At 29.2% G+C, this 72,089-nt stretch overlaps 6 protein-coding genes across 7 annotated transcripts; 5 read left to right on the forward strand and 1 right to left on the reverse strand.

The window, feature by feature from the left end:
• Positions 1 to 2,779: 2,779 nt before the first annotated feature.
• LOC137810114 (uncharacterized) lies at positions 2,780 to 9,963 on the reverse strand. Its single transcript, XM_068611245.1, has 13 exons — positions 9,578 to 9,963; positions 9,401 to 9,439; positions 9,139 to 9,281; positions 8,843 to 8,918; positions 8,168 to 8,471; positions 7,964 to 8,073; positions 7,786 to 7,833; positions 7,453 to 7,662; positions 7,084 to 7,185; positions 6,656 to 6,783; positions 6,365 to 6,509; positions 3,128 to 3,259; positions 2,780 to 3,036 (listed from the first exon to the last, which is right to left on the reverse strand). Exons 1-13 carry the CDS (start codon positions 9,772 to 9,774, stop codon positions 3,012 to 3,014), a joined length of 1,659 nt encoding a protein of 552 aa, XP_068467346.1. The 5' UTR covers positions 9,775 to 9,963; the 3' UTR covers positions 2,780 to 3,011.
• An 8,444-nt stretch (positions 9,964 to 18,407) lies between these two features.
• On the forward strand, positions 18,408 to 19,757 carry LOC137810122 (uncharacterized). Its single transcript, XM_068611257.1, has 2 exons — positions 18,408 to 19,034; positions 19,289 to 19,757. The coding sequence occupies exons 1-2, from the start codon at positions 18,596 to 18,598 to the stop codon at positions 19,372 to 19,374; spliced, it is 525 nt and encodes a 174-aa protein (XP_068467358.1). The 5' UTR covers positions 18,408 to 18,595; the 3' UTR covers positions 19,375 to 19,757.
• A 6,403-nt stretch (positions 19,758 to 26,160) lies between these two features.
• LOC137810123 (heat shock factor protein HSF24-like) lies at positions 26,161 to 28,291 on the forward strand. Its single transcript, XM_068611258.1, has 2 exons — positions 26,161 to 26,993; positions 27,394 to 28,291. Exons 1-2 carry the CDS (start codon positions 26,790 to 26,792, stop codon positions 28,042 to 28,044), a joined length of 855 nt encoding a protein of 284 aa, XP_068467359.1. The 5' UTR covers positions 26,161 to 26,789; the 3' UTR covers positions 28,045 to 28,291.
• A 1,388-nt stretch (positions 28,292 to 29,679) lies between these two features.
• LOC137810115 (uncharacterized) lies at positions 29,680 to 31,668 on the forward strand. Its single transcript, XM_068611246.1, has 7 exons — positions 29,680 to 29,809; positions 29,897 to 29,945; positions 30,027 to 30,164; positions 30,282 to 30,512; positions 30,618 to 30,657; positions 30,904 to 31,001; positions 31,273 to 31,668. The coding sequence occupies exons 1-7, from the start codon at positions 29,760 to 29,762 to the stop codon at positions 31,288 to 31,290; spliced, it is 624 nt and encodes a 207-aa protein (XP_068467347.1). The 5' UTR covers positions 29,680 to 29,759; the 3' UTR covers positions 31,291 to 31,668.
• A 29,316-nt stretch (positions 31,669 to 60,984) lies between these two features.
• On the forward strand, positions 60,985 to 61,971 carry LOC137810116 (calmodulin-like protein 30). The gene has a single exon (XM_068611248.1). The coding sequence runs from the start codon at positions 61,164 to 61,166 to the stop codon at positions 61,728 to 61,730; it is 567 nt and encodes a 188-aa protein (XP_068467349.1). The 5' UTR covers positions 60,985 to 61,163; the 3' UTR covers positions 61,731 to 61,971.
• A 7,070-nt stretch (positions 61,972 to 69,041) lies between these two features.
• Positions 69,042 to 70,217, forward strand: LOC137810117 (uncharacterized). 2 transcript variants are annotated; one of them, XM_068611250.1, is made up of 2 exons: positions 69,042 to 69,647; positions 69,919 to 70,217. In XM_068611250.1, exons 1-2 carry the CDS (start codon positions 69,163 to 69,165, stop codon positions 69,926 to 69,928), a joined length of 495 nt encoding a protein of 164 aa, XP_068467351.1. In that variant the 5' UTR covers positions 69,042 to 69,162; the 3' UTR covers positions 69,929 to 70,217. The 2 variants fall into 2 exon arrangements, with proteins under 2 accessions (XP_068467351.1, XP_068467350.1); XM_068611249.1 differs by having other exon boundaries at positions 69,043 to 69,684.
• Positions 70,218 to 72,089: the final 1,872 nt, after the last annotated feature.

Consider the following 72,089-nt stretch of genomic DNA (forward strand, 5'->3'; position numbering starts at 1 on the left):
TTTGATGTCTCACATTTTCTTTAGTCTGCTACAGTTTTATTGTCATTCACCTGCAATCAATTCCAATCCTTATCGCAGGTAATTTGGTCAAAAGCAAAATTACATGACCTCTTCTTTGGATAGCATAGCACAATGAACATCCACAGTTCAATGGAGAAATAAGAAGTCTCGGCTTATCTTGGACAGTGGACACTGACATAAAGTAGCCACTTGGTTTTCATCAGACACTGTACAATTGTCATTGTCAATTTTATCCAACCATCAACTTATTATATCATCCAACGACACGAGGAGGGGAAGACAAAACCAAATCCTACTTAATTTGGTGATAAACATTTTCTTGATCCAACCAAAGGTTTATAGTAAATAATCCATGCTTTCATTGTACAAATATTCTGTGAAAGAGTTTGACAGAGATGGTATAAACTAAAATATTAGAAAAGATGACGTGCAAGACTCCAGACACTCAACTGACTAATATAATGTTTAGTATATAGTTTCAATTAAGAAAACAAATGCTTAATAAAACTGATAAGAACTTCTAACTATTATTTTAAAGTTGAATTAAATATGCGGTAAAATTCAGAATATGTTAGCTGGGTAATTCCTTAGGAAGAGATAGTGAAATTTGGTGCATATAATTTTAATTAACAAATATAAATAATTATGTTCAAATTGTACATATGAAAAATGATTTTTTTTTAAATGTTGCCTAATTGAACTCGAACAACTTCAGTTATATTAAATTGTATGATCATTATATTTTGGAAAGAAAACTTGTTAATTTTTTTTAAATGATGAAATAATTTAAGAAAGATTTAGTTATGTTATTTTAATTTTATTCAAAAGAATGTATGAAAATTAATAATGGTGGTAAAACCATAAATCTGATAGGCTAAAGTAAATCGAATACTTTAACCATAAATCTGAGAGGCTAAAGTAAATCGAATACTTTAACAAAAAATCTAATATCGAAAACGTTAAACATTAAATCTGAAATTGTAGTTCGTAATTATACTCATAAACATTTTTTTAAAAAAAATAAAATAAAATAAAATAAAAGACACACTTCAAAAGTGTCTTAATCCTTATACAAACATTTTAAGTATTTTCCAATCCTTATTCAGAACTCATAAACATGAACATGTGAAAAACCCTAAAACTCTTCCCATAAAGCCTTTGTCACATATATTCATGTTTACGGGTTTACACTTTAAAGTTACAAGCTATGATTTCAGGTATTTACTGTTTAACTTTCTCAGTTTTAGATTTTTGACTAAGGTTTTCGATTTATTTTTAGCATTTCAGATTTAAAATTTTACCAACATTATTAATTTTCATACATTATTTTTAATCAAAATAACACATCTAAATATTTCTTAAATTATTACATCATTTATAAAAAAAAATGAATTTTATTTCCAAAAAAAAATCACTAAACTGAAGTTGAATATGATAAACACGAGTTCAGCTAAACAACATTTTACTGAAATTGTTTTTTACATATACAATCTCACATAATTATTTTTAATTGTTAATCAAAATCATATACACTAAATACGATTTTTTCATAAATATTATTTGCATAATTTAGCCAAAACTTGTATTTGTCATATACAATTTTTTTTTAAAAGTTATTGTGAGTATGGTTGACCATTTTTTCAAAATTTTGGGTACTTCCTATTTACAATTTATCCAATTCTAAAAGAAATTTTACTCATCTCAAAAAGTATGAAATCAAAATATGCCATTTAAAAAAAACATAGATATTGCTTCAGAAAGTAAAAATTAGTTTGAAAGGTTTTGGATCATAAAGTAAGCCCAATATTGGTGGTACTGGGCTAAGTTGTTAACAATTTCCCAACTGTGGAAAATTATTTTTGCACATCCTTGTATATTTTCTACCTCTATACTTCAAAAAATATTTAAATTACTTTTTCTTATTTTTATTTAATATTTTTTAATTTCATAATTTAAATATTCTATAGTCCAAAAAATATTTCAAAATTATTCTTTCACATTTTTTATTTAACTTTTTTAATTTCATAATTTAAAATCTGGATATAGATCAAATTTGTAAATTAAAATGTGATTTTTTTCAGGAAACAATTTTTATAATACAAATATTTTAAAATTCTTATTCTGAATTGTGCATCAAAAATATAAATTTTATACAAATTTTGTGTGGAAGTGCAAGAAGAAATAGCTTAGTGCAGGAAGCAATACCCAAATTACCCGTAGGTTTCAATAAATATTTGTAAACTTGTCCTCAATCTTAGGATAATAATATATATATATATATATATTCTTAAACCTTTGAAGATACAAAAGTAAAATCTTCCATGTCTGATTTTCATGAATATGTACCAAATTAACAGTATCAAAGTTCCAAGTTGAAATAAAAAACTTTTAATTAAAAAACAATAATTTTATTAAACAGTTTACTGTAATAATAAATCCAATATTTTAATAAAAATAATACGCTGGTCTGATTTTCAGAAAACCTGAATAAATATTCTCAATCATATTTTTTACTAACCAAACAAAAAGTAACCATAGTTAAGAAGCAGAATTTCCTGAATTCATGATTTTTAATTAAGAATTTTTTCTATCTGACATGAAACCGCACCGTCTTTCCCAGTGGCAGGTACACCGACGAAGTTAAATAATAAACGGCACATTTACAATAGCAGGTAGGAAAATATCTATTTTAGGTTTAAAAGGGTTTATAAATTGTAATACTATAGTTAAAAATCATTCTTTTTGCGTTCAAGCAACGTGGGTTGTAAGTAAAATTTGATTCAATAAATATGCACCTGATACGAGATACAAGATGACAAATTATTCAATATACATTAGCAAATACTGAAATGACATGTTCACAAAGGTCGCATACCGCTGCTTCAACACAAATCAACCAAGAGAGTTTTACGCCATATATTAATAGTATCCATACTATAAACAAATGAACATAAACTTCGTCAGCCTTTCTACACGCATACAGCATTGCATCAGTGCCTTGATCTGTTTCTTGTCCTGGAATGTCATCTTCTAAGTCAGTCTTTCATGACTGAAAATATCTAGCATAAATTTCAAGGGACAGGCAAATGAAAAACAAAACACTTACCTGGGAGATCGAGAATAAGGAGACCGAGAACGTGAGCGGGAACGGGTGCGAGAAGGGGACCGGGAGCGGGAGCTAGAATAATGTCTTCTGGAACTTCTGCTTCTACTTGGACTTCTACTGCGCCTGAACCTTCTGCAATTGTTCATAAAATCTCAGTATTAGCTAACCAATGGGAAAACGCAACATAACTTCATTTGCAGATAAGAAAATTCTACTGATGGGTACTCATTCCACTAATTACTAATCTCAAAAGTCCATCAGTATCTTCACATATTACCTAATCTACAAGCATATTACAAATCCCTCGAGTATTCAACGTCCTAAGATGTATTACAGAACATAAGCAACACCAGGCAAAAGTAAGAGTGATCATGAAAATCCAATCTAAATACAAATAAATAGATTGGATTTAAAATCCATATTCATTTTAATTAGGTCAAATTTATTTGGATTTTTCTTAAATCCATTTAAAGTGGATTAAATCTAGATTAAATCCATTTTGTCAAATACATTAAATTCATTTTGATATGGACACAGTCTAACTTGGCTCGAATTAGGCCTAATCCGACTCAACTTGGACGCGGATCAACGCGGACCAACTCGGCTCAACATCGCCCTGAGCCCGAATCACTCAACATCCTAAGACCGAACGACTCGTCATAGGCCTGGGCCCAAACGACCAATAATCAGCCCGAGCCTGGACAACTCAACATCGGATCGAGCTCGAACAACTAGACATCAACTCGGGGGCCTGGACGACTCGACATCGGCCTAGGCCCGAAAGAATCGACATCACCTCAGGCCATCTCTGCTCGACATAGGCCCGGGCCCAAACGACCAATAATCAAACTGAGCACGGACGACTCGACATCGACTTGGGCTCGAACGACTAGACATCAGCTCGAGCCTGGACGACTCAACATCAGCCCAAGCCCGAACGAATCGACATCGACCCGGGCCCTCTCGGCTCAATATCGGCCCAGGCCCAGATGGCTAGACATAAGGCCCGAGCTCGTACGACTCGACATCGACCGAAGCCTGTACGACTCGACATCGGTCCCGGCCCGCACGACTCGACATTGACACGGGCACTCTCAGCTCAACATAGGCCGATACTACTAAACATCTACCCAGGCCTGTACGACTCAACATCAACCCAGGCCTGTACGACTCGACATCGGTCCCAGCCTGTACAACTCAATATCGACCCGGGCCCGTACGACTCAACATCGACCCAGGCCAGTACGACTCAACATCGACCCAAGCCCGTATGACTCAACATCGATCACGGCCCGTACGACTCAACATCGATCCCGACGCTTACGACTCCACATCGACCCGGGCTCAGACTACTAGATATAAGGCTCAGGCCCGTAGGACTCGACATCGATCGGCCCTGACCCGTACGACTTGACATTGACATGGGTCCAGACGACTAAATATCAGGCCCGGGCCCGTACAACTCGACATCGATCCCGACCCGTACGACTTGACGTTAACCCGGACCCATACGACTCGACATCGACTCGGGTTTGTACGACTCGACATCAACTTGGGCCTGCTCGGATCGAGATCGACCCGGGCTTGCTCGGCTCGACATCAGTTTTGATTCGTTTGGCTCGAGACCACTCCACTCGACATCAGTCTGCTCAGCTCGACATCGACCCGGGCCGGCTCGGCTCAATATCGGCGTTGGCATGCTCGACTCAACAATGTCCCAAGACTGGACAGCTCAACAACAGCCTGAGCCTAGACAGCAGGCCTGGGCCCGTAGGACTCGACATCAACCTGGGCCCATACGACTCGACATCAATCCCGACCTATACGACTCAACATCGACTCGACATTAGCCTGGGCCCTCTCGACTCGACATCGTCCAAGGCCCAGACGACTAGACATCAGGCCTGTAGACTCGACATCGACCCGGTCCCGTAAGACTCGAAATAGGTCCCGGCCCGTACGACTCCACATCGACCAGGGCACGTACGACTCCACATCAGTCCCGGGACCGTACGACTGCATATCGACCCAGGCCCGTACGACTCCACATCAGTCCCGGCCCGTACAACTCAACACCAGTCTCGGCCCGTACAACTCGACATCAGCCTGGGCCTGCTCGGATCGACATCGACTCGAGCCCGCTCGGGTCTACATCAGTCTGGGTCCGCTCGGCTCAACATCGGCTTGAGCCTGCTCGGCTCAATATCGACGTTGGCCCGCTCGACTCGACATTGTCCCGAGCTTGGACAGCTCGACAACGGCCTGGGCTAGCTCAGCTCAACATCAGCCTTGGCCTGGTCGTCTAGATATCGGCCCGAGCCCGCTCGACTCCATATCGAAACCGAAAGACTCAGCTCGACATGGGCATGGACCGGCTCGAGTAGACATTGGTGTGGGCCAACTTGGCTCGATATCGGATCCGACCCACTCAGGTCGACTCAATTTTGACCACTCAGCTCGACTTGGCCCAGGGTTGACTCAACTCGACTTGGCCCGGGGTTGACTCAACTCGACTTTGGCCCATACAGACTCGATTTGACTTGGGCACAGACGACTCAGCTTGACATGAACTTGGGCCAACTTTGCTCAACTTAGGCCTGGATTATCTTAGCTCAACCTGGATCGAGCCAAGTCAAAATCCAACCCAAAATGCAATTTGGATAATCCAAAATTGTATCCAATCTATATCTAATCCATATCCAATTAAATGGATTGGATTTAAAATCCAAAAATATGGATTTGGATTTGAGATAAATCCATTTAAATGGATTAAAATTGATATGGATTTGGATCATTATGGATTGAATTTTGTAATTTGGATTTTTTGCCACCCTTAGGCAAAAGGCAGTTATGATTGAAAAAAAAGTCATTCTGATGAGCAGTTACAGCACTATTGTTCTTAAAAATGTCAAGACATGACATCAACTTTGCACAAATATACTATTTGTTTAGATTAGAACTGGCGACAGACAACACCTGTTTGTAGCAGGATTTGAAATACATAAATGATAACTTGACAGCTGAAAATGACAAGAATTACATCTACTTGGAGGGATGGGGGAGCAGGAAGGTACCACTATAAATATAATAGAGAGGTGAAAACTGTTACTCATGCAACTAGACCAAATTCTTGCAAGCTGAACCATTCCATTAAATCAAATGTTAAGCTTTTTTTTATCTTGAGAGTCCATTAACGGCACAAAAGCATCTAACATGTGCCAAGTGAGCTTGAAATACCTTGGAGGGGAACGGCTGAAACTCCTGCTGCGGCTGCGGCTGTGGCGTCTATACCGACTCAATCGACTTGTTTCTGCAAGTTTTTCTTGCCTCTGCCGTTCCTGTTCCCTTTTCTTGGCTAGTTCAGCAGCAGTATCCTTCTTAACTGCACAGGCAAACAATTATAAACATTAGAAACTGATACAAATTTCACATAAATACTGCTATACTTGCTCCTGAAAACAATTACTAGAATGCATACAGAAGACTTCTTTGATCTGTAAATAAAATAAATTATGCAAGCAGACATACTTTGTTTGTTTAGTTGTCTGTTCATGATTCTTTTAAGTCTTTCCTGAGGAGTTTCTTTCTTCTCCCCTTGTTGTTTCAAGGGCCCTCCAGAACCACCAGCCTTTAATTTTGCCAATGCTGAAGAAGCACTGTGGATGGGGAAAAGAGAGCACAATTAAAAAATAAATAAATATTCAGACGATTTACATTTCAACAAAAGTGAAATATCCCTATTTAAAATAAAATAAAATAAAATAAGCTGAATGAAATTAATAATATAAATAAATATTTTTCTTTTGTCTTGACCAGCTGACAGTGTACCTAACTACACGAACAAATATGGAACAAACTTGATACCAAATTTCATGCTCAGTAAAGCAGATGGTATTGCAAAAGCTATATATAATATAAATGTCCATTTGCATGTACAGTTTTACATCATGGCATACCTTACTGATGGCTTCGCAACTTTAGTGCCCTTATCCTTATCAATTGATACACCAGAAGCAGGATCAACATGCAATGCCTCAAGTATGCAACCAGATGATGGCCTGCAACACAGTAGAGGTATCAGATAAAATACTTGCAAAATGTCCATGCAGCTCACAGGTTAGTTATGCAAAATTCATTTCAGGGAACAATGAGATTCAAATAGGAAGCCTCCTCCCTTCTCCTCTTGGAAGTTACCCCAACAAATCTAGTCCTGATCTATTCTAAACCACAAAAAATTGCCTCAGACAACAATATGGGAGATATGCTGCGCAGAGAAAAGACTGTCCAATCTATCTTGGCAAGAATTAAAGGTCCAGTGCTCCGACCGGTTTAACATATCAACTTGAGATGTAGGAGATCGTGGTGGAGAAAATCCTTCAAGTCTGGGTTCATCTGCTGCTCCAGAGCTCCCAAATTCAGTTATGTATTCTATTTTAGGTGTCCTTGGCTTGCTTCGGTGAATATCATCAGCATGACTACTACGTGAATATCGCCTTGAGTGTGATGGAGAGTAGGACCGTGATCTGGACCTTGACCTGCACACAGAAATTGACAAAAAAAAACTCAATAGAAGTTCCTTCCCAAGAAGTATGAGTAATATGGGAAATGGATAGATGTACAAACATCATTCAGAGAGAAATGGAGAAACAGTGCTATACCTTCTAGATCGAGAATAGGCTTCATATGTTGGACTTTGCCTTGGTTCCCTGCATGTATATATTGAATTCAACATTATGAGTGGGATAGGAGAATAATCAGCAATCCCATTTGTCAGTAGGAGCACAATTTCATATATTCTTCGCTCAATCTGAAGGCTGAAAATATCAATTTTTCTACCGGTAGGGGTCATGATGCAGCACACGAGTTCCCGATATCCGTGTGGCTTCTCTCTCTCTCTCCCTTTCAATCTGAGAAGCCTTCCTTCTTTCTTTACGACTTAGCTTCCTCTACAAAATTTATAATATATCATCGGAAAACATCTACAAGGTCATCTAAAAATACAAAGAACTAAAACATCTTACTATGAAAATTTGTACTTACAATTGCAGGGTCACCTTTGATCAACTCTTTTTGCCTTTTTTCTTCCTCCTTTGCTTTCTTATCCATATAGACAAGCCAGCCATACCTTTTAACCCCATATTCTTTAGCAATTATTTCCATTCCTTCATCATTGCTATCATCACTATTAAAATCCTCATCATCCTCATCATCTTCATCTTCCTCGTTATCATTATCATTATCATCATCATCTGAAATATGGGTTTCTTCTTTTCCATTCCCATCATAAGAAAACCCAACCTGTGAGTAAGATCCTTTACTTGCAGAAGGCTGTGGCAAATTAGATCTACAGGTGTACATACATAAACAAAATAAGATCGTCTGCTATGAAGTATACCAACTCAACATCATATAAAGATAAGAGTTGTTACCAATTGCTAAGATTCAGTTTTAGAAATGGAACAAAAATTATGCCACAAATAATATAACAAAACTAATAATCCAAAAACGAACTACAAGGATAGAGACAGAAAGCAAATCCACAGTAAAAGAGCTACAACAAATAACTCAAGGAACGATGCCCCTATAATATATTGTCAGCATATATTTCTTACATATAATATTAAGGATTGGGAACTTAAAAATTAGTGTGTCGCATATATACCAAATGACTAAAAATAGTTAAATAGGCATGAAAGGAACATCGACCAATTCAACCTGTCTGATGTAAACGGGGCAGCAGCCTTGGCTTCCATCTCTTGATTTACATGTTGCAAAGCCTCCTCGTCAGTAACTGTTAACATTGAAATCATAGTTTGTAAATTCAACTTCAAAATCAAAACCTAGAAATCGGACCAGCCTCGAAACCTTTTGTATCTTATTCCTTTATCATGAATGAACATCATTGAAATAAATTAAAAGACAAAGAAAAAACAGCAATAGTAACAAAAAACAGTAAAGGTCATCATTACAAGAGAATCAAACACATTGTCGAGAAACAAAAAAGTACCGACATCCTCTACGGCGATGCTTTACTAAATCCCGATAACGCTCAAAATTAACAAACTCTTCTAACTCTTCTTCTTCTTCAGATTTTTCCGGAGCGCGTCTATGACTAGAATCGCGAATGAAATCAAGAAGAGCACGGCCATCAAATCTGCAAATGCACTCATAGATTCACATCAAAAGAAGCACTACTAATAAAACTCAAATGCAATGAAGCAATCATAATTAAGTAATTAATCAAGAAAATACACATAAGAGAAGGGCTCGCACCTGTCAATCAATACATCCTGTTTCCCATTCCAAGGTATCCTGGGATACAAAGAAATCACCACATCAACCTTATGCAAATTAATTAATCACAAAATACAATTGAATCGGTTAGAAGCTTTGGAAACGGTGATCGAATAAAAATCAAGAAACTGAAAGAGAAGAGTGAAAGAAACAAACAGGCCCTGTTGATCCTGTGTGGCTTGGTAGAGAGCGTCGTCTCGGTAGGTTCGGGAACGGAAGCCTACGAGTTGAATAGATTGCTGCGGATCGCCACGTCTCTTGGCGAGGTAGACGGCGCGTCGTTGTGCTCTCTTCCGAGCTGCGTCCATCATGTCGTGGACCTTCTTCTCCGACCTTCTTGCCTCGTGCCACATCCTTCTTCTTCTTCTTCCTCCTCTCCAATGCTGTTTGGAACCCTAATTTTGATTCCTGAAATCCACACAGTGGCCTTGCACCTCGTATTCACACAGTTTGCGCGGTTTTCATCCTGGACCCGGACTTACTCCCTCACCTACGAATGGCCCAATCGATGAAATTACCATAGCTTAATGAACCTGGACCCCTTTCTTGTCATTTGCTCCATTTAATTACCTTCGCAATATTAATTAATCCTTACTGTTTTCTAACTTTTATAAACTTATGAGATAAATGTTTTTTATGTGTGATCATTTAGTTATATAAACTATTTTTTATTATAATATTTAATGAAGTAAAATGTTAAAATTAAATATGGCATTTAACTTTATTTAATATTTCTTCTTAAAGCATTACTTTATTTAAGAAGAACAATATAATTACAGTGATGATAATTTTGGAGAGAATAATAGATATTCAAAGTTAAACTAAAACATTATTTAGTTTCAATTGAATACTTTTATCTCTATAATAATAACTAATAAACTTTGATTTAATATTTTAAATCATAGTTAAAAAAAAAAAAAAAGTATGATTTATCTTTGAAATTGGAGGCTTTTGCTTAATAATTTATACCTATATATTGGATTCTTATTTCTAACTTATCTTATAGCGTTTATAGTGTTTATCAATTTTACTCTTATATTAATATTTATTTTTCATGTCTTCATCTCTCTTAAAAATTATAGTTGTTATTTTTTTTTATCATTTGGTTTCTTATTCTTTCTTTGCAAAAAAATATGAATGAATGACAACAACGGTTTCTTCCCATGTGACTCAATTTGTGACTGTGACCTCCGTCAACTACATTTGGCGAACAATCATCTTCAAATGTCTCGTGTGGACAATCTAGATGGAAATGTGAACGAGGAGCAAATCAACTTATTCTTCTTCCCTCCAATTACAACATTCTTCACGAATCACCTATTATTCTCATCACAAATGTGGCATCGAAGCTTCTCCAAATTCACCAATAGAATTTTGAGTCTATGATTTCTGACACGATTTTTCTCACGCCAATAGAATTATCATTATGAAAAAATGACTATTACAAAAGATTGGATCTTCGTAACTTGGATTTGCAATGGTAACCTTTGTTTGTCTCGCCTTTCGCAACCAGACATTTAAAGTCATTGCTTAGAGGCGGTACTTACACTCTCTTCTTGACAGGTCGCTTTTTATTTCTCTTTATCAAATTGATCATTATTTCATTTCCTTTTATTTATTTATTCCATTAAAATTAAAATTATTAATAAATATAAAATATTGAATCTTTTTTTCTTTATTGTTGTAGTAATATTATGACTTTGGAAATGTTAATGATAAAAAAAATGTGGACACACATGTGTTTCCACTAGTAATAATAATAATAGTAATAATCTATATATATATATATAAGGGATTTTCCATTATAACTGTTTTTTATTTTGGTTGTACTCAAATTTGTTTCCATTTTATTCTTATACCAATATTTCATTTTATTATTTTATTTTTTGTTATTTCATCATTTTGTAATTATTTGAATTTAAAACTAAAAAAATAGTTAATATTAAATTTACATATATATGAAGGGGATTCCTCGTTATAATTATTTTTTGTTGTACACAAATTTGTTCCTATTTTATATTTATATCAATATTTTATTTTAAAACTAAAAAAAGAGTTAATAATCATTTCATTTTATTATTTTATAATTACTTACATTTAAAATAAATAAAAAAATATAATAATTAAATTTGAAAAAAACTGTTTGAAGTGCACTCATTTATTTGAAAAAAATTAGTCAAATAAAACTTTGATTTGAAACGTGGTTTGATGGACAATTATTTTAACTCCGAGGCAAAAAGGCATAGTGTAAAAGCAAACCTTGAGAAAAAATGTGAGAAAAAGAGACTCAAACGAAAAAATAAATCAAAAAACAAATGTAAACTACACAAATTTAGTTTTTTTTTTTCATTCTCGTCAATCTAAAGGTATTTTTTATTGAACCAATGTCATTATCATTTATTTTGTTTTGATCAATCAATACAACTTGTATAAAATTTGATTGTTTAATTAATGCTCCTCATTTTTATTTCTTTCACTCTACTTTTCATTTTCGTAAAGTAAGTGAAGGCGAAAGAGGAAAAAGATAGAAAAGTAGAATATCCCAAAATGTTACTTGAATACAAAACATTCAGATTTTTGCACAAGTACAAAGTTATCCCGATGTCATTGTTGATGTGGTTGTCAATGGAGAAGATGAATAATATAACCTTGTTGCGGAAGAGGGGAAAAGAATTAAAAAATAGATATTTTCTTAGAGTTTGTTACTAGAGTTTCTCATATTCTTATTCTTCTTCTTTTCATTATTATATTCCTCTTTTTTAGTTTTAAATTAGTAACAATCAAAATTAGTGATTTATAGGATTTTTTTAGGATGAAACAGGAGATGTAATTTAAAACACTAACACTTAGCATTGTTTCATCCAATGTCATTCCTAAATTTAACAAACAATTATTATAAACAGTGTATGTAAATTTATAGAAATTTTAATAAAAAATATAAAGGATTTGCATAAATAGGAATTACACATAAGTGATATTGAAATGGTAAATAGTAAAACTAACTTGTATAAATGAAAGTAAATTATTAAATATTATATGAAGATGGTAAAAGATTGATTAAAATAACTTTATTTGACTATTTTGTGCAAGATGTTATATCTAGTAGTTAACTTTTTTTTTATAAGGACTCATACATCCCTTAAATGTCTCAAATATATTTATTTATTTATTGCTGATAAATAAATTTATCCTGGTGGGTTTTGTTTGAATTTGTCTGGTTTTGATAAAAATAGTTATTATATTGACCAAATATATATATGAATATGAATAATATATGATTTTTTTAAATTAGATAAGAATAAATTAGATACGAAGAAAATATATCCTTATTCCCATACTTGATACTCCATCCGTTTAAAATTACTAAAATATTCATATTTTATTAGGTAAGTTAAAAAATGTTATATGGACTTTTTTTCTTTTTCTTTGTTCCTTAGTTTAACTTTATTTCTCCTTCACCACATGACTATTTTTATCATATCTCAGTCAGTTGTTCTACTTATTAAAAATTCACTCAAAGTTTCAAGGTAATTTATCTTTTATCACAATATTGATTACACTTTTTTTTTTTTTGAATTTTTCCTTCTAATGTATTACATTTTTGAAACGCAACCTAATATCATTAAATCAATTAGTTTATTGCACACATACTTACATTCATTCCTAATTTTTTAATTTTTTCTTAATGTTTCACTTTCAAGTTTAAGTTTAATTGTGTAAACTCTTAGTTTATAGGTAACATGAAAATTTTATTTTCTTTGATCTCTTTGACCCTTAATTTAATATTTAACAAGTTTACTCAAATCTCAAAATTATATTTCTTATCATCACAAAAAAAAAATCATCACAACTTTAATTATATTTTTTCTTGTTTTGATTTCGTCCAAACAATGTAGTACATTTCAGAAAATGAAATACTCAATTTCATTCAATTTGATTGTGTTTTACTGTTTTATTATAATTATTTTACTTTCATCCAATTATTAGTTGATAGAAATATACCTATTACCTGAATAAGAATAAAAATGAGATAAAAAAAATTATACTCATTATGTACTGAGTGAGAAATGTGGATAAAATTTTACTTTAAAACACTTAGGAAATAATGAAGCTCACATTGTTTGATCGTTCCTAAATTCAACAAACAATAACTATAGACATTGCATGTAAATTTATAGAAGATTTAATAAACAAATATAAAGGATTTGCATAAATAGGAATTACACAGAAGTAATATTGAAATGATAAATAGTAAAACTAACTTGCATAAATGAAAGTAAATTATTAAATATTGTAAAATAATTTGAAAAATAAAATACTAAATTTTAAATTTAAACTTAATATGATGAAATATAATTTTTAAAACTTTAAATGATCAGTTAAATTTAAATATGATTTTTTTTACCAGTCATGGCATTAGGTGTTACAAAAAGTTTACAATGTGTATTTAATACTTATTTTTCACGTCTAATACATTTTTAAGCAATTCTATTATTGGTTGTGAGTAGTATTAATAGATACATGACACGTTTAATTTCTATTCTATGCCGATGCATTAAATTTCCAAACATATAAATTCCTTTCAAAAATATCTTGAGCTATAACACTTGTTTAATATTTATTTTATTTTATCAACTATTTAATTTTTTTTTTAAAGACGCTTCAATGATATTAGAATCGATAATTTGTCTTGATGATTAAATTATACTAGTGTAGTATGGTTAAGAGTTTTTTATATGAAAAATCTTTATAAAATTTTAGATAATTTTTTCCATTAATTAATATTAGTATAAGTAAGGCTTATGACTGAATGTGATTGGGTATTTTTTAAGGTTAAAAATATTTAAAAATGATTGAAATAAAATAATAATTTTAAAATAAAATGAAAATGATTATCAAATTATACACAAAATCTATCACTTTCTTATGACATGGAAACATTTGGGGATATCCGTACGTATATGCTAAATTAATCAGCAATAGGATACTAAGAATGGGGTATGTAGGTCCTAATAATATATTTTCTTTCATGTGGCTTTCATCATCTTGCGATGTGCCTCTCAGACTACCACGGTCAGTAACTAAAGTCAGCTAACTAAAATTAGTGTTTTTCTGTATGCATTTTATCGTATTCGATTATTGTGACTCAGTCTTTCGCAATTTGCTCATTTTTATATTGTTACTCCAATAATAAGTTTGGGAATATTGCGTATATACCTTCTTGCATGAGCGAATGAAGTTTATGTTTGTGTATACTATATTCAGGTGGTTTGTTTCGTGGACCACCCACTCATAACCACAATAACCACAAGACCCAATTTTAATGTGAAAAACTTGTGCTAAAATCATGTTAATGTTAATGAAAATTTGTATTAAGTGACATAATTTTAGTTTTAATGTTTAAGTTGTACTATCTTAATATGATTTTAATTATGATTTTTTTATTAATTAAGTAAAATTGTGTGACTCGGTTCAAAATAACTACACATTAACATTATTTCTATGTAATCACTTTTGAATTGAAGTCACACCACTTATTTGTAAATATTATTTTTACTTTATACGTGTATTAAATCAGAAATATTTAATATATATAATATTAAGTTATGCAAATAAGAATGTTTAATTAATTATTTCAGAATAATTTAAATTAATTAAATTAAAATTAATATATAGAATATTAATTTATGTCATTAGTAATATATAATTAGTTATTTTGGTATAGTTTAAATTAATTAAAATTGTGTATTTATGGATGAATAGTAAGTAATGTTATGTTTTGATTTGGTTATTTGATAAATAAAAAAATTTATGTTTGTATATTTGTTTTGAATAATATTTATATATATATTTTATGTAAATATTATTATTATTATATATATAATATTATTTTGTATAATTTTATGTGTGGAAAATATAACTTTTATAATTGCATGCAAAGATATTTTTAATGAAATTATACTGATAGTAAAAGTGTGTTTTAAAAAATTGTTATGAAGAATGATTAGGGTAAACGTACAAATTAGGCTGTTAGTTTTATAAAGGAATATTTGTTGTTGGTAATAAAATAAACGAAGGCATAAATACATAGGTAAAAAATGACGAAATTAATAATGAAAGTTGAGAGTGCACATTTTACTATGAAGTTTGTTTGTAAAGGCAATTGCTTCTATTGTAACATTCCCTCTTATAATATAAACATTTGTTAAGCTTATTAGGATTTGGATCATTCATTTCGTTATGAATACATTGAGTGTTTGGTCATTCTTATTCATGGCAACGCAACATGGGACCAAGTAATACATTTGGTCCCGTGTAGGTAAACCAAAAATCCTGATTTCAAATTGGATTAAATTGGACATTGTAAGCCTTGAAAATGCTGTGAAGATTGGACATTATGACCACAAATGTCGTCAGTTGTAAATGAAAAAATAAACAAATAACAATTACGTGTTGACAAGGTAGGTGTAGAGCTTGAACTGTGTATAACAAAGGATAGTATTGAAGTTGGGGAGGCTATCTCTTAGACGTCAAACATTGAAATTTCTCAATCATAGCTTTGCACAAGACACAGCGATTTGTGCCTCATTTTTTCTTTGCAAAGTGACTATATCTGTTGGGATTCAATGCTTGACTCGCAAGTATGTTGGTCTCTCGTTGAACAAACCAAGCATTTATTCTTTCAAATGTGATTTTAACCATAACAACAATCGGTAAGGATCGAACCCTTTCATAATAGAGTTCATGCTTTCAACAAAACTTGTTGTCATGTGTGTCTCCTTTTGCCCCTTCATAGGCATGAATCCATTTTTCCAATGGTATTTAATGAATCAAAGAGACTGTTTGCCGAAATTCTGCTTGCTTCATCTCATACCATGTGACAATTTAAAAAATGAGATTAGTGGCAAACATTGTCAATTGATAGTGGGGTGTGATTGAATTTAAGTTAAGAAATGTGGCATATCTTCACATAAATAATGTACTTCTTCTATTGCAAATTTCAAATGTTATTTCGTATTTTGTAATAAATTGTACTAATTTGTCTATTCTAATGAATCTCTTATTATGACTTATGACTTGTAAAACATTAATGTTTACTCTTATTTATTTCCAAATGCATAATATTTTACAGTTACAATTTTTTATATCAATTTTTTTATGCCCAAATATGAAACAATACGAATTAACCAACATTTCTCTACATAAAAATTGCTAAAAAAAATTTATTTATTAAACAACCAAATCAAAACATTAATGTAAATATTTTAATTAATATGTAAATATTTTATATATTAATATTGTAATATTTTATATATGTTTAAATTTGAACTAATATATTAATATTTTTAATTTAAAACATAAAAAAAATTGCTTCAAAAGAAATTAGGTTTGAACTAAAGTCGTGCAAGGCTGCCACAATTTTAGTTCAAAACCAATTTCATATAAGTTATGCCACCTAGATACGAGTTTACTTTACAAAAAAATTTGACTAATCAATTTTGTGTCACGCTAGCATGACTTTCTCTTTAGTATTAAAGTCGTGTTATCTTAACATGATTTCACTTGACATGACATAACTTCCACAACCTCATATTTTTTTTTTCACAATCAATCTCATTTCGATAATAAAAAAAAAAAAATTGTCCTCTTTTCATAAAAAAAAAAAAATCAAAACAATATACATATAACAATGTTTTATATGTTTTTATGTGATTTTTTCTAAGACTATAGCTAGTCCTATATTTGTCATATAAAGTATTTTTCAAATTATAATATTTGCTATAAACTAAAATTAAATTTTAAATACTTTAATTTTAAAAATACTTCACATGAGCAATTTTAAAAAAATATTTTAATGAAAAATAATTATTTTTTTATGAATTAATTTTTTTTTATATAAATTTAAAAATTTGATGTTAAGAAATTTAATGACTTATAAAATATTTTACGTAAATTAATTTCTAGTTGTAAAAAAATTAATTATTTTTCTTAAATATATACATAAGAAAGTTCATTTAAACATTTTTATTATTTAATTTGTTAAAAAAAAATTCTTTGTATTATTTTTTAATTTTTAGTATTCATGTACTTCTTAACAATTATACTAATTATTTTGTATATAAATAATTAAAATAGAGTTGATAAAACAGTCAGCCTTGTATATTGGGATGAACTCACCAAAACCTATTTACGACCCACCTTTTTAAAAATTATTTTTTTTGGATGGATTGGTGGATTAAGTGACTCAATTAATTTGAAAATAAGTAGTTTTTTTATAAAATTAACTTTTGGTAGAAAATTTTAACAAAATTAAGCACTAAAAGAGTAAAAATATCTTAATTTTCTCGATTACAAACTAAGATTGATAATAAAGACAAAAAAAAAAAATGAGCCAAATTGAATGTTTACAGGAGTAAATTGTGTATATAGTTTAATTAATGTAATCTTACTAGTGGACGACACATTCAAGAAGCACTTCTTCATACAAGATTCGAAGCATAAAATATAATTTCTGTTACTTATTATTATAATAATGAAAACATGCAAGGTTAACAAGGAAATTTTTCTGGATCCCAACACGTCAGAGCCAGAGATTGCTTTTAAGGTAAAGGATTCCATCAATAATGCAAATAACAAGACGCGTATATCGTAAAATTGAAGCTCTTAATATAGTTTAAAAGATAATAGAGTATTACACCTAAGTTAATCTCGACGTATCAATCAATTAATCTGAATATCTGGAGCTTATTATTATTTTCTTAGTCAACAAGGCATTATTATATTATTATACTTCCTACCGGGAAGGTAATAATAACAAGACTAAACGCGAATAATATTTTATTATTTTCTGTCAATGTATTGGTTGGGCAAATAAAATAAATAATAAATAAATAAATAAATGGGTAGATTGAAAATATTTGTACGCCAAGCAAGGAAAGAGGGAAAGAAGGCATAAAATAAAAAAAATATAAAAGGAAAAGAGGTGTGATGACGTGGACCAATCAGAGGAGGACAGAGGTGTGGGTTGGATGGAGCAGCTAAGAATAAAGCCTGTGGTGTCCCTTGGTATTCAAAAGCGCCGAAAGAGAGAAACCTAACAACGCCATAGCGTTCTCTAACCCATCGTGCGAGGTCCCTCGACCTCCGCACAACCCCAACTCCAAGGGGCTGTGCATGTTTTCCACGCCCATGTCGGAACCGGACGCCCATGCGCCGTCACTACCCTTCCTGCTCCAGCGCCCGCCGCTCCTGCAGTCAGCGCCGCCGCTCTTCAAGCAGCGATCGTGGTCGCCGGACGTCTACCGCGATGAGGCCTGGCTCCGCCGCAAGGGAAACTGGAAGAACCGCCGCACCAAGAGCGTCACAGACGAGGACGTCGACGAACTCAAAGCCTGCATCGAATTGGGCTTCGGATTCGATTCCTCCCCGGAGGTCGAGCTCGATCGCCGCCTCTCCGATACCTTACCCGCTCTCGGCCTCTACTACGCCGTCAACAAAAACTACAACGAATCCCTCGTCTCCAAACCCACGCCGTCCTCCTCCGCCGCCGCCTCCGATTGCGACGACACTCCTTCCCCCCACGGCAGTCCCCACTCCGCCATCTTCACCACCGGTACTTGGCACTTTAGCTGATCTCTTATCTGCTTTTGATAATGATCTCTCACTTGTCGGAATTAAAGTTTGCATGGATTAACTTAGTTATCGAAGTAAAAGTCTCTAATTCTTTGAGCAGATTAAAAATAGCTAAGAAAATTTAAATCTCGGTCTTTCTATTTTTAATCTGTGTTGATTGTGATTGAAGTGGATTGAGATGTGCTGATATTTTTGTTGAATTATTGCTTTGTTTGTTGTGAATTAATTATGAAGGTGATAACCCTCAAACGGTGAAGACGAGGCTGAGGCAATGGGCTCAGGTTGTTGGTTGTGCTGTGCGTCAAAGTCCAGAGTTCTAGCTGAATGGGTTATGTGATGTGATGATAATTGTGGATTCGGAACCTAAGCAGGGTTGTCAAACCTAAACCATTACAATAGAAGCTGTGTGATTGATATAAGTGACAATGATTTTACACCGAACTACCAAACCGAAGAAGCGATGGCGGTCCCTAGTTAACCACCCGATTGTGAGGGAAGCAAAGTAGTTAGTTAGTAATACATGTGGGGGTGTCGGCAGAAGCCTTGTTTTGTAATGTACTTGTCGAATCTGTTATAGTATTATTCATGTCATGTGGTAGACGTATGTAGATGTAGTTTTGTTTTAGTTTTTGTGTTTGTGCTGGGTGTGTGAAAAGGTGTTGGTTCCACTAGTGCATTTGAATCTGTACTTTATGTGCTGCTATACTCCTTTTTGGTATCTGTAGTTTCTCTTTCCTCTTGGGTTTGCTTGGTACTCTGTTGAAAAGCAAAGCAAGGGAAGGGTGGAGGACGAAGAAGTGAAGAATATAACATTCTTGTAACTTTGACAAAGAATTCCTTGAACGAGGGAAACAGCTTGCTTTCTAAAATGGGCTGGGTACCAGTACGACTCAACTTATGTCTTTCGTGAAAGGTAAGACAGAGAAGCTTCAAATTTCAACATTCTCCTGTGTTTGTTTGTTCGTATCATCGAATATTGCGCTGCTGGCAATGACTACTTTGTGTATCTCACTCATTGTACTTTTTAGCTACCTATCTCCTATCCTCTGTCATCACTTATCTTCCACCCATTTTCCAGACACAGAATGGCAGTAGAATGGAATGGAAAGTTTCCTCTGTTGACTTTTTTACGCGGAGGCAGCTGTCAACTCAATCCACTGCTAACATAACGGAAATTACAGTGGTTGTTAAGTGTTGAACACTTATGTCAAGAGAACTGTGCCATCCATGAAAAATTGAAGGTTAGGAAGAAGACTAATACTGAATTTGGGTGATAGTAATATAGAGAGATAAACAAAAAACAAAAAGATAATGATGGATATAAGAAATAGTGTGATATAAAAGAAAATACATTTAACAATGAGTGTAAATTAACCTTGAGAATAACGATATCTCACTGTATAGTCTTGATTATAACCAACCTAAAGACAGTCCGTGGTCATTAGGAAGAAGTTAGTGTGCCTGGAAAACTTTAGATGAGTCTCTTGCACGCAACATGAAAACAAATTGAGATCCACGCGAGTTCTAGTAGGGAAGAAGAAGACTTGAAGGGAACTAAACATTGATATTGCAATATATTTTTCTTTCCCAAAAAGCCATTATCTATAACTCTACCTATATATAAGTTATATGACAACATAGTGATACCTATTTTGCTCCATTTATTCCTGTACTAGGTTTTGAGCCTTGTAACTAATTCTAGTTTAATCGAAAACATTGAAATTATTGACGAGTACATTAGGTAGTACAGTTTACATTAATAACATAATTATATTAATCCAAAATTTCCAAAGCAACATTTTACCTTTTGTCTCTTTCTCATGTTATTCCTAAGAGACTATAATATGTTTATAAAGTTTGACAAAATAATTATGTGTGGAAAATAGAACTTTCAAATATGATATTCTTAATACAAACTTATGATATTTTTAATATACAAACTTAAATTATATATTATTATTTTTTTAATAAAAATGACAACTGAGTTGGTTTAGACTGAAGTTTTATACTTGTTTTAATTTTAAAAATACCATCGCATTTTAATTAAAAATATTTAACCAATAAAAACGAGTGTATTTATATCTTAAATAGGTTTTTTTTACTAGTATTTGTGTCCGTTGTAACTTATCTAATATTCTAGTTGTAAAAAAAAATAGTTCGACTTGTCTTGCATAAGAATTGTAGGTTAATTTTATCTCCCTTCAATGCTAAATTTGTACAGATAAAATATTTTAAAAAAATTATACATAAATATTATAATAATTATTTTATTTTAATTTTCATTAATCTGTCATTGATAATAAAATATAAATAAATTAAATAAACATAAAATCAACCTCTATATTAAATAAATATATATAAAAAATATTATTTTTATGAACAAAATATAAAAAGAATATCATTATCCAAATTACTGAAAAGCTATAACAATTAATTATCATTATATTTTAAGACTGTTTTTACTAAATAACATTAAAATATATTAGATTTTTTTTTTATTGTAGGTTATGCTAAGTAACTCATATTATCCTATTATTAGTCGCCATGACTTATCAATACGGACCTATTTAGTTAACTTTTCTGCACTTTTTCCCATGACCTAAGGTGTATATTTCTAGTATTTTATTCTCATAATTTTTTGGTTTACATAATTTACTTGAATAATTTTCAATCTCAATTTACCATTGCGATATTTTATTTTATTTATAATAAGAATATTCTAAGTTATCTTGTTGTACCTCATTTACTCACTCATTTTTCATCTTTTATTTAAAAAAAAAATATTCTCCTTAAATTTGACTTTGATGTATAATATATAAACATTCTTACTCAGACCACTCAAATGACTTAATAATTTATTTACATAAAGAGTTAATAATTTATTTAGTTAGTAAAAGAAGAATCAAGGTTCATTTCAATTCTATTTTTTTATAAACAACTAAACTTATGATATTAAATATAAAAATAATGGATTAAATATTATAAAAAAATATAAAATTTAATTTAAATATTAATTCATCCTGTACTTAATGTCAAATCATAGTCAACATTGTAGTAGCATCCTGATGTAAGAACTTGGTGACGGACAGAGTATAATGAAGAAAAATGTGTGAAACAATTAATGAGTATAGTGCTTTTTTGTTCTGTGCTATATAATCATTTCTTTGTTATAAATTACAAAATCATGCTATGGATGAGTCTCTTTATACATATTTTTTTTAAAGGAATTATTTTCAAAGATAAAAACTAAATGCTAAGAGGAATTCAAATCTCATAACACTTCACACAATTTGTGCATAGTAATTTTTTTATTTATTAATTTCAACTTGTAAAATATATTAGGTAGGTCACCTATATATTTATAGGTGAAGGAGTCTTGAAGTACAAGCTAAAAGGATAGAATGGAAAAAGGGAAAAATGGACAGCCTTATGATTTGACTAAATCAAACCCGCATCCTAAGTTTGTCATTCTAGAAATTAGGTCAAAATGTTTTCCAAAAGGCTAGTAACAAACTAAAATGCTACCTACACCCCATATTATACTAAAGACACCTTATTCTAGCTTATATTTGCTATTTTAAGTCCAAATTATTTACAAACATATTTTATTTTTTAAGAAGACCAAAAGGAAGAACTTCTGATATTCGAGTTTTTACCTTCTTCTTTTACTGATTCTTTTGCTATTATGTTTTACATACAGATTTGATCTCTTACATATGGATTTGTGCTGAAATTTTTTGTAGTGTTTGTATGATAAAAGTGGTGACAAAATAACAATTCTATATTATATTTTCTTGCTAAAATGTTATGAGTGGATAAAGAAGTAAGACAAATTCAATACTCATTTACAAATTTTATAAATTATACAGTAATTTAATAGGTGTACAGAATTTTATACATGAACTAACTACTTTATGTAATAAATATATATATATATATATATATATATATATATATAAATATGTATATATATTGATAAAAATATGTGTATTATATTATTAAATCAAATTGTCAATTGATAAATTAAATGAAAGGGGATATTAAAATATTATTACAAATAAAATTAATAAGATGAATAAAAGTAAGTACTTACATACATTAAAAAATACAACCAATTAAAAAAATAACAAATAAAATTATAAAAAATAACAAATTAAATTAGTGGGATAATGAAACTACTAGAAGTAATTTAAAAATTGTGAAAGTAATGAGATTTAAAAACATGTTGAATATAATGGAGGTTTGTAAATTGTCAGAAATAATGGGGGTTTGTAAGCTGTCAGAAATAATGAGGTTGTCAAACCGTCGGAAATAACAGGAGTTTTCAAACCGTCGGAAATAACAGGAGTTTTCAAACCGTTAGGAATAACGGGAGTTTTCAAACCGTAAAAATTAACGGGGGTTTAAAACTGCTGGGAATAACGGAGGTTCAAAACTGTCAGAAATAACGAGGTTTCAAAATCGTCGGAAAGTGATTATTTTCTAGGGATTCGTAGAAACCGTGATAATTAGTTAGCGACACTGAATCTATCAAGAAAGAAACAAACTACGGATAATGCACTTAACATGCACTTAACGAGAATCAAAACCGTAAAAAATATAACCTCATTAAAAATATATTTTTGTAGTGTGTAATGGAATCAGAAATATATTTTTTTATATAATACATTTTTATATTTTGAAATAGTTATATAAAAGGATGGTTATCTATTACTTCATCGGAACTTATGAAATGTAAAGATTACTCAATTAATATAAGTTATGAAACACATCCTAACTTAATAGCGTTATACATTTATAATAGGATATTTTCATAACTTTAAGGAAAAAAAAATCAAGTGGAAAAAATTTGTTTAGAAAAGAATAGTAGTATTTCTTTTCTACAGTTATCAATAGAGTTTCCTGATAACACTAGTGCAGAAACATAAAACAAATGCGGCTATTTCGAATTTATAAATGCGGTTTTACAATCGCATTTGATCAACACGCAATTGTAAATCAAGAAATATAAATGCGGCTATACAGCCGCATTTATAAATACCATTTACAAGTGCAGTTATTTGCTTTAACCGCACTTGTATATGCCAAATCATTAAAAAAATTAAAAATTTTAAAACATCGTTAATCTTGTGTGAAGTCAACGTTGATGAAGAGTCACGGGAGCGAACAACGGTGGCGGCAGCAGAAGCGATGGCGGACAGGGAAGCAGCAACGGAGCAAACCAAAAAATCCACAAGAAACCACGAATACAATGAAAGAAAAGAGTGCTCCGAGCCCACCAATGCAAGGAAAAAAACATATATAAGAAAAACGAAAAACATTTATGCATATATTTGTGAAGATGAAGAGGAAGAAAGAGAGTTCAAAAACTTACATTGCACAAATGGAATGCAGATGCAGCAGAAGAACTCAGAGTGCGAACACGAAACGAAGGCAAAGACGAGAAATAAAGTTTGAAATTGTGTGTGGCGCGCTTCAAAATTTAAGGTAAAAAATGATTTACGAGTGCGGTTAAAGGTAAAACCGCATTCGTAAATCAAGCACTTTGATTTACAAGTGCGGTTATACAAATAACCGCATTCGTAAATCAAGTGCTTTGATTTACGAATGCGGTTATTCAAATAACCGCATTCGTAAATCAAGTGCTTTGATTTACGAATGCGGTTATTCAAATAACCGCATTCGTAAATCAAAATAATTTCAAAAATACCACCGCGTTTTTTATGAAAGCGGGTAGCGCAAAAACCGCACTAAATAAAGCGTATCCTTTTCTTCTTTTTGCACTAGTGTAAATCATTTATCCACACAGTTTAAAAGGAGCTTATCATCTACGAAAGGTGTTTTGTCAGAGTCAAATGCCTCATTAACCTATACTAATTAAATCCTAAGATATTTCTTTATTAATTTGAAAGATAAGTGGTTTGAATAAGACTGATAAATGAGATATATAGTTAACTTACGCATTCAAGTATTAATTGTTCTTCAGTGGAATTGCTTGAAGAGACAAGAATCCAAGTGCAGTTAATTTCAGTGAAAACAAACGAAAGTGTAGCATGAAGTACATTGTTTAAAACATGGTGTTAATTCAGTGTGAAAATTACATTGGAGGAATTTGTGAGGAAAGAACATAAAAGTCCAAATAAAGTAACAGACAAATAAAAGTCATGTATGCATTGCATTGGTCTTCTTTTTCTTCCATTGGCAATATTTCTTTATAATATATTTGTTGGGCGGTCATAACAGGCAGAAAAGGTCTAACACAAAAAAAAAATGGAGAAACTGAATGGGGAGACCAATTGATGAAAGATGACAAAACACGTACATAGTTAATCATAACAACAATAATAATAATTAAAATATCAAAAACGATGAATGGAAGCAAATGGAGAAATGTAGAGTTAGGTGAGACCAGAGAAAAAGCTCTCTTACCCACTTACTCTTTCCCCTTCCAACAAATTAAAATTAACATTATAATGTAAATTAATTTTTATTTTATAACTTTTGAGAAATAGTTACAAGCACACGCGTAGGGGTTACAAAGTGGGATGGGCTGTTCGCGGTCCCGTGAGAAAAAAAGTGAAGCGAGTTGTTTATTTTAACCCACTGTTCCGCTTAGGTTTGTCCTGCATAACCCGCAGTCTGTGCGGGTCAAGTGCGAGACGGGTTGGTTTGCATAACCCGTATAACTTTAAAATGTATAATCTTTTTTTTCTACTTCTCATATTTTTTCTTCATGTAGCCTCATATTTTACATTCCGAAATTTTTAATAAGATCTTACTATGCATGTTTCATGAAATAATATTATAAAATCATTTACTCAATGCATCTAAATAAAAAAATCAAAAATTATTTAAAAATTATTATTTTTAATAAATATTTTTTATGCAGGCTAGCTCGCATGTCTATAGACTAACTTTTATACTAAACAGATTAGAAAAATCAACTCACGTTGTAACGGACCAACCCAACTCGCATATTGTGGATTAAGTATATACGGCCTATGCGGGACTGCCACCCCGCCCTGCCACCCCTTCATACGCGTCCGTCCTAAAACAATTAAAACGCACTGGCTTATAAATTATGTTATAATAAAAATAAGTAAAATGGAAAAGTTTTTTCAGAAGGAAGCGTATTAGAAAGTCCACTTTAGAAAAATGTGGGAAATGAAAACGCAATTTTCATGAGAGAAAGCCAAAGACGACCCTTGTGAAAATCGTGAGGAATGCTTCTCTTCTCTCGCCTCCTTATCCAGTCCACTGTATTCTAAAGCAAAGTGCCCTGTTACTGCGTACGTGTGGATTCAGTTTTGGTTTGGTCCAAAATAAACGTTGCCATTTTTTTATATGTATAAGCTTCTCAAAAATTCTAGAACCCACACGTCACTTGGGGTTGGAATATATTTGGTTCCGTATTATATAAGAGTCTCCCTCGCCCTAGAATCCTCGAGGAGGAGAATAACAATAATATTCACTGTACCTTATCCTTTTGTGTCGTGAAATTATGGTAATTGATTTCGATATTTTGACTCATGGATTCTGATCATTCCAGAAAACCTTCCAAAAGTTTAATTCATTCTCGCTTCTTTCTCTCTGGCTTTTATTGCTGGGATTGGGAGTTCTTGACAGCTCTTCTCCTTTTCAGTTCTTCCTCCTGAGTTCCCTGCACTATATTTTTCTCTCTCTCTTTTTTTATTTAGAAAAATTGTAATAAGAAGAGATTTGTGAGGGTGGAATCATGTCGCAACGATCTGTGCCGGCACCGTTTTTGACGAAGACGTATGAGTTGGTGGAGGATCCCGGGACGAACGAGGTGATATCGTGGAGTGACAGTGGGAACACGTTTGTGGTGTGGAAGCATGCGGATTTTGCCAAGGATTTGCTTCCTAAATCTTTCAAGCACAATAACTTCTCCAGTTTTGTTCGCCAGCTCAACACCTACGTATGTTTCTTTCTCTCCTTACATTTACTTCCATCTCAACCTGTGAGATGATCAATTACTTGTGTTTTATACATGTTATTCAGATTAAATTAAAATTTGATAGAATTTTTTTTTAAGTATTTAGATTTTAATACTAATTATTCAGGTATTTAAATTAATATTTCGGGTTTCTTCCATAATTAGTGGTTCTTACTAATTGCTATATATATATTCGGAAACATTTGGGAAATCTTAAGTTTTAAATTGATATCTAAATACAATGTATTTTTTATGATATATGATACAAAAAGCAAATTTGATGAGCTTGAAATGTAAACAAATACGATTACTGTTAATTATAGATGATTGCAAATATGATCAGTAAATGATAAAAATCAAATTGGCGATTTCGAGTTTGCAGGGATTCCGAAAGATTGTGCCAGATAAATGGGAATTCGCAAACGAGCATTTCAAACGAGGGAAGAAGGAGCTTCTCTGCGACATCAAACGCCGCAAGACCGTGCCGCAATTGCCGGCGCTTCCTCCGGAGGCTGGAAAATCCGGCGGCGATGGTAGCTCTCCTTTAAACTCCGGCGGTGGAGACGAGGCTGGGTCCACTTCTACCTCGTCCTCTTCCTCCGGTTCGAAGAACACGGGATTGGTGGAAACAAACACAACAGTTTCTCACGAGTTATCGAGCGAGAATCAGAAACTGAAGAAGGATAACGAAACGCTGAGTTGCGAGCTGGCACGTGCGAGGAAGCAGTGCGATGAGCTCGTGGCTTTTCTGAAGAACCGTCTGATGGTGGGTCCTGATCAGATAGATCGCATCATGCGGCAAGGAAGTTGTGGATCTGAGAAGGCGGTAGGTGAAGAAGGTGGTGAAGAATGTTTGAAACTGTTTGGTGTTTGGTTGAAAGAGGATACGCTAGCAGACAAAAGAAACAACCACCACAAGAGAGTCCGCGAAGAGCAAATGGGCTTCGGTGGGCCTCGTCTCAAGGAATCCAAGCCCGTTGTTGACTTTGAACCTCTAAATCTCATCATGACGAGCAATAAGGTTTGCAACTGACCAACAAACGAACAAAGAGCAATTTGATTTTTCCTTTTAGTCAATTAATAGAATAGTGAAAAAGTAAAAGGCTGAGCGATAATTATGTTGGGTAAAAAGACCAAATTCGTGTCAAGGTTGTGTTATTATTTTTAATTTAATAATGTATATACGTAGGTCAATCCTTGTATGATTGGAAAGCAGGTTTCAATAATCCTTGTACCATGTATGGCTTCTTAATGTAATGGCTAAATGGCCGCATTCTGTAGCTAGGTTGATAGTAAAGATTATGTTTTGATTAAATTTTGAAAATAATATTTTTTTTAAGTCTACTGGTTTTACATAATTTTGGAATCAAAATCAAAAGAAATTTAAATATATTTTCATCTTTTAATTTTTTAAGTGTTTTTAAGAAATGTTATTGAATTCCGAATTTTAAAATGGATAATATTTTGAATGTAATGATTAATCCTGATGATGTTATCTTGATGGACTTGAAGTCGAAATAAAAATATATAAATGTATAAATTATGAATTATTTTATATTAATTTAACAATTAATACTCATAAATGCATATATTTTAATATGAAATATTATTGACAATATAAAATATCATGATGTAATAATATTAATTAATTTAGATAAATATATGATGGGAATCAATCTTGTTAACGCATAATATTCTGACTTCTTTGAATGTTCTGATTTACTTGTAGAATATTCTTGATTGATTATATATTACAAAATACTCTAATTTATATACATGATATTCAGTGCTTTTATGAGATAATGATATTCAGTGCTTTTATGAGAAAATACTATAATCTGACACATTAAAATCTGGAGAAACCAATATGAAAGATTTAAATCCATGAAAATTTATATATAGATGACCACTCACAAGAAACAATCTCAACTCATATTTTGGTAATATACTCACTGTATACACTAAATTTGATGCTCTTACTAACTTTTTTTTAGGTGAAATCCCCTCATTTCTTTGAAACCGATTCACTAAAATTTGAAAAAAAACACTCAAAACCACATCGAATTTCGACCGATCATCTTGACAAGAACAATAACCATATTAAAATAAACTATAATTAAATATCAAAATAATATAATACTTATAATATTTAATTATATTTGATTATAATAAAATATAATAAGATATATTTGATTCTAACATCAGCAACAAAGAAGCTAGTAAGACGAGGATACTTAGAGAATGTGAATTATTAGACGAAGATTGTTGTGAATAAGATGACCCCAAAGCTCCCTGTCTAGTAAAACTTAGTGCAAGATAATTTTGGGATGAAAATAGTGGAAAGAACAATTTCAATCAAGTTGTAGACATTGAAGGATAAATTATTTTATAAAAAATATGACAAAATTAAATTAAAAATAATATATATATTTTTATTTCACTTAATTTTATCAAATTACTTATATCTTTTTCTCATATCTTTCTTTATCACCTGAGGATGTGAAGCAGTATTTTAAAGTTTAATTTTCACATTTTAAAAATTCACCATCTCAATTCAATATTTAATATATATATATATATATTATTTTAGTACAATTAATTGTTAGAACTAACATATTTATTTTATGTGCAAAAATTTAAATAAAAGAAACGTAAAATAAAATGAAAGAAAATTCTGAAGACATTTTTACAATTCGAGAAATAAAAGAAAGGGAGTGCCGGGTGAAGAAGCATTTCCTCTCCTCTACCATGGACAGCGTTTGTGCTTCGTCTCCGCCGTTTCAGACCGGACCGTCCGGGTACTCTTCTTTTCATTCCTCTTTCTCTTTTCCTCTTTAACTTCCATTTTATATTCATACACACTCTCCCATCTCCTTCATTTTCAGCCACCCGCGCCACTTTTACCTCGCTGTTGACAGGCTCCACTTCAAAATGGTACTCTCGCTCACGCATTTTCACTTCAATAACCTTTTCGTTCTGATTTTTTGATTATCGAAAACGATCGACATATCGCAGCAAACGGTAATCGAACTCGTGGATCTGGTGGCTCGACGTCCATCCTTGCCCATCGTCGTCTGTTGCAGCACGCGCGACGACCTCGACTCTCTCTGCTCCTCTCTCTCCGCTCTCCCCTTCGTTTCCTCCTCTGCTCTGGTCTCTCTTCTATTTTCCCATCCCCAATTCATTCTCTTCCTCGTAATTCCCACGCGCTACACTATTGTTTTTCCTAATTCGCTCTTGTTTCCTCCGTTTCCCTTTTCCGCGTGTCAGTACAGTGATCTCGCTGAAGATGAACGCGCTTTCCTCTTGGAAAAGTTTCGACAGGTAACAGCTCAGTGGAATCAGACGAATCACGGTGGCGCGCCGAACGAGGACGAGATTGGGAAAGACGAGAGGTCTCATATGATCATTGTAACCGACGCCTGTCTCCCTCTCCTTTCTTCTGGAGAACTTCCCTTGAATGCTCATCTTCTCATTAACTACGAGTTACCAGCAAAGAAGGTTTTTCTCTTTCGCTTTTTTTTTTCTTCTACAAATTTCAATTTCTGCAGCTGATATTTATCTTCGCTCTTCTTATTTTCCACATTATTTTTGTGTTTCCTGCAGGAGACATACACTAGGCGATTGACAACTTGTTTAACAGCCGGTCCTTTCTTTATTGCCTACTTCTATAGTTTTTTTAAGTTGGACAAAACATAGACACAGTTCCTTAGATCCTATTTGTGTTTTTTCCTAATCAAAATTGAAGTTTTATCTGGAAAGATTGCATAATCCTTTAAATTTTGATTGAAAACAACACAAACAATAGTTAAGGAACTGTATTTAACTTTTTTTAAAGTATGTGATAGTTTGTAGTTTTGCATTGTTGCTAACATTCCTGAGTAATGTGCAGATGGAATTGTTATTAATATGGTGGTTGGTGGGGAAGTGGTGACTCTAAAAAGTATTGAAGAGAGCAGCAATATTGTCATGCAAGAGATGCCTATGCGAGTAAGTTTGCCTTTTAACTCTTTTTGCTCGAGTTTGACTATGGGAGGATCACATCACATTCATCTCACTCTGAATTGGTTGAAGTATCTTCATATATATTAGATTTTTTCAGAGCAAGGAATTCGGTCTAATACATTATTGGATGAAGCACTCTTTTATGTTTTTTCTCATTCATATCTGTCCTCCAGTCCAGTTAGTTTAGTACTCTTGTATAAACGTCTTTTTCGGTTCTTCAAATGGTCTTATAATTACATATTTTAAAACTTTGCAGATTCTTGACATTTTATGAAGATCTTTAGTCTTGCTCTTTCCTGAAGAAAGCAAAATTTGATCGCTTGCACTCATGAATGGTTCAAGACATGAAGCTCGCTCATTTCTTTGAATATTCTGGGAGTAGTCACTTGTCAGTGCTCCAAAAAAATACTGTCTTTTATTAGTATTTTGGATGTGTAGATTTTTATGCTAGATGACATCTTTTATTGGTTGTTTAAAATTAGAACACAGAAATTTGGTAGAAATGACAAACTTCTTAGTCTTCTCTTTTCTTGGAGGTATAATTGTAATGTATAGTTCAACATTGTTAAAGGTATTTGAGGGGAGGAAGCAGTTGAGGGTCTATTTTCTCTCCCTCTCTGGGAAAGATCAATGGAAATAACTTTTGTAGTTATATCTTCGGGAGAAATTTAAGAATGAGGTGGAATGCCAAACACGTGGTAAAATGCTCGACATGTACAAGGAAACTTATAATGTATAAACTAAGCATTGATAATGCTCGACATGCAGTATTTGTGGCATGTATCGCAATGTAGACAGTGGAACACAGACATTGACATGTAGACTATGTCAAGGCAAAATTTACTAGTTGAAGTGTCCTGAAATCTGACAGTACCACTTCTTACGTGGTTAGTTTTGCAGAAAATAACAGGCCTTTAATAGCATAAAAGTGCCTGAAATCTAGGGCCTTGTATTTGTCCTGACCATTGCTTGGGAAAACACTGAAGCAACGAAGCACTTAAGCAGATTTAACAAGTGTACTAATACTGTATGCAGTTTTCATTGAGATCACCCTGCTGTGAGCTAATTTTCTTTGCTCTTGCAGGGTAGGAATTGTGCCATTTTCAATTAGGCTTCCATGTTGAACAGAATATTTGAAGAAGATAAAAGAGGTTGAGAAGACATCTCTTGACTGCTTCTGTTTTTAAATTTTTAACACATTTCTCTTGGAAGCAATTTTCGGACTTTATTAGATTTTGGAGGAAGGGGAACAGAATATTTGATGGAAATAGAAGAGGGTGAGAAAACATCTCTGGGCTGTTTCTGTTTTTCCTTTTCTAAAACATTTCTTTTGGAAAAACAACTTTCGAAATTTAATAGATATTGGATGAAAGATTGTTTTGAGTAGTGTGAAATTGTTTTAGAAAACAGTTTATAAAACAATGTTAAAAGACAATCAATTAGACTGTACTTAAGAACTGAAAATGTTTGATAAAACTAGTTATTGATTTAACTGGAAATTGTAAAATGACATTAGTAATTATCTGTCCATAATTTAAAATTTGGTACCTATATTTTGAATATTTACAATTGTTATATTTTAATTTTTAAGTGATTTATCTTCTTAAAATATACGATAGCAATTTGTTTAGAATTTATTCTCATTTATAAATACTTTATTAAATGTGTTAATACAAATAATTGATATGGTTGTTTCGATGATTTTATATTTTAGAAAAATGAGATTTTGATGATTTGTTAAATCCATTTCAAGAGATTTGGGATATAGTTCTTTTAGAAGCAATGAATGTTGAGACTTTTTTACTTGTTTATTTCCTTTTCAACAAAACGTAAAACAAAATTTAATTAAATAAGTTTTTTTTTTCTTTTTTTTGTCCAAATAAAGTTTTAAACATTTATTTGGAAAAAATAATTATTTTCTTTTATTTTTCCTTCATCTAAACTGTATTTGTACTTGTTTGTAATTATTTCACCACAAATTATTACTTTAATAACTGAAACTACCAATATGTTCCTATCATGCAAGATTTCAATAAATAAGCACCACTCGATCAATGGTGTGGTGTCCATGGGGGTAGGTAATAGCAGGCCAACACTGGGCGGCAGCATAAACTTTTGGCTGATTTTCCATGCACCATTCCATTTTTTTACATGCATATGTGAAAAGTCCTTTTGTATCTTTAATGAGAAATCTTTGTGTTTTGGATATCCGTAATTAATTTGTAGATATGAAAATTCGAATTCAGAAAACACTTTTAAATATGGATATCCAAAACTCATAGTTTACCACCACAACAATTCACCACCCACTACACCACCACAACAATCCATTACACCACAAGCTCTTTACTTATATTCTTTAAATTGATTTAGTTCAAAGGATTTTAATCCATTAAAAGTATCAAAATTATCACAATACCAAAAAAATAAAAACTGAGGATGATTGACTTCTCGATATGTATATCTGAAAGTATGATGGCGCCTTACGAATAAAGATATCCGTAGTAAAAAAGTACAATTATGGATGACAATATCCATAGACAAACATAACACTTCTAAATACCAATATTCATAGGCAAAACTGACTGAGCACCGGTAAGGATACCCAAATATGCCTCCATCGTTTGCTCAAGAAGCTGATATGAACCACATACCTTACACCTATAATAGAAATTATCCTGAATAAGATTTCAAGGTAACTGACTCAATCTATCCTCAGTTGTTACTCATCTACTATTCTTTTTTGCCGTTGAGTTCACAGCAGTTTCTCTCCTTGGGAGTGAGACGTTTTCTCTCTTCATTTATTCGAATTTTCTTCACTCTCCTTCTCAAAATACCTATTTTTATAGGATTACATGTCACTTTTTCTCCTCACACTTTGCTAACAAATATTATTTTTAATTTTATCTCAATTTTGTTTCTTCTAATTTTTTTTATTATATATTTTTTTATTTTTTCCCCACAATTTTCTTACATTGTTATTATGTGAATAAGAAGTTATAAAAATATTTAACAAGTAAACTTTTCAAAAAATAAAAATTTCAAGTATGCTGAGTAAGATTTCATCACGTAAATGACTCAATATATCCTCAGTTGTTACTCTACTATTCTTTTTTGCCGCCGAGTAAACAACAATTTCTCCACTTGGGAGTGAGACATTTTCTCTCTTCATTTATGCGAATTTTCTTTATTTTCTTCCTTCTCAAAAATACCCATTTTTATAGGATTACATGTCACTTTTTCTCCTCACACTTTGTTAACAAATATTATTTCTAATTTTGTTTTACTAATTTCATTTATTTAGATTTTTTTAGTATATATATTTTTATTTTTTCATACAAATTTCTTACATTGTTATTATGTGAATAAGAAGTTATACAAATATTTAACAAGTAAACTTATTAAAGAATAAAGATTTCAAGTATGCTGAGTAAGATTTCATCAGGTAACTGACTTAATCTATCCTAAGTTATTACTCCACTACAATTCTTTTTTACCGCCGAGTTCACAACAGTTTCTCTCCTTGGGTTTCAGACGTTTTCTCTCTTCATTTCTTCAAATTTTCTTCACTCTCCTCCTTCTCACAATATCTATTTTTATAGGATTACAGGTAACTTTTTCTCCTCATACTTTCCTAACAAATATTATTTTTAATTTTATCTCAATTTTGTTTCTTCTAAATTTTTTTTATTTAGATTTTTTTATTATATATATTTTTATTTTTTCATACAATTTTCTTACAATGTAATTATGTGAATAAGAAGTTATAAAAATATTTAACAAGTAAACTTTTTAAAAACTAAAGATTTCAAGTATGCTGAGTAAGATTTTATCAGGTTATCTCGCTTCATTTCTTCGAATTTTCTTTACTCTCGTCCTTCCCAAAATACCTGTTTTTATAGGATTATAGGTCACTTTTTCTCCTTACACCTTGCTAACAAATATTATTTTTAATTTTATCTCAATTTTGTTTCTTCAATTTTTTATTTATTTTTTATATATTTATATTATTTCCCCACAATTTTGCTTACATTGTTATTATGTGAATAAGAAGTTATAAAAATATTTAACAAGTAAAATATTTAAAAAATAATGATTTCAAATATGCTGAGTAAGATTTCATTAGGTAACTCACTCAATCTATCCTCAGTTGTTACTCCACTACTATTCTTTTTTGTGGCCGAGTTCACAGCAGTTTCTCTCCTTGCGAGTGAGACGTTTTCTTGCTTCATTTCTTCGAATTTTTTTCACTCTCCTCCTTCTCAAAATATATGTTTTTATAGGATTACAGGTCACTTTTTCTTCTCACACTTTGCTAACAAATATTATTTTTAATTTTATCTCAATTTTGTTTCCTCAATTTTTTTTTATTATATATTTTTTCCCCACAATTTTCTTACATTGTTATTATGTGAATAAGAAGTTATATAAATATTTAACAAGTAAACTTTTTAAAGAATAAATATTTCAAGTATGCTGAGTAAGATTTGACCAGGTAACTGACTCAATTTATCCGTAGTTGTTACTCCACTACTATTTTTTTTGCCGCCGAGTTCACAACAGTTCCTCTCCTTGGGTGTCATACGTTTTCTTTCTTCATTTCTTCGAATTTTCTTCACCCTCCTCCTTCTCAAAATACACATTTTTATAGGATTACAGGTAAATTTTTCTCCTCACACTTTGCTAACAAATTTTATTTTTAATTTTATCTCAATTTTGTTTCTTCTAAATTTTTTTTATTTAGATATTTTTATTATATATATTTTTATTTTTTCATACAATTTTCTTACAATGTAATTATGTGAATAAGAAGTTATAAAAATATTTAACAAGTAAATTTTTTTAAAAATAAAGATTTCAAGTATGCTGAGTAAGATTTTATCAGGTAACTGACTCAATCTATCCTCAATTGTTACTCCAGTTAGACGTTTTCTCGCTTCATTTCTTCAAATTTTCTTTACTCTCGTCCTTCTCAAAATACCTGTTTTTATAGGAATATAGGTCACTTTTTCTCCTCACACTTTGCTAACAAATATTATTTTTAATTTTATCTCAATTTTGTTTCTTCAATTTTTTATTTAATTTTTTATATATTTATTTACCCCACAATTTTGCTTAGATTGTTATTATGTGAATAAGAAGTTATAAAAATATTTAACAAGTAAAATATTTAAAAAATAATGATTTCAAATATGCTGAGTAAGATTTCATTAGGTAACTCACTCAATCTATCCTTAGTTGTTACTCCACTACTATTCTTTTTTGTGGCCGAGTTCACAGCAGTTTCTCTTCTTGGGAGTAAGACGTTTTCTCGTTTCATTTCTTCGAATTTTTTTCACTCTCCTCCTTCTCAAAATACACATTTTTATAGGATTACAGGTCACTTTTTCTTCTCACACTTTGCTAACAAATTTTATTTTTAATTTTATCTAAATTTTTGTTTCTTCTAAATTTTTTTTATTTAGATTTTTTTATTATATATATTTTTATTTTTTCATACAATTTTCTTACAATGTAATTATGTAAATAAGAAGTTCTAAAAATATTTAACAAGTAAATTTTTAAAAAAATAAAGATTTCAAGTATGCTGGGTAAGATTTTATCAGGTAACTGATTCAATCTATCCTCAGTTGTTACTCCACTACTTTTCGTTTTTGTTGTCGAGTTCACAGTAGTTTCTCTCCTTGTCTCCTTGTGAGTTTAGGAGTGAGACGTTTTCTCGCTTCATTTCTTCATATTTTCTTTACTCTCGTCCTTCTCAAAATACCTGTTTTTATAGAATTATAGGTCACTTTTTCTCCTCACACTTTGCTAACAAATATTATTTTTAATTTTATCTCAATTTTGTTTCTTCAATTTTTTATTTAATTTTTTATATATTTATTTACCCCACAATTTTGCTTATATTGTTATTATGTGAATAAGAAGTTATAAAAATATTTAACAAGTAAAATATTTAAAAAATAATGATTTCAAATATGCTGAATAAGATTTCATTAGGTAACTCACTCAATCTATCCTCAGTTGTTATTCCACTACTATCCTTTTTTGTGGCCGAGTTCACAGCAGTTTCTCTCCTTGAGAGTAAGACGTTTTCTCGCTTCATTTCTTTGAATTTTTTTCATTCTCCTCCTTCTCAAAATACCTGTTTTTATAGGATTACAGGTCACTTTTTCTTCTCACACTTTGCTAACAAATATTATTTTTAATTTTATCTCAATTTTGTTTCCTCAAAAAAAAATTTATTATATATTTTTTCCCCACAATTTTCTTACATTGTTATTATGGGAATAAGAAGTTATATAAATATTTAACAAGTAAACTTTTTAAAGAATAAAGATTTCAATTATGCTGAGTCAGATTTGACCAGGTAACTGACTCAATCTATCCGTAGTTGTTATTCCACTACTATTTTTTTTGCCGCCGAGTTCACAACAGTTCCTCTCCTTGGGTGTCATACGTTTTCATTCTTCATTTCTTCGAATTTTCTTCACTCTCCTCCTTCTCAAAATACACATTTTTATAGGATTACAGGTAAATTTTTCTCCTCATACTTTGCTAACAAATTTTATTTTTAATTTTATCTCAATTTTGTTTCTTCTAAATTTTTTTTATTTAGATTTTTTTATTATATATATTTTTATTTTTTCATACAATTTTTTTACAATGTAATTATGTGAATAAGAAGTTATAAAAATATTTAACAAGTAAATTTTTTAAAAAATAAAGATTTCAAGTATGCTGAGTAAGATTTTATCAGGTAACTGACTCAATCTATCCGTAGTTGTTACTCCACTACTTTTGTTGTCGAGTTCACAGTAGTTTCTCTCCTTGTGAGTTTAGGAGTGAGACGTTTTCTCGCTTCATTTATTCAGATTTTTTTTACTCTCGTCCTCCTCATAATACCTGTTTTTATAGGATTATAGGTCACTTTTTCTCCTCATACTTTGCTAACAAATATTATTTTTAGTTTTATCTCAATTTTGTTTCCTCAAATTTTTTTTATTATATATTTTTCCCCACAATTTTCTTACATTGTTATTATGGGAATAAGAAGTTATATAAATATTTAACAAGTAAACTTTTTAAAGAATAAAGATTTCAAGTATGCTGAGTAAGATTTGACCAGGTAACTGACTCAATCTATCCGTAGTTGTTACTCCACTACTATTTTTTTTGACGCCGAGTTCACAACAGTTCCTCTCCTTGGGTGTCATACGTTTTCATTCTTCATTTCTTCGAATTTTCTTCACTCTCCTCCTTCTCAAAATACACATTTTTATAGGATTACAGGTAAATTTTTCTCCTCATACTTTGCTAACAAATTTTATTTTTAATTTTATCTCAATTTTGTTTCTTCTAAATTTTTTTTATTTAGATTTTTTTATTATATATATTTTTATTTTTTCATACAATTTTTTTACAATGTAATTATGTGAATAAGAAGTTATAAAAATATTTAACAAGTAAATTTTTTAAAAAATAAAGATTTCAAGTATGTTGAGTAAGATTTTATCAGGTAACTGACTCAATCTATCCTCAGTTGTTACTCCACTACTTTTGTTGTCGAGTTCACAGTAGTTTCTCTCCTTGTGAGTTTAGGAGTGAGACGTTTTCTCGCTTCATTTATTCAGATTTTTTTTACTCTCGTCCTCCTCAGAATACCTGTTTTTATAGGATTATAGGTCACTTTTTCTCCTCATACTTTGCTAACAAATATTATTTTTAATTTTATCTCAATTTTGTTTCTTCAATTTTTTATTTATTTTTTATATATTTATTTACCCCACAATTTTGCTTAGATTGTTATTATGTGAATAAGAAGTTATAAAAATATTTAACAAGTAAAATATTTAAAAAATAATGATTTCAAATATGTTGAGTAAGATTTCTTTAGGTAACTCACCCAATCTATCCTCAGTTGTTACTCCACTACTATTCTTTTTCGTGACCGAGTTCACAGTTTCTCTCCTTGGGAGTGAGACGTTTTCTCGCTTCATTTCTTCGAATTTTTTTCACTCTCCTCCTTCTCAAAATACCTGTTTTTATAGGATTACAGGTCTCTTTTTCTTCTCACACTTTGCTAACAAATATTATTTTTAATTTTATCTCAATTTTGTTTCCTCAAATTTTTTTTATTATATATTTTTTCCCACAATTTTCTTACATTGTTATTATGGGAATAAGAAGTTATATAAATATTTAACAAGTAAACTTTTTAAAGAATAAAGATTTCAAGTATGCTGAGTAAGATTTGACCAGGTAACTGACTCAATCTATCCGTAGTTGTTACTCCACTAATATTCTTTTTTTGCCGCCGAGTCACAACCGTTTTCATTCTCATTTCTTCGAATTTTCTTCACTCTCCTCCTTCTCAAAATACACATTTTTATAGGATTAGAGGTAAATTTTTCTCCTCACACTTTGCTAACAAATTTTATTTTTAATTTTATCTCAATTTTGTTTCTTCTAAATTTTTTTTATTTAGATATTTTTATTATATATATTTTTATTTTTTCATACAATTTTCTTATAATGTAATTATGTGAATAAGAATTTATAAAAATATTTAACGAGTAAACTTTTTAAAAAATAAAGATTTCAAGTATGCTGAGTAAGATTTTATCAGGTAACTGACTCAATCTATCCTCAGTTGTTACTCCACTACTTTTCGTTTTTGCAGCCGAATTCACAGCAGTTTCTCTCCTTGGCTTGGGGTGAGACGTTCTCTCGCTTCATTTCTTCGAATTTTCTTTACTCTCGTCCTTCTCAAAATACCTATTTTTATAAGATTACAGGTCACTTTTTCTTATCACACTTTGCTAACAAATATTATTTTTAATTTTATATCAATTTTGTTTCCTCAATTTTTTTTTATGATATATTTTTTTATTTTTTCCCCACAATTTTCTTAAATTGTTATTATGTGAATAAGAAGTTATATGAATATTTAACAAGTAAATTTTTAAATAATAAATATTTCAAGTATGTTGAGTAAGATTTGACCAGGTAACTGACTCAATCTATCCGCAGTTGTTACTCCACTACTATTCTTTTTTGCCGCCGAGTTCACAACAGTTTCTCTCCTTCGGTGTCAGATGTTTTCTCTTCATTTCTTCGAATTTTCTTCCCTCTCCTCCTTCTCAAAATACATATTTATATAGGATTACAGGGAAATTTTTCTCCTCACACTTTGCTAACCAATTTTATTTTTAATTTTATCTCAATTCTGTTTCTTCTAAATTTTTTTTATTTAGATTTTTTTATTATATATTTTTATTTTTTCATACAATTTTCTTATAATGTAATTATGTGAATAAGAATTTATAAAAATAATTAACACGTAAACTTTTTAAAAAATAAAGATTTCAAGTATGCTGAGTAAGATTTTATCAGGTAACTGACTCAATCTATCCTCAGTTGTTACTCCACTACTTTTCGTTTTTGCAGCCGAATTCACAGCAGTTTCTCTCCTTGGCTTGGGGGTGAGACGTTCTCTCGCTTCATTTCTTCGAATTTTCTTTACTCTCGTCCTTCTCAAAATACCTGTTTTTATAGGATTATAGGTCACTTTTTCTCCTCACACTTTGCTAACAAATATTATTTTTAATTTTATCTCAATTTTGTTTCTTCAATTTTTTATTTATTTTTTATATATTTATTTATTATTTCCCCACAATTTTGCTTACATTGTTATTATGTGAATAAGAAGTTATAAAAATATTTAACAAGTAAAATATTTAAAAAATAAAGATTTCAAATATGCTGAGTAAGATTTCATTAGGTAACTCACTCAATCTATCCTCAGTTGTTACTCCACTACTATTCTTTTTTGTGGCCGAGTTCACAGCAGTTTCTCTTCTCTCCTTGCGAGTGAGACGTTTTCTCGCTTCATTTCTCCGAATTTTTTTCACTCTCCTCCTTCTCAATACCTGTTTTTATAGGATTACAGGTCACTTTTTCTTCTCACACTTTGCTAACAAATATTATTTTTAATTTATATCAATTTTTTTTCCTCAATTTTTTTTTTATGATATATTTTTTTATTTTTTCCCCACAATTTTCTTACATTGTTATTATGTGAATAAGAAGTTATATAAATATTTAACAAGTAAACTTTTTAAAGAATAAAGATTTCAAGTATGTTGAATAAGATTTGACCAGGTAACTGACTCAATCTATCCGCAGTTGTTACTCCACTACTATTTTTTTTGCCGCCAAGATCACAACTGTTTCTCTCCTTGGGTGTGAGACGTTTTCTTTCTTCATTTCTTCGAATTTTCTTCACTCTCCTCCTTCTCAAAATACATATTTTTATAGGATTACAGGGAAATTTTTCACCTCACACTTTGCTAACAAATATTATTTTTAATTTTATCTCAATTTTGTTTCTTCTAAATTTTTTTATTGTATATTTTTTTTTTCATACAATTTTCTTACAATGTAATTATGTGAATAAGAAGTTATAAAAATATTTAACAAGTAAACTTTTTAAAAAATAAAGATTTCAAGTATGCTGAGTAAGATTTTATCAGGTAACTGACTCAATCTATCCTCAGTTGTTACTCCACTACTTTTCGTTTTGTTGCCGAGTTCACTGTTTCTCTTCTTGAGAGTGAGACGTTTTCTCGCTTCATTTCTTTAAATTTTCTTCACTCTCGTCCTTCTCAAAATACCTGTTTTTATAGGATTATAGGTCACTTTTTCTCCTCACACTTTGCTAACAAATATTATTTTTAATTTTATCTCAATTTTTTTTCTTCAATTTTTTATTTATTTATTATTTCCCCACAATTTTGCTTACATTGTTATGATGTGAATAAGTAGTTATATAAATATTTAACAAGTAAAATATTTAAAAAATAAAGATTTCAAATATGCTGAGAAAGATTTCATTAGGTAACTCACTCCATTTATCCTTAGTTGTTACTCCACTGTTTTTATAGGATTACAGGTCACTTTTTCTCTTCACACTTTGCTAACAAATATTATTTTTAATTTTATCTCAATTTTGTTTTTCTAATTTTTTTAAGATTCTTTTATTATATATTTTCTTATTTTTTCCCTACAATTTTCTTACATTGTGATTGTGTTAATAAGATGTTATAAAAATATTTATCAAATAAAATTTTTAAAAAATAAATATTTCAAGTATGCTGAGTAAGATTTCATCAGGTAACTGACTCAATCTATCCTCAGTTGTTACTCCACTACTATTCTTTTATGCTGTCGAGTTCACAGCAGTTTCTCTCCTTGGGAGTGAGACGTTTTCTGGCTTCATTTCTTCGAATTTGCTTCACTCTCGTCCTTCTCAAAATACTTGTTATTATAGGATTATAGGTCACTTTTTCTCCTCACACTTTGCTAACAAATATTATTTTTAATTTTATCTCAATTTTGTTTGTTCTATTTTTTTTTAGATTCTTTTACTATATGTTTTATTATTTTTTCCCCACAATTTTCTTACATTGTTATTATGTTAATAAGAAGTTATAAAAATATTTAACAAGTAAAGTTTTAAAAAAATAAAGATTTCAAGTATGCTCAGTTGTTTTTTTTTATCAGCAAAAATGATTAAATAACAAGAACCGGGGTGGTTCAACCCTTATACATACCTAAAAAAATGAGACAATTTCTCTGGTCTCCCAAACCAACAAATAGAGAGAGAAAAACAGATCTACCACTTAAAAACCCGTATAGCGCGTACAATTTCAAAAACTAACCCGTACAAAATCAGAACTAATCCGTACAAAATCAAATTTAACCCGTACAAACCCAAACAGACTCAAAACCAAACCCAATACAATCTCTTTGCAACCACAACAAGGGGCAAAAAGAACAACAGAAGCTTAGAACAACAAACAACCCAACCGAAGGAGTAACTCTTATAAAAGCTCACTTAATTGAAAACGTACAAGCTAGATCCTCAGTTGTTACTCCACTACTATTCTTTTTTTGCCGCCGTGTTCACAGCAGTTTTTCTCCTTGGGAGTGAGAAGTTTTCTCTCTTCATTTCTGTGAATTTTCTTCACTCTTTCTTCTCACAATACATATTTTTATAGGATTACAAGTCACTTTTTTCTCCTCACACTTTGCTAACAAATATTATTTTTAATTTTGTTTTTCTAATTTCTTTTATTTAGATTTTTTTATTATATATATTTTTATTTTTTCACACAATTTTCTTACATTGTTATTATGTGAATAAGAAGTTATAAAAATATTTAACAAGTAAACTTTTAAAAAAATAAATATTAAGTATGCTGAGTAAGATTTCATCACTGATTCAATATATTTTCAGTTGTTACTCCACTACTATTCTTTTTTGCTGCCGGGTTCACAACCGTTTCTCTCATTTGGAGTGAGACATTTTCTCGCTTCATTTCTTCGATTTTTCTTAATTCTTTTTCTTCTCAAAAGACCTATTTTTATAGAATTACAGGTCCCTTTTTCTCCTCACACTTTGTTAACAAATATTATTTTTAATTTTATCTCAATTTGTTTCTTCAATTTTTTTATTTTTTTCCCACAATTTTCTTACATTGTTATTATGTGAATAAGAAGTTATATAAATATTTAACAAGTAAAATTTTTAAAAAATAAAGATTTTAAATATGCGGAGTAAGATTTCATCAGGTAACTCACTCAATCTATTCTCAGTTGTTACTCCACTACTATTCTTCTTTGTGACCGAGTTCACAGCAGTTTCTCTCCTTGGAGTGAGACGTTTTCTCTCTTAATTTCTTCGAATTTTCTTCACTCTCTACCTTCTCAAAATACCTATTTTTAAAGGATTACCGGTCACTTTTTCTCCTGACACTTTGCTATCAATATTATTTTTAATTTTATCTTAATTTTGTTTCTTCTAAAAAAAAAATTATTTAAATTCTTTTATTATATATATATTTTTTAATTTTTTCCCACAATATTCTTACATCGTTATTATGTGAATAAGAAGTTATAAAAATATTTAACAAGTAAACTTTTTAAAAAATAAAGATTTCAAGTATGCTGACTAAGATTTCATCAGATAACTGACTCACTCAATCTATTCTTAATTGTTACTCCACTACTATTCTTTTTTGCCGTCGAGTTCAAACCAATTTCTCTCCTTAGGATTGAGATGTTTTCTTTTTATTTCTTCGACTTTTCTTCACTCTCTTCCTTCTCAAAATACTTATTTTTATAGGATTACATGTCATTTTTTCTCCTCACACTTTGCTAACAAATATTATTTTTAATTTTATCTCAATTTTATTTATTCTAATTTTTTTTAGATATTTTTATTAAATATTTTTTTTTTCCACAATTTTCTTACATTGTTATTATGTGAATAAGAAGTTATAAAAATATTTAACAAGTTAACTTTTTATAAAATAAAGATTTCAAGTATCTTGAGTAAGATTTCATTTGGTAACTGACTCCACTACTGTTCTTTTTTGCCGCCGAGTTCACAACAGTGAGACGTTTTCTTTCTTCATTTCTTCGAATTTTCTTCACTCTCCTTCTCAAAAGACCTATTTTTATAGGATTACAGGTCACTTTTTCTCCTCACACTTTGCTAACAAATATTATTTTTAATTTTATCTCAATTTTGTTTCCTTCTAAATGTTTTTTTTATTTAAATTTTTTTATTATTAATTTTTTTCCCACAATTTTCTTACATTGTTATTATGTGAATAAGAAATTATAAAAATATTTATCAAGTAAACTTTTTAAAAAATAAAGATTTCAAGTATGCTGAGTAAGATTTCATCAGTAACTCTGACTGAATCTATTACTTCACTACTATTCTTTTTTGCCGTCCACATAATTTTCTCTCGTCATTTCTTCGAAATTTCTTCACTCTCTTCCTTCTCAAAATACCTATTTTTATAGGATTACATGTCACTTTTTCTCCTCACACTTTCCTAACAAATATTATTTTTAATTTTATCTCAATTTTATTTCTTCTAAATTTTTATATATTTATATTTTTTATTATAAATTTTTTATTTTTTCCCCCACAATATTTTTACATTGTTATTACGTGAATAAGAAATTATAAAAATATTTAACAAGTAAATTTTTAGAAAAATAAAGATGTAATTATTAATGAAATTAATTTTAAAAAGAATTCTTTAGGTCAATATTTTTATATAAATTTTAATTTAATATTGATTTTCTTACATATGGTGAGATTAACTGTGTGCTAAATTCTTTTAAACAAGATACTCACACTTTTTAAAAGATTGAATTAATTTAAATTAATAACATCTTCTGCATCTTCTTTGTGATTATCCTTGGTCTCATACAATCTAAAATTATTATCAATAATATATCTTTATCTCTTACTATTGAGTACTCATCATTATTTTTTTTTGTGTGTTCACACCATTTAACTTAACTTATTCTTAATATAAAAGTCTAAGTCACATTTTTAATGAAAATGAAAGTAGATTATAAAGTTAATCTGATTTTTATCTAAACAACAATACATCTTTAGGTAAGAAGTTTTCAATTTTTTTTTTTCCTTTTAAACTCCTCTTTCTCTTAAAAAATATTTTTTTCTTTATGTTAAGATACAAAGTTCAAAATTCAATTAATTCATTCAATCTTTTATCTCTGTTCATACTTCATTTTCTTCTTCGTTCATACTTTCAACAGTATCTCTTATATGTAATCTAATAATTTGAAGCAAACTAGATTTGACATAATTCATGACTCAAAAGAATTTAGAAAAAAATAATAATTACAATTTTAATAAAACTAAAAAATAAATATTATTTTATTAAAATGTATATACATGTTAAAATTTATGTTTAAATAACTATATTTAAAAATTAAAATTAATTTGATGCAACTTAATTTTTTTTTAAATATTTTATTTACTTTTTTAAATTTAGAATTATCTTCTTAATTTTATTTTTCAAAAAATAGGATCAAAATAACTCAATAATATATTAGTGTGATACAAAATTAGATCATACAAGTTTTTCATCTATTTTAAAAGATGGGTTGAATCAGGCTTGACCTATTTATCAGTTACATACAAAAACAAATTAACAAAATTCATATATATTCCTATTTTTGTTACTAATTATTGATTGAAATATATGAATAAATTGAAAGAATAAATAATAAAAAGTATTCTTCAATTAATTATATATTTTTCAGTTTTATTATTTTATATTTCTATAAATTAAAAACATTAAAATTCAAAATCATGGATTGAAAAAATATACAACATTTCTTTTTATACAAGTTTTTCTTGAAAAAAATGTTATGATAATTTGTTTTATAAATGAAACATTTGGTGTCCGTGCAATTCTATTGTGAGAAAAGTAAAATTTCAGATTAAAAATATATAAAAAAAATTAATGTTAACCTAATTTTTTTACTAATGCATGTTATAATACAAGTTTTACAATTAAAGTAAAGTGGCACACATATATATTAGTCACATTTACCAGTTTAAAACTAATTTTATTAAAAGTAGAGATCTAATTACCCAATCTTTCATGTATATGATACATGAGTAATTAGACTTATGCTGTTTGTACAAAATTGTACTAGATTTTGATTTTTATAAAATTAATTTTGAAATGTTAATTTAATTAATATATGTGATCAAATTAATTTTAATGATAAAGGTTGATTTAAATATGTATAACATTAAAATAATTACTTTAAAATATATATTTTTGTTCATTGATTTTAGTCTTTTTTCATTTAAAAACAAATATATTTAATTTTTTAGTTTTCTAAAATTAGTAGTATTTGTAAGGAAAAAATATTAAAATAAATGTGGTAGAATTAAATAAAACCTAAATATTTTAATATTAAAATTAAAATTTTATATAAATATTTTATTATTAATATAAAAAGTTCATATAAATATTTTATTATTAAAGAAAGTTTATATAATATATTTACTCATACTTTATTTTAAAATAGTCAAAATCACATTTATAAAATTATTATATTTTTTTATATTTAGACAATAATTATATACATATGTGATCTAGTTTAGTATTGTAAAAAAAAAAATGTATAATAGTGTATATACATTTAAAAATATCTATGAAGAAATATATTTATGTGATATAATATTTGATAATAACAAAAATGATATATATATATATATATATATATAATCTTTTAGATGAAGTTATAATTTTTCTCTAAATTTAAATATTAATTTAAAATATATTCAATTATTTAAAAAATTAATGTTACATTCAATTATTTACAATTAATGTTACATTCAATTATTTGTTTTTCAAAGTGACTAAATAAATAAAATAGAACACTAAAAAAAAAAATACAAAATAGAGTGTGTTAAAGTAAGTCAATATCACTATCTCAACTATTAAAATCTTAATTTGAATGTTGATTAGTTAGTAGATCAAACAACTAAATAATCACATGTTAAAATAAAAAAGGTATTAATAAAATAAAAAATATATATTTTAATCATACAATTAAATTAAGTTACTTGTTACTTAATTAATTGATTAATGTAACACTTTCAATTCATTCATATATATATATAAAATTCTCAATGTACATCAATTTCTATTTCTTTCATAATGGTAAGATTAATCACAGTGGAAAAATAATACAAATCAGAGTTATAGTATTCAAATTTTGGTGTCACAAACTTATGACACGGTCATCATTAATTATCTCATTCACTTTGAAATCTGATATATCCAAGACATGGTAAGTTGAGGAGTTGAAAACAATGAGATAATGACTCACATAAAGTTTAGAAAGATTTGTCACGACACACTCACAAGGATTATAAGAACCTGAATGATTTTGGATATGAATTGTGTATCAATAACAAGATCAATAATGGAGTCTACCAATTATCCATCATTAAGGTCATTATAACACTCTAAACTAAGTTTGAAAACATTGGTGAAAAAAATTGTACCAGACATAAAGTTATCTATGAAATCCTAAAAAAATAAAAAAAAATTAAATGATGAATCATTCAACTTTTGAAAAAATTCTTAAAGTTATCTTGCTTAGTGTGTCATGAGTAATCTTTTGAAAATTTTATGTGTGTCGTTCTCTCACTATTCTCAAACGTAGTTACATATCTACTCATACCACACCTTTTAACTTTTCTTCTCTTAAGCAATTGTACCTTTGTAGTTGTTGATTTGAGTGTGGACTCGGAGATTCTCTTGATCTATTTAAAGATTGTGTTAATTTTGAGTATTGGAATTTCATGGTTGCAACTATTATGACAAAGTTGAGAGGTTCAAAATATCTCCAACTTGATCAAGTTTGTGACATCAAGACTATAATATTTTAAATATTGTGACTCTAATTTGTATTGTTACTCCACTAAGATTATTCTTACCTTTATAAAAGTAGACATTAATGTAGGTTGAGAGTATTTATATATATATATATATATATATATATATATATTGTTACACTAAAATAACTTAAAATCTAATTGTATAATTAAAATATATTTATTTATTTATTTTAAGATGTGATTATTTTATTATTTAATTTTCTAACTAATCCGATATTCATATTAAGATTTTAATAGTTGAGATAATGTATTTTTGTAGTTTTTTAGTGTTCTATTTTATTTTATTTTACAAAATTAAAAAGATGTCTATTTAAAAAATAACATTAATATAATTTTTAATCACTTTGAAACAAACAAATAATTTAACATTACATTACTTCAAGAATAAAATAAATATATTTTAATTTAGTGAAAGATTGTAACATCACCTAAAAAAATTATATCATACTAATAATATATATATATATATATATATATATATAATTCACATTGCTATCAAATATTATATCACACAAATATATCTCTTCACACATATTTTTAAATATATATTTACACCAATGGTTTACTTACTTTTAACAATTTTAAACTAGGTAACATATATATAATTATTCTCTAAACATAAAAAAAAAAAACAGTTTCACAAAATACGATTTTGACTATTTTAAAATATAAAATAAGTAAAATATTTATATAAACTTTCCACTACAACAAATAGTAACTAAATTTAGAAACAAAAAATAATTAGTCACTGTATTAACTAAATTAGATATTAATTTAGAAACTTAAAAATGTGGATTATTAATTTAGATTTTATTACACTTAAATTATTTATCATTATTATTGCATTAGTGGTTAGTTTACAAGATTGTTAGTATTCTTATTTTATAGCTTCCAGTATATATTATATAAGTAAATCAAAATGTATGAATCAGTTCAAAAGTTTTGCAATTTAAAACAATTACATTCAATCCGTTAATACAACCTTTTTCATTATATTATTTCCTTCAATTGATTTTTACAAAAAAATTATTCATATCTAAAGTATGGTTTATATTATTAATAAAAATTTATAAAATTATTTTTAAATTTATATTTAAATTAGCTATTTAAGTTTTAGTGACTAATATTTTAGATTTTAAATTGGTCTCTAAAAGACTAATAAAGATTTAAAATATAAAGTTGTAAGTAGCTAATAGTTAGATATCAATTTAGAAACCATTTTATAAATTTTTATTAATAATAGAAACTAGTTTAGATATCAATAGTTTTTTTAGTTTATAAAATAATCTTTAATTTAATCAAATAGTAACCAATTATTTTGGTATCTGAAATTAGCTTCTATTTAATGATTCTCTTGCAGTGCAATACTATTATTAATTTTATTAACAAAAATAAATAAATAATAATTTAAATAACATTAATATTATTATTAATGTTATTTTTATCATTATTAAATATATTAATAATAAGAAGAATATTTATAGTATTAATAATAATATGAATTCTTTTAATAATAATAATATTAACAATAATAATAATGTTTTGGATTTCAATTTTATAATCAAGATTTGATTTGAATTTGAATTTGCAAAGCATAATTTTTTTTTTAATTTATAATATTCACTGTTTAAAAAATATGGACTAAAATAACTTTGTTTGAATAATCTTTGCCAATATTAATGACATTTTAATTAAATAGGATTTAAAATACACAATTAAATATCACATTTTTATTATTTTAGATCATAAATTTTTAATATGATTTATTATTTGTTTAAAGTGATTGCTACAACACTCTAACTAAAATATCCAAGATTCAAAAAATGTGATTTATAATGATTTATAAGTGATATTTTTATTGTTTTTTTCACTTTTAGATCACTATTATGTGTCATGACCACACATTCTAAAGATAACATTTTAAAAAATATAATATAAATTAGTAATCATTTTATAGATGTGCTTTCTAGTAGTTCTTAATGAATGTTTTTTCTATATTTAGACAAGACTTAAATTCGTGTGACATAGTGTAATGTTGTCTAAAATAAAAAAAAATAAAAAAAAGAATTGTGTAATAGTGTATATATTTAAAAAATATTTATGAAAAAATATTTAATATTTTATAATAACTTGAATGATATATATATATATATATATATATATATATATATAATAGAGCACTCAAAAAATATAAAATAGTTTCTAAAAGTGAGTGAAGATCACTGTCTCAAATATTAAAATCTTAATTTGAATATTGAGTTAGTTAAAAAATTAAAGAACTTAATAATCACATGTTAAAATAAAAAAGATATTAATAAAATTAAAAATTAAAAAATAAATTTTAATTATACAACTAAATATTATATATATATATATATATATTGAATATAAGTTTTCAAAATTATTTAAATACAAAATACATGTATACATCTCGAACATTTAAAAATTAAAAATATTTTTCTAGTCTTGTTTCACCTTTTGCATATGAACTTCATCTTAATACTATTATAGTAGTATATAAATTTGAAGAATAATTTGATTATTTTAAATAACCATAATATATATATATATATATATATATATTGAATTATAAGTTTTCAAAATTATTTAAATACAAAATACATATATACATCTCGAACAGTTAAAAATTAAAAATGCTTTTCTAGTCTTGTTTCACCTTTTGCATATTAACTTCATCTTAATACTATTATAGTAGTATATAAATTAGAAGGATGAATTAATTATTTAAAATAACCATAATATATATATACACATATATTTCGAATTATAAGTTTTCAAAATTATTTAAATACAAAAATATATGTATACATCTCGAACAGTTAAATATTAAAAATGCTTTCCTAGTCTTGTTTCACCTTTTGCATATCAACTTCATCTTAATACTATTATAGTAGTATATAAATTAGAAGGATGATTTGATTATTTTAAATAACCATAATATATATAATTTATTACATGTCAAAAATACTAAAAGTATAAATAATAATAATTTTATTGTTTAGTTCACATATTCTAAAGTTAATATTTTAAAAAATATGATATAAATTAGTAATCATTTTATAGATGTGGTTTCTAGTAGTTCTTAATGAATGTCTTTTCTATATTTAGACAAGACTTAAATTCGTGTGGCATAGTGTAATATTGTCTAAAATAAAAAAAATAAAAAAAAGAATTGTGTAATAGTGTATATATTTAAAAAATATTTATGAAGAAATATTTAATATTTTGTAATAACTTCAATGATATATATATATATATAATAAAATAAAATAAAATAGTTTCTAAAAGTGAGTAATCACTATCTCAAATATTAAAATCTTAATTTGAATATTGGGTTAGTTAAAAGATTAAAGAACTAAATAATCACATGTTAAAATAAAAAAAAATATTAATAAAATTAAAAATTAAAAGATAAATTTTAATTATACAACTAAATATTTTATATATATATATATATATATTGAATTATAAGTTTTCAAAATTATTTAAATACAAAATACATGTATACATATCGAACAGTTAAAAATTAAAAATGTTTTCCTAGTCTTGTTTCACCTTTTGCATATCAACTTCATCTTAATACTATTGTAATAGTATATAAATTAGAAGAATGATTTGATTATTTTAAATAACCAATAAATATATATATATATATTTCGAATTATAAGTTTTCAAAATTATTTAAATACAAAAATATATGTATACATCTCGAACAGTTAAATATTAAAAATGTTTTCTTCCTAGTCTTGTTTCACCTTTTGCATATCAACTTCATCTAAATACTATTATAGTATTATATAAATAAGAAGGATGATTTGGTTATTTTAAATAACCATAATATATATATATATATATATATAATTTATTACATGTCAAAAATATTAAAAGTATAAATAATAATAATTTTATTGTTTAGTTCACATATTCTAAAGATAATATTTTAAAAAATATGATATAAATTAGTAATCATTTTATAGATGTGGTTTATAGTAGTTCTTAATGAATGTCTTTTCTATATTTAGATAAGATTTAAATTCGTGTGGCATAGTGTAATGTTGTCTAAAATAAAAAAAATAAAAAAAATAAAAAAAAGAATTGTGTAATAGTGTATATATTTAAAAAATATTTATGAAGAAATATTTAATATTTTATAATAACTTTGAATGATATATATATATATATATATAATAAAATAAAATAAAATAAATTACTAAAAAAATATAAAATAGTTTCTAAAAGTGAGTAATCACTATCTCAAATATTAAAATCTTAATTTGAATATTGGGTTATTTAAAAGATTAAAGAACTAAATAAGCACATGTTAAAATAAAAAAAAAATTAATAAAATTAAAAATTAAAAGATAAATTTTAAGTATACAACTAAATATTATATATATATATATATATATATATATATATATTGAATTATAAGTTTTCAAAATTATTTAAATACAAAATACATGTAAACATATCGAACAGTTAAAAATTAAAAATGTTTTCCTAGTCTTGTTTCACCTTTTGCATATCAACTTCATCTTAATACTATTGTAATAGTATATAAATTAGAAGAATGATTTGATTATTTTAAATAACCATTATATATATATATTGAATTATAAGTTTTCAAAATTATTTAAACACAAAATACATGTATACATCTCAAACAGTTAAAAATTAAAAATGCTTTCCTAGTCTTGTTTCACCTTTTACATATTAACTTCATCTTAATACTATTATAATAGTATATAAATTAGAAGGATGATTTGATTATTTTAAATAACCATAATATATATATATATATATAATTTATTACATTCAAAAACACTAAAATTATAAATAATAATAATAATAAAACATATTTGTTGTCTATAAAAGATAAATTATAAATTAAATATTTAAACATTAGATACTTTTTGAAAGATTATATTGAGTTTAACACCTAGGATATCAACAAATTATTCTTAATTTAGATGTCAAGTAGTCATTTAGTTATGAAAAGTAATTCCTTACCCACTAATTTAGTTTTTGACGAATTTTTATAAAACAAACTTCAACTTTAAAATAACTAGTTTCTATTCCCTTAATATTCCTTGTACTTTAAAAAAAAAACTAAAAATAAAGAAAATAGAACATCAAAATGTCATGAGAGTTTCTCAATCAACAATTAAAAGAAAATAGAACATCAAAATGTCATGATAGTTACTCAATCAACAAATAAAAGAAAATAGAGCATCAAAATATCATGAGAATTTCTCGATCAACTAAAAAATCAAGTCAAGCACCTCAAAAGAACTAAAAATCAAAACATCAATTTCTCTCAATCCCAATAAAACCCTAAATCAATTACATGAAAAACCTCAAAGCAAAATTAGAATGAAATGAAAAGAAGAAGAAGGAAGAAACTTACTCTAGGCAAAAAGAAGACTTCTCACTCGCTTAAACTATTGGTGACACAAGATAGTTAAAAATGAAAACTTAGATTCTTTGAAGAAGATGAAAGGGAAAGGAAGAAGAGAGAATAACGAAGAATATGTTTTTGATTTTTGAAAGTAAGAAGGATAAAGAATCTCCTAATGGAACCCTTATCCTTTTAAGCTTATCCTATCACTTTTGTTTTAATGTTGTATATAAACTTAACCCAAATAACCAAAATTCACTATTATATTGTTATCTACATCGTCATAAACTCCATAAATATTTCTTTTATTAGATTAAAAATTAAATTTACTATCACTTGTTAATTATTTTGCACATCTATTTTAAAATTTAAAAAATGAATGTTCTTACAATTTTAAGTTGATGTTAGTCTTAAAAAAAGTTTTTTTAACATCAATAAAAATATTCTTAACTTTAACAAAAAAAAAAAAAACAAGAATCATCTTTCGAAAAATAATAGTCTTACATAAAAAAAAATTAGAGAGAAATGAAAACATATTTTGTATAACTTAACTAAGGAGACATATCTTTATCAAAACTCAACCGATGAGAGAAAATGAAAAAAAGAAGATAGAAATAAGTGTAAAAAAAAATATTGAAAATGTTCAATTTCATAATTTATGAAAAAATTGAAATTTTATGATTTTAAGGGATCAAAATACTTGGTAAATTTTTATAATTTAAATTCTTTAAAAAATTTCTTATTCATATAACATATTTTACCAAAAAATATTTTTAAATTCTCTATCAAAATGAATTATCCTCTAAAAATTCTCCATTGAAACATATAATAAAAATTAATCAAAAGATGAAAAATATAATTTACTTTATTTACTCATGATTTTAACTTTTTGTTTGAAAATAAAGATATTTAATCTGTTTATTTTGTAATATTATTCTTTTTAATTCAACTATGTTTGACCCACTTATACCATTCTAACTTGTATTTTGAATGTTTAATTTGATTTGTTGTATACAAAATATGTAAGAACATGGAAGTTAATGTAAAAAATATAATTTAAATAGTTTTAAAATAAATAAATAAATAAATAAAAATATTACATTAGTTAGACATATCGCTTTAAGTTCATATTAGTATATTAACAATCAATAGTTTAATTTGGATTGTCAACTATTTTTTATTGTTAAAAAATAAAATAAAAGAATGAAGATATTTTAAGGACGTCATTACCCTTATACAAAACTTCATTTGATACCAAAAAACATCAACAAGTAAAACATCCTATACAAGATACGCCTAAAAAAGTGGAACCTAGTTACAAAACATGTTTTATTCCTAATAATTGGTTAACCGGTCCAAACAAGTTAAACACATGTTGCACAATAATTAACACTAATTATTCACAAAAAGTGTACAATATAAATGTAATTTCATTAAGAGTGAATAACTTATGGCTTCTTGTTTTTATCTTATATGCATGAATGCATTCTTGTTTTCAGCTCAACTCATATAAACTTTAGATTTTTTGTCCGCTACATAACATGAGCTCCACCACAGCAGCTGCCACATTTAAGTGTTGTCCTCTTCCTGGCTACATACAATATGTATTGTCCTACTATTCATACATCTCTCATGCAATCAAACAACAACTTGTCTAGTATAGGCACAAAGATCAAGTGAAAGTTGTAATGTATAAAGATAAATAGCTTTTATAAATTTGGGACCCTGTGCCTATAATTTTAAACAAGTTAATGGGTCAATGCACCATTGAGCATAAGAAAACTGATCATATTAGTTTTACATGTTTTCCATGACCAAACTTTTAGTTGTGCCACGTTGAAAATTTCAACCAGATCAAGAAAAGTATCCTTAAAATTTATGTTGTTTTTGTGTCTCCAAATCTCACTAATTATCCTTATCCACATACAACTTCATATCCTATTTCCAAACATAGATAATCTCAAACTCGTAAATAGAGTTTAGGGTAAATGATTGACAATTTCCATATCTTTATGTCACAACACACACAAAATATTTTCTAGCTTAATACCTCTGCAGTGCAAATTAATTTTAATTGATCCAACCACCTATGCAGAGGGTAATAACATAATATTCCAGAATTGGTCCAAATTCATACTATTGTACTCATTCTCCTTCTTTAGAATTGGAATTTGTTTTTCTTTAGTTTAACATAGAAGAGTGTTTAGGGTCCTAATACTGTAACGTGGTAAAGTGTAATAATATCGTAAATTGGAGATTGCATGGGGAACGGTCAAAACATCTCTGTTCAAAGTATTTTCCGGTTTCACTTTTGTTCAAAGTGTTTGCCGGTTTCACTTTTGCCTTAAAAAGGGGTCACTTTTCTTTTGCTTTAAATCATGAATAAATGCAAAACTTTTAGATTACAGGTTCCTTATTGTCCCGAGAATGATGCATCTTGTGTGATCTGTTTTCAACTTTGTTGCCTCCACCAAGGATTAAGGTCAAACTCTACACCATGCACACATATTTTTCCTGACATACTTTGTTTGCACCTTTCTTTTCTCTGCGACAGCTAACGACTTTAAAAGTTCTGCTTTGGATAACGAGTTTAGGGTTAAGGTATGAGAGTATAAAACAAAATCTTTTCAATTATATGTAAGAACAATAAATGAAAATAGAAAAAGAAAGTTTAAGATGAACTTTTGTGTTTCTATTTTCTTGTTTTTAACCTAATTGTGTATCAGCATACGACTTTAAAAAGTTCTATTTTGGGTAACGTGATAAAGGTTTATAGTTTGAGAATATAGAAGAATAACATATTTTAATTATATATAAGAACAATAAATGAAAATAATAATTTTTTTTTAAGAATTAATGAATTTAGTTTTTTATTTTCTTGTTTTTAACCTAATTGTGTATCAACAATTGCAAACATAAAGCTTGATGCTCTTATTAACATAAAAGTGTTAGTTTGGTGTGTGTCCATAGACTTTTTATTGATAAAAAAATATTTTCAACTGAAAGTTTAACTTAATCATTATCTTTAGTGACATTATTTCTTTTATTAATATTTATTTTCCATCTATAAAGCTCCAATATGAGATTCCGACTAAGAAATTTGAATTTTTGCCAATAGCACACACAGAAGGAACAAAATTGAAATAATGAATTAATCGAATCAATTTGGTTCTGGGACGTAAAGAATTCTCTACCCATCTTCATTTCTAACTCTATCTTTTATTTATTTTCATTTTATCATCGTATTTTTAAATAAAAGTTACTTATACAATATTTTTACTCATAAAAGCAAAGTTTTATAGGATCATAAGATTAAATTCTTTAAAATTCAAGTCTATTAAAATGGTAGTTTTATTAATAATAAACTCATATATAAACAACTCTCATTAAAAAGAATATTATAGAAACAAGTTCAAATTTAAAAATTCCAATATAACGTGCAAATTTTCTCTCGTCTCATGGTAAAAAAAAGAGTAAGTGAATTATGTAAGGAAAAAAGATGCTAAGTTTTGTTCTATTAGATTTAATATAAGGACCGATAATTTGGATGTTAATATAAGTGATATTATTTTATTAGTGGTAATTAAATTTAAATTACATTTACGCCTAATTAAAATAATGATTTATGTGTATGGAAGATTTAAAATAGGTTCTAAAAAATATAGGGATATTGGATTTTAGTAGTCTTGGGCTTTATGGATTATGCTTCCTAGGATCAAATGAACATGAGAATCGCTTTATGGACCCAAAGATTTTGGGCTTCTTCTTCCTGCAGCTCTACGTTTTTCTTCCTGCACCCTCACAATTTTCTAAATCCCAAAACTGGCTTTGACCTTTTATTTGAAAAAGGACACCGTGGTTACCAAAAATTGAAATCTGGAGTGTGCTACGGATTAATCAATCTGGAACTGAATCATTTTATTTTCCGGATGAGGGGGTGTTCCGGAAGAAAATTTTGCATAATCCAGTGCAAAAAAATAAATACAGTTCAAGTGTATTTTAGGGTTTTTAAAAAATAATAGGGATAGTTTGATCTTTGCATAACATTGTCGGGGTGCAGGAAGAAAAATGTAGGGGTGCAAGAAGAAATTTCCCTTATTGAGCCTACACTTAAAGAATTTCTGAAATTCTAGAACTGTTTTTGTTCTGGATTTGAAAATCTGGAACTAATAAAAAATACATTTCAGAAAAAGTAAATCTTAATAAATTTTTTACATTTTGGAAATGAAATTCTATAAAAAAAAATCAAAATATCAATGTAGAGAAGCAAACCCAGAATATAAATAATACATTCCAAAAATTAAATTCTAAAAAAATAATCTAGAAACATACTCTGAGAAAAGATTTCGGAAAATAAAATTCTAAAAATCTATTTTGGAAAACTATTCCACTAAGCTTAATCTGGAAAAGTGTTTTAGAAACCAAAATCAGAAAATGCATTTCGAAATATAATCCAGAATACATTTTTACATACCCTCACTCCTATTTAAAACTAAAGAGGACATTTTTGTCATTTTACATAAGACATTGGATGCAAGTTCAAAAACACTGGGTGTAGGTAGCAAGAGCCTATGAGCATCCCTTTCTCTATTTTTCTTCGGCAATTGCTTCCTGCACCATATCACTGCACCCAATCACAGGAGAAAAACCGAAAATACCCTTGAAAAAATGGGTTGCATATAAAATTACATTCTGGATCCCCTTTTTCGGAACACAATAATCTCTTCCGGATAAATTTTTCTGGAATGTATTATTTTCTGTTCCATATTTTTTTATCCGGAATGGGATTTTGATTTTTTTTTTCCGGATTTTTATATCCGAAACACAAAAATCTCTTTCGAATTTATTTTTCTGGAATGCATTATTTTCAATTCTGAATTTTCATTTCTAGAATAAAGGGTATTTTTGGAATTTTTGAAATTATATTGGGTGCAGGTTCAAAAGTGTTGGGTGCAGGGAGCATTTGCCTTTTTCTTCGCTAATTCTCCCTCCACTAGACCAATTATGACCTACATCCAATACTGCAAAGAAAATATCAGTTTTACGCTTATTTTTTTGGATATTTATATCTGCAACACATTCCAATATGACAATCAGCAGAACAATATTGTTTTTCGGATGCTAAAATCTAAAAGCTTTTTCTTTTTCATTCCAGATGTGAAAATTTGGAAAAGACCACAAGAGCAATTTGAGATTTAAAAATAAATGATGGGTGCAGATCAAAATTGATCTAGTCCGGATATTGACATCCGTAAGTAAATATATAACAGGGACAAAGTTGAATTTAAAATTTTTGATTGGGTGCATATAAAAAAAATGATATGATGCAGGAAGAAAATGCCTAAACTTTGTCTCCCTTTATGTATGATTACCTATTGCTGTTTGATGAGTTTTTTTTTTATCGAAGGAAATTGCTTCATACACCTATGTTTTTGTTTGAACCTCCTTCGCATGTTTTTGTACCTGCATCCAATACTGATAAAAATATTCTTTTTAGTTTTTAAATAGGAGTGAAGTTACAGGATAAAATGTATTCTTAATTTGGATTTCTAAAATACATTTTTAGATTTGTATTTCTAAAATACTTTTGAAGATTTTATAGATTTGAATTTCTGCAATACATTTTTCCAGATTTAGTTTTCTAGAATACTTTTTCAGATTTTTTTTTCTGCAATTCCTTTTCTGAAATAACAGAATTATTTTTTTGAAATGTATTTTTAGTTTCGAATTTTCAATCCTAGAATGAAGGACAATTTTGAAATTTTCAAAATTGATTAGATGCAGGTGCAAAATCATTGGATGCAGATAGTAATTGACTTTTTTTTAAGGTAATTGCTTCTTGCACCATATAACTGCAATTGCACGGGAAAAGACAAAAATACCCTTAAAAAATAGGGTACATATAAAATTACATTCTGGACCCCCTTTTCCGGAACACAATAATCTCTTCCAGATAAATTTTTTCAAAATGTATTATTTTCAATTCTGAATTTTTTTATTCATAATGAGATTTTGATTTTTTGGTTCCGGACTTTTATATCTAGAACACAATAATCTCTTCCAGATCTACTTTTATGGAATGCATTATTTTCAATTCTGGATTTTCATTTCTGGAATAAAAAGTATTTTCGGAATTTTTGAAATTGTGTTGGGTGCAAAAGTGTTGGGTGCAGGAAACAATTGCCTTTTTTGAAATATGGCCACTTGATGGGCTTGCTTCAGCCCAAGCAGCACGTGTTGGTACTTGTCGTAAGACATGTTTGATTAAATGACTTAATTAAGTGCTTGCTAAATAGTAATATTTATCATATAATCACACGTATAAGTTGGTTATATATTTGAAGAGACAATAGCAACAACAACTTATTTTGAGTGGCATTAGATTCTCTCTCTTTAAGTAATCTCTTTCCAAAACACTTACGTAAAATGTTTAAGTCATAAGTTCCTAAACTATTTTCGTAAATGATCGTAGAAATATTATTGAAATAACTGACAACAACTTATAGAAATATCATAAGATCCTTGCAAGGTTTATGGCAAGTTCTATGTCATATTAAGTTGAAATAAGTTACAATAAATTACTGTAAACGCTCCTGTATTCATGAATAATGGGAAGTAGACATTGTTATTAAGAATTGTGAGGGATCAGTTTAAAACTCTCGGCCACTTGTTGTCTTTGTCATGCTTTTTCTTTGATGCTTGCATATCTATACAACTTGCTGGCTCAATGAAAATTAGGTGAGTTTATATACTGAAGAAAGTTTTCAACAGCAAAAGTGGTAAGGAGAATATATTAGCGAACTTCAGACGAGTGTCATCATCTAGTGTTACTTGATATGAATGAAATAAAAAACAGTAAAGTGAAATAAAACACTGAATATGCATTAAAATATACAGAACAGGAATGATTATCTCTCATATCTTCAAGTCCAAAAGAAAGAAAGGTTCGTGTACATGCATATATACATCATCACGTATTAATAACTGTCCAAAGAATAGGATTCGTTGAGTTCTGTGAGGGGGCATGTGGTGAATACACGGTTTTACGAAAAAGATAGAAAGGAATCGTCCAACATAGATTGCATTTCAACCTAACAATTACGTGAATTGACCAATACCGTCCACAAAAAAATATTCTAACTTCACCAAGCTAGTGTGTGAGGGGAAACTCACAATCGTAAAGAATGTAGCATAAAGCATATATATCAACTAGAGTTTAAACTCTGTGCATTGGAATGAGTCTTTATTCAGATTCCACTACTTTTTCTCAGAAAAAATATCTTGAGCTTCGAGGGAATCCAAAGGCGGAACGTTATATATCTATATAAACAAACCATGATGTGGTAGCATTCATAATCATACTTAAGCCTAATATTTGTGTACCTTTTGTACCCTAAAACAAACCATATACATGTCGAATTTGAGTTTCCTCAAGTTCAACTATAGCTTCTCATGGAAGCCCTCCTCTTCACGCAAGCATTTAGCCCAGAAGAACAGCTTCATATCAAGACAAACATCGAATAATGAAGGACAAAGTTTCCAACCAAAAGAAGAGGAAATGAAATGGGTGTTCCAAAAATTTGACACCAACAAAGATGGCAAGATCTCACTTGAAGAGTACAAGGCTGCTGCAAGGGCTTTAGATAGGGGCATTGGGGAAGCTGAAGCAGTCAAGGCTTTTAGGGTGATGGACTCTGATGGAGATGGCTTCATTGACTTCAGAGAGTTCGTGGAGATGCTCAACGGAGAGGGTAGGATTAAAGAAGCGGATATCAAGAATGCTTTTCAAGTGTTTGATTTGAACGGTGATGGGAAGATTAGTGCTCAGGAGTTGTCCCAAGTTCTCAAGAGGCTAGGAGAGAGTTGCAGCCTTAGTGCATGCAAAAAAATGGTCAAAGGGGTCGATGGTAATGGAGATGGTTTTATTGACTTGAACGAGTTTACGAGGATGATGATGAGTGGGAAGAAACTGGGCTAAGTCTTTAGACTTTGGGACAACCAAGGACCATAGATTATCTTGTTCACTGTTTATGTCGTTCGTGTCTCTAAATATTTAGTTTCTTTTTCTTTTCTTGAGTGCTAGAATGGTTATAGTACGTAGTTTGTTGGTCCAATGTATGTGATTAACTGACTATCATGCTTAGTTATAGTAACAGGTGTAATAGTTCTGATATATCTATATCTATATATATATATATATAAGGTAAATTTTAATGTTACTTTGTCTTTGATTCCTTGCCCAGTTGTTTTCTCACTCTAGATAATCTCTTATACATGATGCTTGGAAAAACTGCAATTATGATGTGAAGAAAAATGAAATCAGAGAAGAGACCTTGAGATATAAGTTATGACAGATAATTATCAAGGGCACATGACAGACAAATTGAAGCAGCTCTTTAACTTCCGTTGCAATTAGAAAAAAAAAATCCTAAAGAACTGAATCGTTTAATCAACAAACAGTTCTTAATTAATCTAACGAGTCTCCTGTTCTTTCTACTAGGAGAAATAATTTCAAGGTTCTTCATCACATATTTATAGTGGAGTTTTTTCAGAAGCCCGAAATTATGATTTGACGTGACTACGTAGGACAAATTTTCTAAAGGTTCTAAAAGTTAACAAATAACTGGTACCAATGGTTATAAAAAAACTTTAGGACATTATGCAGTATGTGATTATATATTCTCCTACCTTAATGCAGCAGCAGTATAGAAAATTGAGTTCGTATCAACACATTAATGGCAGTGGCATCTTTATTGATTTATTACTGGGGTTGCAGGCATTTTATGGGGAGAGCATAACTCGTATTCATTGGTAATTAATTTAATTGGATAGACGTTCGTGTGACCTAGATATTCCTGAGATGCTGCACATTTGCCTTTGCCTTCTCATGGAGTTTTGTTTTGTTTACAGTTTTTGAGGCATTAATCAACCAAAACAAAATGGTGTTGGAATTGCGTACGTACTACAACTCTCGGTGATGCCACCAAGAAATTTCTGAAAAGCAACCACTTCCAAGGCCCAAATTTATAAACAATACTGAGCTTGAAAGAACATTAACTCAATTAAACAAAGTTATCTGCTTACAGCAACCCGTGTGAGTTTTGAACTGAGAGAAAATCGCCTGTTGCGGCGTTTTATTCTATCAATGTATCGGAAATTCAAAGGAAACAACTGCACACAGATTCTGCATTTTGATGATCCTTCATTTGAAGTGTTTTTTTCTCTTACCATTGCTGGGTGGGCCATACATTGGGTGTTTGCATCAATTGAAGAAATCAGGGACAACTTCTTTATCAACAAAATTAACTATATTCATATCATATCATTCTTTTTTTTTTAATCAGCAAAGAATAAATAAAATAAAATGAGACACTTCACACGTGTCACAACCCTTATACAAAACACAAACAAGTTTCTTAGCACCCTACCAACTAAGCATCCAACATTGCACTACAAATCAAGATAATATCATAACGAAAGATATTGGGATCCTAAAATCTTTTATGAAGTTATAAATGAAATCATAGAAATATCGTGGTAAAAAGAAATATAATATATATATATATATATATATAAATAAAAGAGTGAGATCATCATTAAAAACCAACTTATTTCTCACTTTTCATTATCATGATAATTATCTATTTGTCCTACTAACCATTCATTGTACTCATCAATGTCATTCGGTACAATAAGGTTTATTTCATCCATAACATTATATCTTTAAGCAAGTTGTTGGTTATACTTCATGTAAACCAAATCATGTAACGTTTTGCGTTTCAGCCTATTCATTTTTTTAAGGAATCTACATTATGAATAAGTAAAATGTGAATTTCTTTCTTTCTACATTCTACAAAAAAGATAATAATGAAATGAATCATGTCATGAAAAATAATTATTACTTGCTCAAAATACATTCAAAAGTCTATGACTCAGTTAAGAGAGAAGTTCGTTTTGATATGCTACAGAATATAGGTTTTGGGGCAAAATATGGATTGATAGGTGCCTAGTATCCTCTTCTATATCTATTTTAGTTAATGATCACTTACCGATCAATTTTACCTTACAAAGGATCTTAGACTGAGTGACCCTCTTGCCCCTTTTCTTTTCATTATAGTAACTAAAGGGCTTGTGGGGATGGTTAGGGAGGCAAGGAGAAAGGAATGTATGATGGAGTTAAGGTGGGACATAATCAAACCCAAATAAGCATGTTAACATTTTCATGTGCAAGGAGGAAATATAAAACATATTGGCAAACAAAAGTGCATTGAGGGATTTTGAGGTAGCTTATGAACTTTAGGTAATTTTTTCAAAAGTAGCATAACAAGGATAGGAATGGAGGATAGAATGATTAATGGGTTCTCTAAAATTTTGAACTGTAATATTATGAATGTACCTTTCAAATATTTGGGTGTGACAATGTGGGATAATCATAGGAGAAAATGCTTTTGGAAGGAAATAATTATAAAAATTAGGAAGAAGTGTCTTGACAGGGTGATCCTATTGTCCTCTTACTTTTCATTATAGTAACTGAAGGCTTTGTGGGGATGGTTAGGGAGGTAGAGGAAAAGGAGTTGTATAATGAAGTTAAGGTCAGACATAATCAAGCCCAAATATGCATGAAGTGCAAAAAGGAAAGCATATGTTTTTTTGTTGTTGGAAACATTACTCTCATAAAACTGATTATGTCTACTATCCCATTGTATTACTTATCCATTTTCTATTTGACTATGGGTGTTGAAAAAGAAATTAGGATTATATGAAGGAAATTCTTATAATGTGAAGGCATGACTCAAGAAAAATTGCTTGGATAAAGTGGGAGAGTCTTTGCTTACCTAAAACAATAAGGGGACTAGGTATTAAAGATCTTAGGAGTATAATAGGACATTATTAGGTAAATGGAAGTTGAGGCTTGGAGGAAAACAAGGACTGTGGAAAGATATTTTAGTATCAAAATATGGATAGAGAGACCAAATGAGTCAAGCTTAGATTCTTGGTGGTGGAGGGATATTAGAAAGGCTTGTGGGAGTGGCAATGATAAGTGGTTTCATAATAATAGGGGTGGAGTATTGGAAAGGGGAATAATATTCAATTCTGGAGGGATAGTTGGCTTGGTGAAAATTCCCTCATAGCTAAATACCTAAGAGTATTCTCTATTTCTGATTTGAAAGAGGGTACTATGGACCAATGGGAGAGTGATATGTTAGATGAATTTCTGAGAGACTAAAATAAGGTCTTTATTAACATCCATATGGAAGATGATTGAGTATGGAAGAATATCATAAAAAAATGTACACTGTAAAATCTACTTATTCAAACTCTGCCCACAAAATAATCTTAATATTTGTTTCAATTTTGTGGTTTTCTGGAAAAGAAAAAGTTTTATCCACAGGCTAATGTTTCACATGACGAGTTATTTTTGGAGGAAATATCTACATGTGAAAATATTTTACACAAGGATATACAGGTTGGGAATGGGTTTTGTATCTTATGTGGAGCGGATTTGGAGAATGCTACCCATATTTTCTTATGTTGTATGGAGTTCATCAAAGTGTGGAAAATTATTGATAGATGGGTAGGAAGATCTTTTGTACAATTCAATGGGACTGAAGATAGTTTTAATCAATTTACCTTATAAACTATAAAAAAATTAATAAATAAAAATTAATTTTAAAAATAAAAAATAATTAATCATTATATTAAATTAAATACTATTTTAAAGACTAAGAAATTATTAGTATATAAATTAGTTTCTATTTTAAATTAAATTAGTGAGAAAATTGTCCACGATTAATTATCCTTTTAACAAAACAACACATGCAATAAATATTCTTCGAGGAAATCCTCAATCCATACTTCTAAGTGAGTAATTAAGTATTATTAGAGATAAAGAGTATATATTTATAACCTTAACATATTATAAAATATAGTAAAATGAAGAGAGTTGGAGGATTAAGTTATCCATGATAAATTTAAAAGTCATTGTCTATTCTCACATTTTAATTTCTAAAAATATAATAATAAAGGGTATGATATACTATAATTAATGGCTTGATACATCGTATAAATTTTTTCATTTTATTTTCTGGCCTATCCTATAAAAATATTTCTAATATATGGAGTGAATAGAATAATAAAATAACGTATTTTTTTTAAAGTGCCAAACTCATAATTGGCGAGTTTGCTAGATTCTCATTTTATTTTTTAAACATATATCAATGTAGAAAAACGTGATGTACAAATCAATGATGATATTATCAAATTGAAAACTAAAAAAAATAGACAGTCACACATTATCTAACACTAAGAAATAAAATAAAAATAGAGGCAAGTTAACAATATCTATGTGAAATTTTCCAAATTTGAAAAATGTTAATATATATATGGGACATATTATTGGCAACTTAGCAAAAAAATATAAATTAATATGGGAGCCGAAAATGTGAGGATAATTAATGAATAGCTTTAGCAAGCGTGACTTGGCCTGTTTTAACTTATATCACAGTGCAAGCACTGGCTGAAAGAAAGCCTCTTAACAGCATAAGCACTTTTGGAAGTTGTTTTTCAAATGTAGGTCCATATCTGTCTCCAGAACAACTCTCAGAAGAATCATTACTCTTCACACATTTGTTTTATTACTATTACCTCCAACCATGCTCAACAGTAACCATTTTCAATGATCAAACAGTACTACTACTATATTACAATCTTCACTCCAATTTTGCATCAATTTTACAATGAGGTTCCATTCCCAGCTTTTTAATTACATTACAAAAAGTATTGCACTGCATATTACATTAAATAATCTTCCTGTTATTCAATCAAAATAGTATGTTCCCACTTTCTATGGTTGAATTCACCTTGTACCCAAACAATATAAAATTAGTTTATGTATAAATTATATAAAAAAAAGTTTATTCAATTGTTTCAATAAAAGTTTTTATGAAGAAATTATACACAAAAGAATCATCTATGGCTAGTAATTAGCTCGTTGTTGAGATCTGGCATTGGGAAAGGAGCATAGGCATTAAATATAGAAGAAGTTTTTAATGTGAATTAAGTTAGGTTTAGTATCAGAGGAAAAAAGATGGAAGTAGTTTTAGAAGGAAATGGAAGACCAAAACTGGGATGAGGCCAAATTGAAGAGGCTTTTAAGCTCCAAGAATTTGCCGAATGTGTTTGACTGGTCCATGTTCGAAGGCTTTCATTTGTGGGAATCAGCCACATGTCATAACCCCATTAGCAGAATCACTTGAAAAGAGCTGAACCACGTGAGTGACAACCTTGTCCTTTGCTGCAGCTTAGTTTTTCAAATTTTTTATTTTGTTAATAAACTTTTAGTGGTCTGTGTCCTTTCCCTGCATGTTACCAGGCTTTCTTGGTCCTGAAGACTAGTAATTCCACTTCTGAACAATAGTCCAAGAGTTCAAGATTATGCCCCTCTCACCCTTTTCTTTCTCTCTCTCTCTCTGCCATTTGCAAATCAAATAATGATATGTTGTTATTAGTAACAATTTGTATGATTGATTACATTTGTTGATTCATGGACTTTAGCTGTGTTTGTTTCCACCCTATGATTGGCATAACAGAAGTTGCAATTAGAATGCAAAGCCATTTGGTGCGTACCAGGAATATTTACACGATAAATATTCAAATAGTTATATGAATTGGTGATTGCTGATTGGTGAACAACATAGCTGTCCAACTTGGAAGAAGGGAAGGAAATTTACATGCCTCAACATAGCCAAATGCAAGCAACTCGTGTACTAGCTAGAGAAAGATAGTGATAGATACAAGACTTGAATATGACCTTGAACTTAATAAAAACATCCCCTTGTGGGCTTTGGCTCTGAATAGAGGTTTTAAAGTGATTCAAACTTCACTTATTACGGTTGACTCATTAAGGATTAATGCTGTTAAAAAAGGTTGAATCTGATATATATTGTAGTGTCTGATTCATTACACTTTAGTGATACTCGATATATGTCTGTGCAGAAGCTATCATTTGTAGTGGTTGAAATAAAAATTTAGTTAAAACTTGAGTCTTGAACATGTTTCCAAACCAAACATCTGCAAAAAATGAAAACAACTTAAAACCAAAAAAGAAGAAAAAAACATGACTTGGCACAGCTTGGCTATCCTTTTAAACCCGAACGAATTAAATAAATTGAATCAGTTCAACTCACAGCAAAAGTAAACAAATATTTTTATAATTTATTTCAAGATTTGGATCTAGTAAGTGATGCCACTAAAATGTTGTATATATCTTCCTCCTCACCCATATATGTGTTGGCTATATTGAGGATTTAGTAGTTTGAATTTGAATTAATAAATGTGTGTCCTAATAAAGTTGAATATGATTATCTAATTGAAAGACAATCCAGAGTCACGTGGTGACTTTGATCCGTTAGTGTCGCCAGCTCATTCCCTGGCTTTGTTTGATTTTAGAGTCAAAGTTGGGTCAATTATGAGAGATGAAATGTGCATGCATACAGCATATGTGCATGTGCATGCCGGTCCTCTCTGTAACTGTAAGCTGTAACTCTGCCACTGTGCCACTTTGGTGGTGGTGGTGGTGGGAGCCTTCAAACTTTCATCGATTCAAAAATATTCCAACCATTTAACTCTCCTTTATCTCAATACCCCATTCCTTTAATTTAAATGTCATTGCTGTTGCTTTCTGTACCTCAAATTATAATGCTTGCTAACTGCTATATATCAACTCTCCTTCTCCATGACATCACCTCATGAAGAGAACAACAAAACATGCCAAACCTTTTGTTATGCATTGGTTGTTATTCGTGTTGTTACAAAAGAAAAAGAAAAAGAAAAGATAATGCATAATAATATATGTTTTGTTATTGCTATGCATTGGATGATGAGATGACATGGTTAAAAGTGCAAGTTCTTCGAATCTTCCCAAAACTTTGTTTATATATTGCAACATGAAACACAAGGGATTGGCCTAAAAAGGAGAGCTTTTGCATCAGTTACAACAGGCCAATGGTCATGGGGTAAAGGGCGAGAAGGAAAATAAATGAACAGTTAAAATACTTAATTTGTTGGCAGTTCCACGCATTCACAATTCACATGTGTCCAAGAAGAGCAGTGTAAACTGGAGACAGTACAAATCTTGAAGATTGACCGTCATTGAAAGCCAAATTGACATGTCATGACAAAGCATCATGTCAAGGCATGCCATGCATGTAAATAATAGTATTTATTAGCAAAGATGGGAAGAAAAATCCAAAGGAAGATCCCTTCTGTGACACATATAAATACAAACATCTGCTGTAAGTGGGGTTGCAACAGTGTGAAAGAGGGGGTCCCAAGTGGAGTTTATTGTTTCTACTTCTCGCATGCATCCATTTTGTTTTCTTTTTATTTTATATGTGGTGTTGTGAAATCTGATGGCATGCTTAGACATGTACAACAACTCGGAGCACAAGCGTGATGATAATCATCATCATCATCATCATAATCATCAGATTGCTCCAATGAGCCCTAGAATCTCTTTCTCAAATGATTTTGTGGATGTGCAGCAGGCCATGAAGCAACAAGAACAAAGAGCCTCAAGATCAGACGCGCCTGCAGTATCCTCAGACTTCGAATTTTCAGTCACAAATTACTCCATGATGAGTGCTGATGAGCTTTTTTTCAAGGGCAGGTTGTTGTCGTACAAGGACAATTGCAACAACCAGATGATGCAGCAAAGGGCTACCACCACCACTCTCAAGGAAGAGCTCCTCACAAATGACGATGAATGTGATCAGGGTTTTTCTCTCAAGCCACCCAAGGCCTCCTCAACAAGGTGGAAGGGCCTGTTGGGTCTCAGAAAGACTCACATTGGCTCCAAGAAGCCTCACAAGAGTACTGAAGCTTCTTCAGAACCAAGGTCTGCATTGGCCAATGAATCGTCTCCAATTTCTCTGGTCATAAATTTATCTCTCTTTTTTCAATTTTATGTGTTTATTTATTTATTTACTTTGGTTTTTCTCGCTAGAGATTAGCTTTTAACGAGCTCAGTACTGTCATATGATATATAAAATCAATCTTCACCTGCGGGACTTTCTTTGTTTGTTGTGTTTATTTTGGTTTTTCTTTGATGTGATCACTAGCCAGTTGCATGTCTGATAATTGTCTCTTTGTTTTTTGGTGTAATCCAGGAACTTATAAATGAAGGAGGCTCAAATTATGTTCCTTATGGGGTTGGTGAGTATTGAACATTTGTAGAGGAATGGAGCTTCTCTTTTTTTCTCCTTTCTTCTTTGTTTGTTTTTGCTTTTTCTTTCCTTGCTGTCAAGGTATGTTCTTTTTTGTTTTTCTCTTCATTGGGATGCTGAGTTAAGTAAGTTTGTTTGTGTTAGGATTTGGCCATTTTCTTTTATTCTCTCTTGTAATTTCTCTCGATCTCGTAGAATGTAGAACTTTCCTATTAGCTGTACAAATTATTTTGCTTCTTGCATTTCCATATTTCACTCTTTTTCTTTTACAGTAGAAGATAAATGTTTTTATCGACATTGATTTCCCCTAACCACTACATTTTATTTTATACAAAGGGAAGAGAGAAAAAAAGGTGCATTAAACTATAGGTTTTTTAGAATGTAGTGGGAAAAGAAAAACTGTTTATCTATAAATTTACTAACTGTGAAGAAAATTTACGAAGTTCATCACCAAAATTTATTTAGAGTACGCTTTGTTAAGTGATATACATAGAAGAAGAAAGGACAAAACAAACTGTTTGTTTAATTTACTCTTGCTCATAAAACTGTTTCCTCCCTCTCCTACGATAATATATATATATATATATATATATATATATATATATATATATATATATATATATATATATTGTGTTTAACTGTAGTTTTTGAGTGTGCAAGAGACATGTGTAATATAAAAACAGTAGATACTAATTCTGCATCTTTTTTTCTGAAACAAGCAGTTCGAGACTGTCAAAACCCACTTATATATCTTAATTATGTTAAATTTTACGTAAAAAGTTAAAGTTAAATAGCTTTTATCTTACATAATAGCATCTAAAATGGTATCCAGTTGGGGGAAATATTGATTTAACATATGCTATATCAGGTAAAAATAACTAATACATTTTTAATACTATAGATTTTTTTTGGTATATGACAAGTGAAAAATAAAAATATTAGCTATAAAATTATATTGTAGAGAATAGTTTATGTATGTATACACAGAGGGTAAGGTAAATTCAGGGTTTGATTCCCGTCGATATCATTTTAGGTATGCAATAAATTATGTTGAAAGAAAATATACTTACTTTATATACATTCAAAGTTTCAAATAGTGTTAGCGTGACTTTATATGATGAATATTTGGTATAAATATATATGGTTAAAAAATTGTAGAGAATGAAGTAAACTTTACATAACTACAAGATTTTTCTTTCTTTGTAAAGTCTTTTTTTTAAAAGCGTTTCATAATTTATTTAGACAAAAAAAAATCATAGTACTTTTTAGAAATGAAAAACAAAAGAAAAGAAATATCATTTTTTGAATAAGTTAAAGATATAAATTCAGAAAAGTTATATAAAAGGAATTTTATAAATCAGTTTAAGAGAAAATATTTTTTTTTTCTCGTCTAAGGCCTTGAGGAAAAACTTGGCAAAACAAGATTTACTCTATCATAAATGGAGTTGTAAATTTTATGGAATAATGCTGGCATATAAAATATTCAAATATTTGATATCGTAAATTTTAAAATTATCGAAAGATAAATATATATAGATAGAAGATTTACTTTGGAGAAAAAAAATAAAAAAATAGGAGTAATTTTTAAAAAATAATGATAAGATAAATATAGAAAATAAAATAAAATTAAAAAAAATGTAAACTTAAAATTCCAAAACAAAATGGATCTTTTAGTTTTGACTAGGCTTTTTGTTGTTGTTATATAATGCTTTAACGACTGATGCATCTTGTATTTACCTCTGAAGAGGTTTACAGTGTTATTTAGTTTTGGGCTTTGTCCTTTCGTTCAACCCAGAAAGAAAAACGAAAAGTAATTGACAATTTCTTTTTGTACCATATCAATTTCAACATACACCCAATTTTCTATTGAAATGACAAAAATACCCCTACAAAATACGAAAATAATCTTGGAGAAAAGAAGAATGTAAATAAAAATTACTTACAGAACTTTTTATCGGAAATATTCAGATTTATATTTTCAAAATACATTTTTAAATTTCATAATTTTTATCCGAAATAATTTTTTACTTTTGTGTTTTGGAACTTTTTGTCACGAATGTATTTAAAAACATGATAGGTGCATGTTAAAATTGATGTGGTGTAGGAAGTTATTG

The sequence above is a fragment of the Phaseolus vulgaris genome, chromosome 2 (assembly GCF_000499845.2).
Source record: "Phaseolus vulgaris cultivar G19833 chromosome 2, P. vulgaris v2.0, whole genome shotgun sequence".
Lineage (NCBI taxonomy): Eukaryota > Viridiplantae > Streptophyta > Magnoliopsida > Fabales > Fabaceae > Phaseolus > Phaseolus vulgaris.

Excerpts from the sequence above, each read along its gene's own strand:
- LOC137810122 (XM_068611257.1), top strand. The coding sequence starts at position 18,596 with ATGTTTTCCACGCCCATGTCGGAACCGGACGCCCATGCGCCGTCACTA. Across the intron at positions 19,035-19,288 it reads CTCCGCCATCTTCACCACCG|GTGATAACCCTCAAACGGTG; the intron begins GTACTTGGCACT and ends TTAATTATGAAG.
- LOC137810115 (XM_068611246.1), top strand. The coding sequence starts at position 29,760 with ATGGACAGCGTTTGTGCTTCGTCTCCGCCGTTTCAGACCGGACCGTCC. Across the intron at positions 29,810-29,896 it reads TTTCAGACCGGACCGTCCGG|CCACCCGCGCCACTTTTACC; the intron begins GTACTCTTCTTT and ends CTTCATTTTCAG. Across the intron at positions 29,946-30,026 it reads ACAGGCTCCACTTCAAAATG|CAAACGGTAATCGAACTCGT; the intron begins GTACTCTCGCTC and ends GACATATCGCAG.
- LOC137810123 (XM_068611258.1), top strand. The coding sequence starts at position 26,790 with ATGTCGCAACGATCTGTGCCGGCACCGTTTTTGACGAAGACGTATGAG. Across the intron at positions 26,994-27,393 it reads TTCGCCAGCTCAACACCTAC|GGATTCCGAAAGATTGTGCC; the intron begins GTATGTTTCTTT and ends TCGAGTTTGCAG.
- LOC137810114 (XM_068611245.1), bottom strand. The coding sequence starts at position 9,774 with ATGTGGCACGAGGCAAGAAGGTCGGAGAAGAAGGTCCACGACATGATG. Across the intron at positions 8,919-9,138 it reads AAAGCATCGCCGTAGAGGAT|TTACTGACGAGGAGGCTTTG; the intron begins GTCGGTACTTTT and ends CAATGTTAACAG. Across the intron at positions 8,472-8,842 it reads GCCCCGTTTACATCAGACAG|ATCTAATTTGCCACAGCCTT; the intron begins GTTGAATTGGTC and ends GTACACCTGTAG.
- LOC137810117 (XM_068611249.1), top strand. The coding sequence starts at position 69,163 with ATGGCATGCTTAGACATGTACAACAACTCGGAGCACAAGCGTGATGAT. Across the intron at positions 69,685-69,918 it reads AATCGTCTCCAATTTCTCTG|GAACTTATAAATGAAGGAGG; the intron begins GTCATAAATTTA and ends GGTGTAATCCAG.
- LOC137810116 (XM_068611248.1), top strand. The coding sequence starts at position 61,164 with ATGTCGAATTTGAGTTTCCTCAAGTTCAACTATAGCTTCTCATGGAAG.